The 72,089-nt window shown below is 37.2% G+C and overlaps 1 pseudogene; it reads left to right on the top strand.

Annotated features, from left to right (window-relative positions):
* Positions 1 to 50,250: 50,250 nt before the first annotated feature.
* LOC131742145 (peptidyl-prolyl cis-trans isomerase A pseudogene) lies at positions 50,251 to 50,820 on the top strand (annotated as a pseudogene).
* The last annotated feature ends 21,269 nt before the right edge of the window (positions 50,821 to 72,089 follow it).

Below are 72,089 nucleotides of genomic sequence, written 5' to 3'. Positions count from 1 at the left end.
CATTTTGATCTCCAAAGGCCTTCTTAGCTTTTACTTACTTGTATTGGTGGAAGTTGGCACCCTCTGGCAGCTGCATTATTAGCAGCTCTTAAGTTTCTGGACACTTTCTAGTTCCATTTTCTCTTTTTTGCACTCAGCCCTTTTTGGTTTATTTGTTTTTTCTTAAGTCATCTCTTTCTTGTAGTCACTTGTCAAATATAGCTCATAGCAACCAAAGCATGCTAATACAATTCTAGCTCCCAGAATCAGCTTATTTCAAAGACCAGGATCATATCTTCCAAGGTGACAATTTTATCACGTTTTACTCTTTCATAATTGTTTTATTTCTTCAATAAGTGTTTCCTTAACTTTGCTACCATTTCCCAAGAGCAATATAATAGCTTTTAGGTATTTGGCTATAGCACAAGAGCTTTCCTCTCCTGTTATCAATTTATACAGCAGTAAGCATAGGCTAAGTGATGCTTCAGTAGCCAACAGCTCCTCTATGCTCAGGAGCCTGCAACAAAACAGTTTACTTGTTCACTGTGGGTTCGAGGTGGCTGTGTTTCTCAATGTCCTCACTCAGATGATGGAGTAATCTCTGTCTATGACATAGCCAGGTTCATGGCTGTGGAAAAATGAGTATAATGCTGTACATAAATAAATAAATAAATAAATAAATAAATAAATAAATAAATAAATAAATATATTTACACACACCACTTTAGTTTCCATTCCTTGACCAAAAGACAACAAGGGGGGAAAATAAAGTAAAATATAACCATTATCCTAGGAGGGTTAACAAATATTGTAAACTGTTAAGCAATCTACTGAAGGGTATTATGGAAAGAAAGACCATCCCCAGATTGTAATGATAGAACATAGAATTTAAGTTGGGTAAGAAAGGATGTAAAGCAAGCAGGGGGAGACATCTTAAATCAATGTATTGAGTACTATATTTGTCCTAAAACCAGCAGGTGTTATAATATGGCTATTTGAGAAAAAGAGCTAGAAAATACATGAGAATTTGATTAGAAAAAAAAAAAAAAATGGTTAGCATTTTTTGGAGGAAGTATTCTCTGATTAAATCATAATATCTTTCTCTTGATTTGGCATTCTATTATTTGTCACTATCTTAGAAATTCTGATGTTTAAAATATGTCAATTTGAGTGCAATTAATGCACTTTGGCATGTGGTTGTTATTCCCTAGTGGTTTTCAGAGAATCTTAACAATCAACATAGAGCTCTAAATATCTGTTTGAATGGACTGATAGATATTAATTGTAAAGACAACTGAGACTAGTGTATTGATCAGATAGAATTCTTTTTCATTTTTGAGGTACATTTGGCATCCTGATTGGGTTAATCCTAGAGAAATCTCTAGAGTATAATCAGGTTGACAACCCTCCATTTTTTTTTCACTCAATTGTCCCTTTAAAAAATAAGTAAAAGTAAAATGTGAAGGTAATGCCCCAGAAATAATCTGATTACTAAATCAAGGGCTAGCTTTAGAAATTGTCTTAAGGCATGAGGTTTTGAATCTTATTCAGCAAACATAATGCAAGTTTGTTCCAAATTTACACTTCCTGAAAGACACAGAAAAGCAGCACTAGTTTTAAAAAATTAATCCATAGGGACTTCCCTGTTAGCGCAGTGGTTAAGAATCTGCCTGCCAATGCAGGAGACATGGGTTCGAGCCCCGGTCCGGGAAGATCCCACATGCCACAGAGCAGCTAAGCCCGTGTGCCACAACTACTGAGTCTGCGCTCTAGAGCCCATGAGCTGCAATTACTGACCCTGTGTGCCACAACTGCTGAAGCCCGTGCGCCTAGAGCCCATAAAAAATAAAAAATAAAAAAAAAAATAATCCATAAATGTCAGAATAAAGTCACAAAATAGCTTCTTTTTCTCTATAGAAAAGATAATTGTGAGAAAGAATAAAGTAACTGAGAGGAATTCTTTGTATTTCAAGACCAAGAAAACTTCAATTGTGCTATTTATTAGTTTACACTGTGGCAGCTCTGCCCCTATTTAAAAGGACATAGAACTCATTGTGTAGCACCTCAGAAACATGGGACACTATGAGAAAAAGGCAGCCATCATCTAGAAAACAAACACTGAAATGAATAGTTATTTGTCACCTTTCTAACTGTTCTATTGACCCTTAGTCCCCATCTACTCTGAGTGGTTTCATGTATGATTCTTAATAGAGTACAAAAGAAAAAAGCAATGCCTGCATTTTTAGAATGAGAGAGTCATCCTGCAAAGGTTGCCCCTTAAAGGTAAAGAATTGTAACTGTCATCTTTGTGGTGAAATTATTTTTCCTCTTGGAAATAAAAGAATGCTCTATGAATGCAATTTTATTTCTTTCTCATAAGCCATGAGTAATGAAAGAAAGATACTAACAAATGGAATTACACTCACTCTGCCTATCCTTAGATCAAAAACTCCAGAGATAAATCAGTTTGCTAGCCATTTCCCCCCGCTTAAAACAGAAAGCATAAGCTTTACATAATTCCTGATAAACTGCCACCTCAGCATAATTAGGGGTATGAATAACCAGCTGATCAGCTCGACAGTGTTGACATTATCTGTAGAACATATCAGTAATCCTTCCTGCCTGCTACATCTAATCCATTTATGTAATTCTTTTCAAGAAGGTGAGGACATGGGTAACTGGTGCATGTTATTTGCTTTTCACCAAAATATAGAATTTTTAAAGGTCTATCATGAGCCAAAACTTTTAAGCAGTTATGTAATTCATCAACCATATTCAGCAAACATTTACAAACTCCTACTAATTGGCAAATCATCAGGAGACACGTAGATGAAGAAAAACTTTATGGATACTTTTTGCTTCTACCAATTGTCCCATAGAGCCCAGCCTATAAGATAAGTATCTTGTGGTTGAAGGATGGTGAAGGTCTCAATTCTGTTCACACAGGTGTAGGATGCTGGTTAAATACCCACAAAGAACTGAAGAGCATGAGAGATGACATCTTGCACAAGCAAATTCATGTAGGAGAGATATTTCCCAATGTTATCTATAGTACAAGTAATGAGAGTTTTTCTTTTGTTTCACATTTATTGTTTTGGTTTTCCTTCTTTAATGGAAAAAATGACTATATACTGAAACCACACTTTCTTCTCTTATTGACCCATACACTTCTGTGAGGTTTCAGACTTGGTTAAAGTTCAGTTTTACAGGCACAATTCATGTTTAAGCTTAGAAATATATTTTGGCTGAAATTAGAGATGTAGTCTATAAATGAATTATAATAACCTGTATGGATATTCAATCCAAGTTTCAGAACCCATTTATGCTATCCTATATCCAAACTAGATCCTCAGTCATAGGGATACACAAAGAAACCCTGTCAATTGACACAGTGATCACTTTCTAGGGTTAGTTCACAGTGACATCTTACTTTAGGTGATTCTTTTTCTTTCTTATTTTCCTTTTCTTTTTTCTTTATTTCTTTTTTTTTTTTTTTTTGGATGATCAATTTGGAGTGAATATTCCCACTCCAAAGTAATTCTCATTTACTTAACAGACAGATCAGTTTGTCTGAACTCCTTTTCTTTTAGTAATAACCCACCATTTGTTTGACTACTTTAGTGCTAAATCAATATGTTACTCTTTGGATGTCATATAACTAAGTTTTATTAATAGTTGACCCCTATGAGATGTGGGATTACAAAAGGTTTCAGAAAGTAAAGAATCCTGAGATTTTATTACAAAACAGTTTTGTGAAGGGATAACTACAGATCCTCATGAAAAATGAGGACTCATGAAAAAATGAAGTCCTTCATGAAAAAATGAAGACTCAATGCTATTGAATTCTCAGTAATGATAAATATGTTTTAGTTTGTTTTATTTTCTTGTATTGACTCTATTTTTTAAATATCTTGACAAATTTGTGTTAAGCAATTCACTCTTTCTGACTAAGGACCTTGTTTGGATTCAGGAGTTATTCTGTCTGTGTCAGAATGGAAGCTTAATAACAAGGGGCACCCAAGAACCAAAGAGGAATTTGACCTCATCAGACAATTGATGATTAAATTTAAAATGGTTAAAAAAATCTATTCAGCAAGAGACCTAGATCATTTTTATTATATTTTAGAGCAGTAATTCTCAATATAAACTCCCATAGAAGGGATACCTACTATAGGAAGTAATTCAAATAAAGGCCTTCATCTAATTCTCAGAATATTTAATAAATGTAAACTTTTTCTTAATTTTAACATTTCTTTCCATAATTTCCCCCTTAAAACATTAGAGTTGGCTATACCTGAACAAGCCTCTTAAACATATTGTATTTCCTCTCTTGAGGGAAGCATGAGTAATTGGTTGAGATGATAAAGTACATATACAAATATACGGCCATATGTATTTTTTTGTTCTTATAAATATACTTAAATTCATAGAAAAATTATTGATTTTTTATTATATTCAATACAAAGCAAAATGAATTTAGGGCTACATGTATAATATGAAAGCATTTATTCCAGTTTTCCAGGTATTTGCTAATCTAAAATATGTCTTCCAATTCCTATTCCCTTAAATGTGTAGTCCAGGCTAAAACTATCGGGGTATGTTCTTTTTGAAATAGCATTTAAATTAAAAGTACTACATATAAAGATGGGCATATGGGCTTCCCTGGTGGTGCAGTGGTTGAGAGTCTGCCTGCCAATGTAGGGGACATGGGTTTGTCCCCAGGTCCGGGAAGATCACACATGCTGCAGAGTGGCTAGTCCCATGAGCCATGGCCGTTGAGCTTGCACGTGCGGAGCCTGTGGTCCACAACAGGAGAGGCCACAACAGTCACAGGCCTGCATACGGAAAAAAAAAAAAAAAATGGACGTAATCATACAACTTCTCTACAAAGAATGAAACTTTCAAGATCAAACTGGTAGGATTAATATAATCAACATTACAATACATTTTGAATAGTCATGATTACATTTTCACTCATGAGAGTAACAAATTATGAGAAATTGTTTGACCACCCAGAAATTGCCCTTAAAAAGGAGAGACATGCTGGAGGATCTTCAAGATGGTGGAAGAGTAAGATGTGGAGATCTCCTTCCTCCTCACAGAGACATCAGAAATACATCTACACATGGAACTTCTCCTATAGAACACCCACTGAACGCTGGCAGAAGACCTCAGACCTCCCAAAAGGCAAGAAACTCCCCATGTACCTGGGTAGGGCAAAAGAAAAAAGAATAAACGGAGACAAAGAATAGGGATGGGACCTGCACCAGTGGGAGGGAGCCGTGAAGGAGGAAAGGTTCCCACACACTAGAAACCCCTTCATGGGTGGAGACTGTGGGTGGCGGAGGGGGAAGCTCTGGAGCCACGGAGGAGAGTGCAGCCACAGGGTGTGGGGGGCAAAGAGGAGAGATTCCCAGAGAGGATCGGTGCCGACAGGCACTCACCAGCCCGAGAGGCTTGTCTGCTCACCGGCAGAGGCGGGCAGGGCTGAGGGCTGAGCCTCGGGCTTCAGTCGGATCCCAGGGAAAGGTCTGGAGTTGGCAGAGTGAAAACAGCCTGAAGGGGTTAGTGTGCCACGGCTGGCTGGGAGGGAGTCCGGTTGAAGTCTGGAGCTGATGAAGACACAAGAGACCTTTTCTTCCCTCTTTGCTTCCTGGGGCGCTAGGAGAGGGGATTAAGTGCGTCGCTTAGAGGAGCCCCGGAAATGGGCGCAGAGCTGCCGAAGAGACAAGAAACTTTTTCTTGCCTCTTTGCTTCCTTGGGCACGAAGAGAGAGGATTAAGAGCACCACGTAAAGGAGCTCAAGAAACGGGCGCTAGCCACAGCTGTTGGCACAGACAGTAGAGACGGGTGTGGGACGCTAGGGTTGCTGCTGCTGCCACCAAGAGGCCTGTGTGTGAGCACAGGTCACTCTCCACACCGTCCCTCCCGGGAGCCCGTGCAACCTGCCACTGCCGGGGTCCCGGGATCCAGAGACAGCTTCCCCAGGAGAACGCACGGCGTGCCTCAGGCCGGTACAGCGTCAAATCAGCCTCTGCCATCGTGGACTTGCCCTGCATCCATGCCATTCCCTCCCCCTGGCCTGTGCCAGAGACCCCGAATCAGCTGCTCCTTTAACCCCATCCTGTCTGAGCGAAGGGCAGATGCCCTCGGATGACCGACATGCAGAGGCGGGGCCAAGTCCAAAGCTGAATCCCAGGAGCTGTGCGAACAAAGAGGAGAGGGGGAGGTGTCTCCCAGCAGCCTCAGAAGCGGTGGATTAAAGCTCCACAATCAACTTGAAGTGCCCTGCATCTGTGGAAAACCAGAATAGACAATGAAATATGCCAAGTTGAGGAGGTGGACTTTGGGAGCAAGATATACTATTATTTTCCCCTTTTTTCTTTTTGTGAGTGTGTATGTGTGTGCTGCTGTGTGAGATTTTGTCTGTATAGCTTTGCTTTCATCATTTGTCCTAGGGTTAGACCAACCCGTTTTTCTGTTTTCTTTTTAATAGAAATTTTTCTTCTTAATAATTATTTTTTATTTAATAACTATAACTTCTCCCTTTCTTTCTTCCTTTCTTCCTTCTTTCCTCCCTTCCTTCCTCCCTTCTTTCCTCTCTTTCTTCCTCTCCTCCTTCCTTCCTTACTCCCTTCCTTTCTTCCTTCCTCCCTTCCTTCCTTCCCTCCCTCCCTCCTTCCTTCCTTTCTTCTTTCTTTCCTTCCTTTCCTTTGCTTTCTATTTTTTCCTCCCTTTTATTTTGAGCCGTGTGGATAAAAGGCTCTAGGTGTGCCAGTCAGGCACCAGGGCTGTGTCTCTGAGGTGGGAGAACTAACCTGAGGACACTGGTCCACAAGAGACCTCCCAGCTCCACGCAATATCAAACGGCAAAAATCTCCCAGAGATCTCCATCTCAACACCAAGACCCAGCTTCACTCAAGGACCAGCAACAAACAGTGCTGGACACCCTATCCCCAACAAAGAGCAAGACAGGTCTACAGCCCAATCCATTAGCACAGAGGCTGCCTAAAATCGTAATAAGGCTACCAACTTCCCCAAACACACCACCAGATATGGACCTGCCCACCAGAAAGACAAGATCCAGCCTCATCCACCAGAACAGAGGCACTAGTCCCCCAACCAGGAAACCTACTCAACCCACTGAACCAACCTTAGCCACTGGGGACAGCCACCAAAAACAATGGGAACTACGAACCTGCAGCCAGCAAAAAGGAGACTCCAAAAACAGTAAGATAAGCGAAATGAGAAGACAGAAAAACACAGAGCAGATAAAGGAGCAAGATAAAAACACACCAGGCCTAACAAATGAAGAGGAAATAGGTAGTCTACCTGAAAAAGAATTCAGAATAATGATAATAAAGATGATCCAAAATCTTGGAAATAGAATAGACAAATTGCAAGAAACAGTTAACAAGGATCTAGAATAAATAAAGAGGAAGCAAGCAATGATGAGCAACAGAATAAATGAAATGAAAAATACTCTAGATGGGATCAATAGCAGAATAACTGAGGCAGAAGGATGGATAAGTGACCTGGAAGATAAAATAGTGGAAATAACTACTGCACAGCAGAATAAAGAAAAAAGAATGAAAAGAACTGAGGACAGTCTCAGAGGCCTCTGGGACAACATTAAACACAAAAACATTCGAATTATAGGAGTCCCAGAAGAAGAAGAGAAAAAGAAAGGGACTGAGAAAATATACGAAGAGATTTTAGTTGAAAACTTCCCTAATATAGGAAAGGAAATAGTCAATCAAGTCCAGGAAGCACAGAGAGTCCCATACAGGATAAACCCAAGGATAAACACGCCAAGACACATAATAATCAAACTGTCAAAAATTAAATACAAAGAAAACATATTAAAAGCATCAAGGGAAAAACAACAAATAACACACAAGGGAATCCCCATAAGGTTAACATCTGATCTTTCAGCAGTAACTCTACAAGCCAGAAGGGAGTGGCAGGACAAATTTAAAGTGATGAAGGAAAAAAACCTACAACCAAGATTACTCTAGCCAGCAAGGATCTCATTCAGATTTGATGGAGAAATTAAAACCTTTACAGAGAAACAAAAGCTGAGAGAGTTCAGCACCACCAAACCAGCTCTACAACAAATGCTAAAGGAACTTCTCTAGGCAAGAAACAAAAGAGAAGGAAAACACCTACAAAAACAACATGAAACAATTAAGTAAATGGTAATAGGAACACACATATCAATAATTACCTTAAATGTAAATGGATTAATTGCTCCCACCAAAAGACACAGACTGGTTGAATGGATACAAAAACAAGAACCATATATATGCTGTCTACAAGAGACAGACTTCAAATCTAGGGACACATACAGACTGAAAGTAAGGGGATGGAAAAAGATATTCCATCCAAATTGAAATCAGAAGAAAGCTGGAGTAGCAATTCTCATATCAGACAAAATAGACTTTAAAATAAAAACTATTACAAGAGACAAAGAAGGACACTACCTAATGATCAAGGGATCAATCCATGAAGAAGATATAACAACTGTAAATATTTATGCACCCAACATAGGAGCACCTCAATACATAAGGCAAATACTAACAGCCTTAAAAGGGGAAATCGACAGTAACACAATCATAGTAGGGGACTTTAACACCCCACTTTCACCAATGGACATATCATCCAAATTGAAAATAAATAAGGAAACACAAGCTTTAAATGATACATTACACAAGATGGACTTAATTGATATTTATAGGACACTCCATCCAAAAACAACAGAATACACATTTTTCTCAAGTGTTAATGGAACATTCTCCAGGATAGATCATATATTGGGTCACAAATCTAGCCTTGGCAAATTTAAAAAATTGAAGTCATATCAAGTATGTTTTCCGACCACAACGCTATGAGACTAGATATCAATTACAGGAAAAGATCTGTAAAAAATACAAACACATGGAGGCTAAGCAATACACTACTTAATAACGAAGTGATCACTGAAGAAATCAAAGAGGAAATCAAAAAGTACTTAGAAACAAATGACAATGGAGACACGATGACCCAAAACCTATGGGATACAGCAAAAGTAGTTCTAAGAGGGAAGTTTATAGCAATACAATCATACCTTAAGAAACAGGAAACATTTAGAATAAACAACCTAACTTTGCACTTAAAGCAATTAGAGAAGGAAGAACAAAAAAACCCCAAATTTAGCAGAAGGAAAGAAATCACAAAGATCAGGTCAGAAATAAATGAAAAAGAAATGAAGAAAACAAAGCAAAGATCAATAAAACTAAAAGGTGGTTCTTTGACAAGATAAATAAAATTGATAAAGCATTAGCCAGACTCATCAAGAATAAAAGGGAGAAGACTCAAATCAATAGAATTAAAATGAAAAAGGAGAGATAACAACTAACACTGCAGAAATACAAAAGATTATTAGAGATTACTACAAGCAACTGTATGCCAATAAAATGGACAACCTGGAAGAAATGGACAAATTCTTAGAAATGCACAACCTGCCGAGACTGAACCAGGAAGAAATAGAAAATATGAACAGACCAATCACAAGCACTGAAATTGAAACTGTGATTAAAAATCTTCCAACAAATAAAAGCCCAGGACGAGATGGCTTCACAGGAGAATTCTATCAAACATTTAGAGAAGAGCTAACACCTATCCTTCTCAAACTCTTCCAACAGATAGCAGAGGGAGGAACACTCCCAAACTCATTCTATGAGACCACCATAACCCTGATACCAAAACCAGACAAAGACATCACAAAGAAAGAAAACTACAGGCCAATATCACTGATGAATATAGATGCAAAAATCCTCAACAAAATATTAGCAAACAGAATACAACAGCACATTAAAAGGATCATACACCATGATCAAGTGGGGTTTATTCCAGGAATGCAAGGATTCTTCAATATACGCAAATCAATCTACATGATACACCATATAAACAAACTGAAGGAGAAAAACCATATGATCATCTCAATAGATGAAGAGAAAGCTTTTGACAAAATTCAAAACCCATTTATGATAAAAACCCTGCAGAAAGTAGGCATAGAGGAAACATTCCTCAACAAAATAAAGGCCATATATGACAAACCCACAGCCAGCATCGTTCTCAATGGTGAAAAACTGAAATCATTTCCACTAAGATCAGGAACAAGACAAGGTTGGCCACTCTCACCACTCTTATTCAACATAGTTTGGAAGTTCTAGCCACAGCAATCAGAGAAGAAAAAGAAATAAAATGAATCCAAATAGGAAAAGAAGAAGTAAATCTGTCACTGTTTGCAGATGACATGATACTATTGATACAGCATCCTAAGGATGCTACCAGAAAACTACTAGAGCTAATCAATGAATTTGGTAAAGTAGCAGGATACAAAATTAATGAACAGAAATCTCTGGCATTCTTACACAGTAATGATGAAAAATCTGAGAGTGAAATTCAGAACACACTCCTATTTACGATTGCAACAAAAAGAATAAAATATCTAGGAATAAACCTACCTAAGGAGACAAAAGACTTGTATGCAGAAAACTATAAGACACTGATGAAAGAAATTACAGATGATACAAATAGGTGGAGAAATATACCATGTTCTTGGATTGGAAGAATCAACATTGTGAAAATGACTCTACTACCCAAAGCAATCTACCGATTCAATGCTATCCTTATCAAATTACCACTGGCATTTTTTACAGAACTAGAACCAAAAATTTCACATTTTGTATGGAAACACAAAAGACCCCGAATAGCCAAAGCAATCTTGAGAATGAAAAATGGAGCTGGAGGAATCAGTCTTGCTGTCTTCAGACTATACTACAAGGCTACAGTAATCAAGACAGTATGGTACTGGCACAAAAACAGAAATAGAGATCAATCGAATAGGATAGAAAGCCCAGAGATAAACGCACACATAAATGGTCACCTTATCTTTGATAAAGGAGGGAAGGATATACAGTGGAGAAAAGACAGCTTCTTCAATAAGTGGTGCTGGGAAAACTGGACAGGTACATGTAAAAGTATGAAATTAGAGCACTCCCTAACACCACACAGAAAAATAAACTCAAAATGGGTTAAAGACCTAAGTGTAAGTCCAGACACTATCAAACTCTTAGAGGAAAACATAGACAGAACACTCTATGACATAAATCACAGCAAGATCCTTTTTGACCCATCTCCTAGAGAAATGGAAATAAAAATAAACAAATGGGACCTAATGAAACTTAAACGCTCTTTTGCACAGCAAAGGATACCATAAACAAGACCAAAAGACAACCCTCAGAATGGGAGAAAATATTTGCAAATGAAGCAACTGGCAAAGGATTAATCTCCAAAATTTATAAGCAACTCATGCAGCTCAATAACAACAACAAAAAAAACAACCCAATCGATAAATGGGCAGAAGAACTAAATAAACAGTTCTCCAAAGAAGATATACGGATTGCCAACAAACACATGAAAGAATGCTCAACATCATTAATCATTAGGTAAATACAAATCAAAACTACAGTGAGATATCATCTCACACCAATCAGATTGGCCATCATCATAAACTCTAGAAACAATAAATGCTGGAGAGGGTGTGGAGAAAAGGGAACACTCTTGCACTGCTGGTGGTAATGTAAATTGATACAGCCACTATGGAGAACAGTATGAAGGTTCCTTAAAAAACTAAAAATAGAACTACCATATGACCCAGCAATCCCACTACTGGGCATATACCCTGAGAAAACCATAATTCAAAAAGAGTCATGTACCAAAATGTTCATTGCAGCTCTGTTTCCTATAGCCAGAACATGGAAGCAACCTAAGTGTCCATCAACAGATGAATGGATAAAGAAGATGTGGCACATATATACAATAGAATATTACTCAGCCATAAAAAGAAATGAAACTGAGTTATTTGTAATGAGGTGGATAGACCTGGAATCTGTCATACAGAGTGAAGTAAGTCAGAAAGAGAAAAACAAATACCGTATGCTAACACATATATATATGGAATCTAAGAAAAAAAAATGTCATGAAGAGATTAGTGGTAGGATGGCAATAAAACACAGACCTACTAGAGCATGTACTTGAGGATATGGGGAGGAGGAATAGTAAGCTGTGACGAAGTGAGAGAGTGGCAGGGACATATATACACTACCAAATGTAAATTAGATAGCTAGTGGGAAGCTGCCACATAGCACAGGGAGATAACCTCTGTGCTTTGTGACCACCTAGAGATGTGTGATAGGGAGGGTGGGAGAGAGCGTGATGCAAGAGGGAAGAGATATGGGAACATATGTATATGTATAACTGATTCACTTTGTTGTAAAGGAAAAACTAACACACTATTGTAAAACAGTTATACTCCAATAAAGATATTAAAAAAAAAAAAAAGAAGGAGAAAGAGACATAGAGAGAAAAAGGGCGAGGTGCTATTTGGAGACATGGTTCATTTCTATTGTCAGTAAAATCTATTGCTATAATGTACATAGTCTACAATATTTTACTTTTTAAGAAAAAATAGTAGCTTACATTAGTATAGTTTTCATATTATTACAGTTACAAGAGCTGTGAAAATACATTATGTGATTACTTAAATATTGCTTAAAATAAATAGACATACACCAACATTTAAAATGTTTCTTCTCTTTTTCTTTCTTATAATTCCAAATTTTTTTTGTGATTTTGTGTTGACATTTGTTGTAATGATATATATACACACAAGAAAATTAAGGTACTTACTAGTTTTTAAAAAGTGTTAAAAGTGAAAATTAGATACTTTTACTTTGCTTGGAGAAGTTGGCAGGGATTGATCTAAATTATTGGAAGCATATATTTTTAAAACAAAAAATATATTAACTGGTTGATGTGGTCTGAAAGTATGTACTGGCAGATCAATTTAGCTCAGTAACTAGCCAGAAACCCAAGGTCAATAAAGAGATATATTTAAGTTTTTATATCTTTTTAAAATTTGATTAGGTAATGTGTAAATACACATTAGAAATAATAGAATACACTGGTATGTCACTCCTCACTTATGCTACAAATTTAGCAAATTAGTTTGTGATAACTTTATTTACTGATTACATTATAGTAAGTTTTTGAAGCACATTCCTATAGCACAAAAAAACAGAATGATACTTAAAAGGATGTGCAGTATGTAAGACACACATCTATCTATCAATCTATCTATCTATCTATGTTTATATATGCATATACACACACATATATATATTTGTGTATATCTCACACGTTTATATGCACACAATCCTGAAGAAAAAAGTTTTACATGTTAACATACATCATCCATGCCTTTTTATCATGACACAGAAAAAGACTGAGCCAAAGCTTTCAGAAATCGAATGTGAACTCATTTTGAAATACCAGCAGTGTTTGAATTTTAAATTAACCTATTTACAATGAAACTATGCCTGCTGATTGCCATCATCTTCAGGAAAATTAACAGTAACGATCACTGGTGTCATAATGCAATTTCCCTGCAAAAATCACATAGGCTTCATTACTGTTTACATAAATTGTCATAAATACCAATTATGGCTGAACATAAAATGTAATGCTCTTTTTAAAATCATAATCAGACAATTGTTCTTCTAATTCATATGCTAAAGGAATAGGATTTTGATTCAACCTTTGTTGTGGAGGCAGTGTTTCGATGGTAGTTAGCTTTGCTCGAAGTGCTGGTTGGCTTCTTGTCAAATCACTCACTCTCCATTTGGATCATGTAGTCCTTGTCCCCATTTGGTGTGTCCTCTAATACACTGGGAAGAACGTGGAGCTGTGCTGATGGCAGATGAGGGAGATATACACTGAAAGTGGCCTCTAGACTTCAGCCGAGACGTGGCTTCCTGTGGGATTTATAACAACATTTAGTGTAATTACACAGAAGCCCCCATAAAGGAATAATGCAATAACAGACCTGTTAGAGGAGCCCATTTGCAGCACCGATTCCAGCTTCCTCCATAGGTCAGCAGAACAAATAGCCAGTAAAGGCAATGCCCTGTTAAATCGCTAATTTTCAAAACAAATAAGTGTTAAGTTGCTGGCAGGGGAGTAGAGGAAAGTCCAGGAAGAAGAGATTCAGCATCCTCATAATTTTGGTCTCTAAGAAGGAGATAAATCAGCTAGAAAGGTTATTCACACAGAAAGTCAGAGGAAGAGACAATTCTCTATGAGGACAAAAGTTTTGTCTTTGCTTTCCATCATCTGGCAAAGGAAAGGTGAGAATCACGCTATTTGGTTCTATTTTATCTCACCATAGAACACTTGCTACTTGTCTCCATGGTTATTCTTTGGTCTTTCTCCTTTTGTTTATTCCTAAAATTTTAAAATAAAGTCTGCGTGATGTGTCCACCCTCTTCTGATTCAGAGCAATCCTTAACAATTAGAATCAGAAGAAAAATCACTCCATTGATTCTGTGAGCAAAGCTGTTCATGTGTGTTGATGAACGCACACAACTGCATGTGTCTGGAAGTGGTAGTGTTTGATCTGTCCCTCCCCACACCTCAAGATTGGGCCATCTCTGTTATTTTACTGAAGCCTGGTAATTTGTCCTAGTTCTACCTGATTCTATCCTAGTTGATTAAAGCAGGCTAAAGTGATACATCTAGTCAAGTTTAAAGAAACAAAATTACAATTCTTGATCTAAGAAGAAAATAATAAATTAAACTGGTAGGGATTTCTTCTATGTGAGAAATAAAAGTGGAACAAATAGAAATCCAGTAAAATTAGCTGCTGTTGTTTCACTGTCTAAGCTGGGGAAATATAAAAGTTAAGCAAACAGCATCAGTAGGGAAGAGAAAATTAGACTTCTACTTTTTTTCATCTTTCATAATCTCATGCACTATTAGTAACAGGGTGAGACATTACAATAAGGTGTGATCATCATTAAAAGGCAGATATTTATCTTATCAAAGTGCATTAAACTCCCAAAGGAAGCAGGAAAAAAGAGACAGCGAGTGAGAGACACTCATGAACTATTTAATGAAACACTATGGTTGTAGCTTTTCTTGATTATTTTTCTTTAAAAAACCAAAAAACCTGATGCTGGACAAAACTGGTTCCAAACACAGACTGCACCCAGGGCCCAAGCATTTTGAGAAGTCTTTACTGTGTTCTGACTTTTTAGAATAATTTCTAATTATGTTCTACAACACAAAATTAAATATTTCTATCTCCATTGTGTGTACTTATTCATGAGCTGGGCATTAATCGTAAAACAATGTATCTTGTTGTTTATTTATACCAGATGTGAGAATTTATGTTGCTCTCTTCAGGGTTCCCATCTAGGTCTTTATTTGTATACTGAGCCACCTGGTTTTGCATGAAAATTGTTTCTGAGTTCTGGAGTTCATTCCATTCTTGTGTTTAAAACAAAAGCATCAACAACTTTTTTAAAAAGAAGAATTTATGAATAACTAAGAGATTTCTGCTGTGGCTCCCTTGGTCTCTCACCAGCAGGTCAGTAGAGTACATTTTGCAGACCAAGAAAATTCAGTTTGGGATTTGCTTTACAGTTTAGGATGCTTGCTTCTTACAAAGAAATCTGCCTGGGCTATGGAGAGCTTTTCTTCTGAAATATATTTGCATACTGCTAATTTTCTATTTATTTACTGAGTTTTAGAAACATATGAGTTTGTTGGGATTAGAGGGAAAAATACTTCCAGTATGTCTTTCTGTGTCTGCCTTCATGTGATCTAAGTCAGTGATCATAATAATCCATGATAGATTTTTTTAATATATAAAGCATAGCTTGTCTTGATCATTTTAGTATAATTGACAATATAATAAAGCTAACTTATGGGTTAAATTTATACAAATTGTAAAAAGCCTACCTCCTATGATGTCCCTTACCTTCCCAATTCTCCTGTACAGAGAAACAGTTTTATCAATTTCTGTGTTCTTTAAGTGATTTTTAATGTCTAAAAAACCTGAAAATATATATTTCTTTTCCATTTTCATGACAATTCCGCACATTTACATCCTTCACTTTTTTCCTCACTTGACATTATATCTTGGAGATAGTTCCATATCAGGATATATAAACCTCCTCATTCTTTTTTACAGCCATGTAATATTCCACTGTATGGATATGTGTAAAGCACTTAATAAAGAGCCATGTTTTATTTCTAATCTTAAACCTACTATACAGAGCATGATGATTGTCCCATAAGACTTCTTTTATTATAATTTGCATAGCTGCACAGGATGAACAACTGGTTATGCATAAGAAATCTAATGACAAGATTCTTTGCCAGTGTGATTGCAAATCAGATAAACACGGACCATTCTTAAGTCCTGTGCTTAAAGATAAAGGGTTACTGATTTAATTATTTTCAACATGGAGAAAGAAATTAGTTTGTAAAAAGCATCAAAGTGGGAAAAGTACATACATCTTTGCTATAAAACAGAGGATGCACAATGGGGGTCCCACCAAGGCTTGTACCTGATGATCTAGCAAGAACTAGCCTGACTTCTTTCAAAACAATGACCACCTGGAGCTGAGTAGTAATGCCCTATTGAGGCAAGAGCATGAGTGCCAGGATTCTCCCAGAGGTACCCTGGATGACTTAAGTCATTATCTGCTTGGACCCAGTATGCATTGAAGTTTTTTATACCTGAACTCAAGTATTTAAACCCACAGAGAGACTTAGAGTCAAAAGTCTAACACCATGTAGGATGAGTGTTCCAATAATGACAATGATTACTGAGATAGTAATACTAAGATACCTGGAGAACATAAGTTCATCATGTTACATAAGAGCAATATGAGCCCCATTGGGCATCTTCCCAACTCCCAACAACTTCAAATACATTTGGTTTTACTCAATCATACAGAAACCTAGTATCATTTCCTGGTCATGAGTGAAAACTTCTGGAACCAACATTACAGAAAAAAATGAGGAACAAAATACAAGTGCATCATTATGGGGAGTGCCAATCATATATGATAAATTGTAACCATATTAGGCAAAATAATATAGGAATACCAGAGGACTAAATCAACATGAATGTTGAAAGATGTCATACCTCCAATTTATATTCCAGCATGTAAGGAACTTGGAAGTTGTCACTCCATCTAAGAACAAGTAAAAAGCTGAACAAACTGAAAATCAACAACCCTCCTTATATCTGTCAGAGAACTGAGATCACAGGGCCAGCAGCTTACCCCAAAATTGTAGAAACAGACAAGCAGATACAGAGAATTACAACTTACTAGAGTAGGAATCCATGAGCCAAAGCTCCATGGGAACTAGGACCAACGTAGGAAAACCTAAACAGGGGCTGCTGTATTCCTGGCAGCTCAGTATAGACAAGTCTGAGAATTAAAGCTTTCAGGGGGCCTGTCTTGGGCCAGAGGTACACAATTATGAGCCCTCCAGAAGAGCTTTTGTTTACTTCCAGGAAATCTATCAGTTTCTCTCAGTAAAGACTGGAGAAAAAGTCCCTCATTCTGCCTGCAGGGGAAGAGAAAAAGTAGCTATTTTGACATTTGCAAGAACATTCTGTTCTTAACAACGCCTGCCCTCAAGAGAAACTTTTTACCTGAGCCTAACTGAAAGGGGTTTTATCAGAGGTTAACCAAAGTGGCAGAAAGGAATTATCCAACTCACACTAGCCATTCTGTCCCACTGAAAGGAGTGAAAACCAAACCAAACAGAATAAAACTGAGAAGCATTTGTGAAGTTCATAGGCCAGGGGCACAGGTTCACTAAAAGAGTGAGACCTGGGTATAAAAAGCATGGCCTCTGGAGCCAGCCTGCCTGGGAGCAAATTCCAACTCTATTTCCTAGATGTATGATATGGGACATCACTATCATTGCTAAACATGTAAAGATTTTGCATGGACATTCATTTTGGACACAAATGAAATATGGGACATTTAACATTTAAAAATTATTATTGTGGAGGAGACCTTCAAGATGGCGGAGGAATATGTCATGGAGGTCATCTTCCTCCCCACAAATACATCTACATGTGGAACAACTCCTACAGAACACCTACTGAACCCTGTGTTGCAGAAGACCACAAATTTCCAAAAAGGCAAGGAAATCCCCCACATACCTGGGTAGGGCAAAAGAAAAAAGAAAAAAAAAAAAAAAGACATAAGAATAGGGACAGGACCTGTGCCTCTGGGAGGGAGCTATGAAGGAGAAAAATTTTCCACACACTAGGAAACCCCTTCACTGGCAGGGACGGTGTTGGGGGTGGGAGCTTTGGAGCCACAGAGGAGAGCATAGCAACAGGGATGCAGAGGGCAAAGTGGAGAGATTTCCACACAGAGGATCAGTGACGACCAGCACTCACCAGCCTGAGATGCTTGTCTGCTCAACTGCCAGGACAGATGGGGGCTGGGAGCTGAGGCTCAGGCTTCATAAGTCAGACCCCAGGGAGAGGATGGAGGTTGACTCTGTGAACACAGCTGGAAGGGGGTTAGTTCGTCACAGCTAGCTGGGAGGGAGTACGGGAAAAATCTGGACCTGCCAGAGAGGCAAGAGACCATTGTCTCAGGGTGCACAAGGAGAGGGTCTTCCTGCTGCGTGTTCTCACAGATGACAGAGCAATACCTAAGTGAACTCCAGAGTTGGGCATGAGCTGTGGCTATCATCTCGGACCTCAGAGGAGGGCACAAACCACTGCTGCTGCCACCAATGCCACCAAGGATTCTGTGTGCAAGGGCAGGTCACTACCCACACCCTCTCAGATCCTGTGCAACACACCGCTGCCAGAGTCCCATGATCCAGGGGCAACTTCCTTTGGAGAACGCATGGCATGCCTCAGGCTGTTGCAATGTCACACCAGGCTCTGTTGCTGCAGGCTTGCCATACATTCCAGTTATGACTACCATAACCCTCCCTCTCCTGAGTGAGCAAGAGAGACCTAATCAGCCACAGCTTTAACCCTCTCCTGTCTGGGTGGGGAAGAGACACCTGAGAGTGGCTTACACATAGAGGTAGGGCCAAACCAAAGCCGAACCCCAGGAGCTGTGCTAACAAAGAAGATAAAGGGAAATTCCTCCATGTAGCCTCAGGAGTAGTGGACTAAATCCCTGCTATCAACTTGGTAAACCCTGCATGTGTGGAATACCTGAATAGAAAATGAATGTACCCAAAATTGAGGAGGTGGACTTCAGGGGCAACTGTGGACTTGGGGTTTGCTTTTTGCATTTCATTTGTTTTTAGGTTTATGTTTATCTTAGTTTAGTGTTTAGTGGTTGTTTTCATTTGTGGGTTTCTTTATTGGTTGGGTTGCTCTCTTCCATTTTTTCCCCCTCTTTTTGTGAGTGTGTGTGTATGATTCTTTCTGTGATTTTTTCTGTTTAGTTTTGCTTTTAGCATTTGTTTTGGGGTTCTGTCTCTTTGTTATTTTTTCCTTCTTTTTCTTTTTTACTCCCACTTCTTCTGAGCCATGTGGCTTACAGGGCCTTGGTGCTTTGGCCAGCATTCAGGCCTGAGCGTCTGCAGTGGGAAAGCCAAGTCCAGGATGTTGGACCACCAGACCTACTGGCCCCATGTAATATTAATCAGTGAGAGCTCTCCCAGAAATCTCTGCCTCAACACTAAGATCCAGTTCTACCCAACGGCCAGCAAGCTCCAGTGCTGGATGCCCCATTCCAAACAACTAGCAAGACAGGAACACAACACCACCAATTAGCAGAGAAACTACCTAAAGTCATACTAAGTTCACAGACAACCCAAAACACACCACTGGACGTGGCTCTGCCCACAAAAGGGACAAGATCCAGCTCCACCCACCAGAACACAGACACCAATCCCCCCATCAGGAACCTTACACAAGCTCCTGAACCAAGTTCACCGACTGAGGGCAGACACCAGAAATAAGAGGAAACTATGAACCTGCAGTCTGTGAAAAGGAGACCCCAAACACAGAAAGTTAAGCAAAATGAGAAGACAGAGAAATAAGCAACAGATGAAGGAGCAAGGTAAAAATGCACCAGACCAAACAAATGAAGAGGAAATAGGCCATCAAACTGAAAAAGAATTCAGAATAATGATAGTAAAGATGGTCCAAAATCTTGGAAATAGAATGGAGAAAATACAAAAAAGTTTAAAAAGGACCTAGAATAACAAAAGAGCAAACAAACAATGATGAACAACACAATAAATGAAGTTAAAAATACACTAGAAGGAAGCAATAACAGAATAACTGTGGCAGAGGAACGGATAAGTGACCTGGAAGATAGAATAGTGGAAATAACTGCTGCAGGGAAGAATAAAGAAAAAAAGAATGAAAAATATTGAGGACAGTATCAGAGACCCCAGGGACAATATTAAATGCACCAACATTTGAAATACAGGGGCCCCAGAAAAAGAAGAGAAAAAGAATGTGTATGAGAAAATATTTGAAGAGATTATAGTTGAAAACTTTGTTAATATGGGAAAGGAAGTAGACAATCAAGTCCAGGAAGAAAAGAGAGTTCCATACAGGATAAACCCAAGGAGAAAAAGCCAAGACACATACTAATCCAACTATCAAAAATTACATACAAAGAAAAAATATTTTAAAAGCAGCAAGGACTAAGTAACAAATAACCTACAAGGGAAAAGCCATAAGGTTAACAGCTGATCTTTCAACAGAAACTCTGCAAGCCAGAAGGGATTGGCAAGACATATTTACAGTGACAAAACGGAAAAAAACTACAACCAAGATTACTCTATGCAGCAAGGATCTCATTAAGATTTGATGGAGAAATTAAAACCTTTACAGACAAGCAAAAGTTAAGAGAATTCCATACCCCAAAACCAGCTGCACAACAAATGCTAAACAAACTTCTCTAGGTGGAAAAAAATAAATAGAGAGAGAGAGGGAAAAGACCTACAAAAACAAACTCCAAACAATTAAGAAAATGGTAATAGGAACATATATATAGATAATTACCTAAATGTAAATGGATTAAATGCTCCAACCAAAAGACATAGACTGGCTGAATGCACACAAAAACAAGACATATATATGCTGTCTACAAGAGACCCACTTCAGACCAAGGGACACATACAGTCTGAAAGTGAGGGGATAGAAAAAAAAATATTCCATGGAAATGGAAATCAAAACAAAGTTTGAGTAGCAGTTCTCAAATTAGACAAAATAGAGATTAAAATAAAGACTATTACAAGAGATAAAGAAGGACACTACATAATGAGCAAGACATAGTCCAAGAAAAAGATATAACAATTGTAAATATTTATGCACCCAACATAGGAGCACCTCAAAACATGAGTAAAATGCTAACAGCCATGAAGGGGAAAACAATAGTAACACAATAATAGTTGGGGTCTTTAACACCCTACTTTCACCAATGGACAGATCAACCAACATGAAAATAAAAAAGGAAACACAAGCTTTAAATTACACATTAGACCAGATGGACTTAATTGATATTAATAAGACATTTCATCCAAAAACAAAACATTAAACTTTCCTCTCAAGTGCACAGGGAACGTTCTCCAGGATACATAATATCTTGAGTGACAAATCAAGCCTTGGTAAATTTAAGAAAATTGAAATTGTATCAAGTATCTTTTCTGACAACAACACTATGGGACTAGAAGAAAAAAACTGTAAAAAGTACAAACACATGGAGGTTAAACAATAAGCTACTAAATAATCAAGACATTACTGAAGAAATCAAAGAGGAAATCAAAAAATACTTAGAAGCAAATGACAATGAAAACATGACAACCCAAATCCTGTGGGATAAAGCAAAAGCAGTTCTAAGAGGGAAGTTTATAGCAATACAACCCTACCTCAAGAAACAACCAAAAAAATTCAAATAAACAACCTAACATTACACCTAAAGCAATTAGAGAAAGAAGAAGAAGAACAACAACAACAAAAAACCCAAAGTTAGCAGAAGGAAAGAAATCATAAAGATCAGATCAGAAATAAATGAAAAAGAAATGAAAGAAATAATAGCAAAGATCAATAAAACTAAAAGCTGGTTCTTTTAGTTTTATTGAGAGAATAAACACAATTGATAAACCATTAGCCAGACTCATCAAGAAAAAAAGGGAGGAGACTCAAATCAACAGAATTAGAAATGAAAATGGACAAGTAACAACTGACACTGCAGAAATACAAAGGATCATGAGAGATTACTACAAGCAACTGTATGCCAATAAAAAGGACAACCTGGAAGAAATGGACATATTCTTAGAAAAGCACAACCTTCCAAGACTGAACCAGGAAGAAATAGAAAATATAAACAGACCAATCACAAGCACTAAAATTGAAACTGTGGTTAAAATTATTCCAACAAATGAAAGCCCAAGACCAGATGGCTTCACAGACGAATTCAATCAAATATTTAGTGAAGAGCTAACACCTATCCTTCTCAAAATCTTCCAAAAGATAGCAGAGGGAAGAACACTCCCAAACTTATTCTATGAGATCACCATAACCCTGATACCAAAACCAGACAAAGACATCACAAAGATAGAAAACTACAGGCCAATATCACTGATGAATATAGATGCAAAAATCCTCAACAAAATACTACCAAACAGAATCCAACAGCACATTAAAAGGATCATACACCATGATCAAGTGGGGTTTATTCCAGGAATGCAAGGATTCATCAATATACACAAATCAATCAATGTGACACACCAAATTAACAAACTGAAGGAAAAAAAACATATGATAATCTCAATAGATGCAGAAAAAGCTTTTGACAAAACGCAACACCGATTTTTCATAAAAACTCTCTAGAAAGTGGGCAGAGGGAGAACCTACCTCAACATAATAAAGGCCATATATGACAAACCCAGAGTCAACATCATCCTCAAAGATGAAAAACTGAAACAGTTTCCTCTAAGATCAGGAAAAAGAAAATGTTTCCCACTCTCACCACTGTTATTTAACATAGTTTTGGACGTTTTAGCCATGGCAATCAGAGAAGGAAAAGAAATAAAAGGAATCCAAATCAGAAAAGAAGAAGTAAAATTCTCACTGTTTGCAGAACACATGATACTTACTATACATAGAAAATCTGAAAGATGCTACCAGAAAACTACTAGAGCTAATAAATTAATTTGGAAAAGTAGCAGGACACAAAATTAATGCACAGAAATATCTTGCATTCTTATACACTAATGATGAAACATCTGAAAGAGAAATTAAAGAAACACTCCCATTGCAACAAAAAGAATAAAATACCTAGGAATAAACCTACCTAAGGAGACAAAAAAACTATATGAAGAAAACTATAAGACACTGATGAAAGAACAAAGATGATACAGGCAGATTTAGAGATATAACATGTTCTTGGATTGGAAGAAACAACATTGTGAAAATGAATATACTTCCCAAAGCAATCTACAGATTCAGTGCAATCCCTATCAAAATACCAAGGGCATTTTTCACTGAACTAGAACAAAATATTTTACAATTTGTTTGGAAACTCAAAAGACTCTGAATAGCCAAAGCAATCTTGAGAAAGAAAAATGGAGCTGGAGAAATCAGGCTCTTGAAATTCAGACTACACTACAAAGCTACAGTAATCAAGACAGTATGGTACTGGAACAAAAACAGAAATATAGATCAATGGAACAGGATAGAAAGCCCAGAGATAAATCCACACACCTATGGTCAACTAATCTATGACAAAGGAGACAAGGATAAGCAATGGAGAAAAAGCAGTGCCTTCAATAAGTGCTGCTAGGAAAACTAGACAGCTACATGTAAAAGAATGAAATTAGAACATTCCTTAACACCATACACAAATATAAACTCAAAATGGATTAAAGACCTAAATGTAAGGCCAGACACTGTCAAACTCTTAGAGGAAAACATAGGCAGAACACTCTAAGACATAAATCACAGCAAGATCCTTTTTGACCCACCTCCTAGAGAAATGGAAATAAAAACAAAAGTAAACAAATGGGACCTAATGAAACTTAAAAGCTTTTCAACAGCAAAGCAAACCATAAACAAGATGAAAAGACAACCCACAGAATGGGAGAAAATATTTGCCAATGAAAAAACTGACAAAGGATTAATCTTCAAGTTATACAAACAGCTCATGTAGCTCAATATCAAAAAAAACAACAACCAAATACAAAATAAAACTACCATATAATCCAACAACCCACTATAATAAATACTGGAGTGGGTGTGGAGAAAAGTGAACCCTCTTGCACTGTTGTTGGGAATGGAAATTAATACAGTCACTATGGAGAACAGTATGGATGTTCCTTAAAAAAGTTAAAAAAAAAAAAAAGAACTACCATATGACCCAGCAATCCCACTATTGGACATATACTCTGAGAAAACCATAATTCAAAAAGAGACATGTACCACAATGTTCATTGCAGCGTTATTTACAACAGCTAGGACACAGAAGCAACTTAAATGTCCATCAACAGATGAATGGATAAAAAAGATGTGGTAGATATATACAATGGAATATTACTCAGCTATAAAAAGAAATAAAATTGAGTTATATTTAGTGAGATGGAGGGACCTAGAGTCTGTTGAGCAGAGTGAAGTAAGCCAGAAAGAGAAAAAGAAATACTGTATGCTAGTACATATATATGGAATTTTTTTTAAAAAAAGGTTCTGATGAACCTAGGTACAGGACAGGAATAAAGATGCAGGTGTAGAGAATGGACTTAAGGACATGAGGAAGGGGGAAAGAGAAGCTGGGATGAAGCAAGAGAGTAGCATTGGCACATATACACTACCAAATGTAAAATAGATAACTAGTGGAAAGTAGCTTCACAGCACAGGAAAATCAGCTCAGTGCTTTGTTACTACCTAGAAGGGTGGGATAGGGAGGGTTGGAGGGAGGCTGAAGAGGGAGGGGATATGGGGATATATGTATATATATAGCTGATTCACTTTGTTATACAGCAGAAACTAACACAGCATTGTAAAGCAATTATACTCCAATAAAGATATAAAAAAAAAAATAAAGTTCAGCCAGCATAATTTTACTAATATTTAAAGTAGATTATAATTATAGTGTTAAATCATGTAATATTTTTCTGGTAAGTTTTTTAATTAATAGAAATTAGATGAAAACAAAGCTTGGCATACATTTAAAATTGTTCATCTAGAAATACATAGTACCCTAAAAATAAGGTATTGTGAAAGGAAATTCCAAGCTCCTTGTTTGTTATAATATAAAAATATAATACATCAGAGCATCATGTGATAAACAGTCTATTTCTATGAGAGTTTCTCCTTGAAGTGAACTACCACAGATTGCTATTACTACTATGAAAAGAATGATTCTAAATCATTGTTTAAGTTTTTCCAATCATTTTCCATTTCAAGTTATACTATAATTTGTAATTTAAAAAATACTGAGACATAAGACAAAGGACTGTAGAATATCTCTGCCCACCACCCCCTGACACCTCACCACCACATCACTGAAGGCCTATTACAGCCCTTCCTTTTACCCAGTATATCATGTCCAGCTTTCAACTAAAAATTACAGGGTTTACTGAAAGGCAAAAACACAGTTTGGAGAGAGAGAGCAAGCTACCAGAACCAGACGCAGACATGGCAGGGATGTTGAAATTATTAGCCCAGTCATTTAAAGTAATTATGATTAATATGTTAAGGGGAACTAATGGAAGAGGATGTTGCTTGATAATCCGGAATTTATGAATTTGGTAGGTAACCTGTATCCTATTGTCATATACATTTTTCACTGTGCATTTTTGACTGACTTTGGATACCAAAGGTCAAAGAATCCCACTCATTGTGGTGAGAAAGGAAGTTACTCAGATAGGGAAAGAGAAGAGCTATTCAAATGTGGGCACCCACAAAGTCATCCTAGAGTGTGAGGGTTCTGAGGCAGAGCTGGCTTCACAGACACCTACTGCTAAAATCATCCTCTTAAATACAGAGTGAGTGTAGAGATGGTCCTGCCACCTGAGAGCCATAAGGGGAGGTACCTGGGATCTGGGGCATCAACCTACCATTCACAGGAATTGCATTGTGTGTTTCCCCCTCCCCCAATCCATACCTTAGATAGTTCACTTCCTTTCTCTTCATGTAAGTTTCCTAGGTCTATCTGAAGATCTACTGCCTGGACCCCATGGAACTGGAATCCTACAAAATACAGGGGTTCCACATGCAAAGAAAATCCCTAAATATTTATTTCCACATAACTTAAGTGGTGTGATTTGAATTCTCTAGAAGACAGGTCACCAAAGCAAATCCCTTGTGTTCCTTTCCTCCTGCTACTCACTTCTCAAAGGAAAGGGTGCCCCTATTGCATGCCTTTTATCACTGTACCCTCATAGCCACACTCCTTCATGGAGGAGGGCAAGGAAAGAGCCTTCCTGGGCATGCACCCCTAAGCTGGCTCTGGAATGAGGGGAAAAGCTGTGTAAAGCCTCACCACATTTTAAGAGACATATCAGAACACAGACTGTGTTTTATTTCTGGCATCTTTTACCAGTAACAACCTCAGTAAGAGTCAGGCTGTGAAGATAAAACTATCAAAAAGGAATGCTAATGCCAATTCTGGGAATACACCATGACAAAACTATAATTCAAACAGATACATGCACCCCTATATTCATAGCAGCACTGTTCACAATAGCCAAAGCATGGAAACAACATAAATGTCTATTGACAGGAGAATGGGTAAAAAGATGTGGTGCATATATACAATAGAATATTACTCAGACATAAAAAAGAATGAAATAATGCCCTTTGCAGCAACATGGATGCAACTAGAGATTATCATACTAAGTGAAGTAAGTCAGAAAGAGAAAGACAAATACCATATGATATCAGTTATATGTGGAATCTAAAATAATGCACAAATGAACCTATCTACAAAGCAGAAACTGATTCATAGACATAAAGAATAGACTTGTGGTTACCAAGCGGGGGAGAGAGAGGGATGGACTGGGAGTTTGGGGGTTGGTAGATGCAAGCTATTACATTTAGAATGGATAAACAGCAATGTCCTAACCAAAAGCACAGGGAACTATATTCAATATCCTGTGGTAAACCATAATGGAAAATAATATAAAAGAAGAACGTCTATATGTGTTTGACTGAGTTACTTTGCTGTACAACAGAGATTGCCACAACAGTGTAAATCAACTCTACTTCAATAAAAAAAGGGAATGCTATTCACCCGTACTCAACAAATCAGCTCTGGAAGGGGCCGGATACAGAGGAGTTTTACCTCCACACTTCTGGTTTGATTCCACATATAGAAAGACTGACCAAACGTCACTCTAATTAGAAGTCAATAAAGTTCCATAGCAAAACAAATTCCAGTTTGAACTCACTTCCAGGGGACATTTGTCTTCATTATGGGATTTGCATACTTGGGGTTTGGCAGGCATTTCTGCTTTAAAGAGGATTGTGCCATAATGAGTATGAAGATGGAAAACTTTTTTTCAGTTCTGAATGCCCAGGGCTTGCTCTGAACATGGTGTCTCGGCCTCCAGGTGCCATTCAGCCAGGCCTGACTACCCTTCCAGACTGCTTTCCTATAATTGTTCCAAGAGAAGAAAGGAAAGAAAAACAGTGCTGACAGATTGTGGAGGTGATAAAGTTCTTGAAAATTAGACCTGCTAATAGGGTAAAAGTCTATTATTGCTTGAAATCTCCTAAGGTTTCATACTTTTTATCCCTCTTCTCTCTCTTTCTCTATTTTTAATTGAAACACAGAATTCTGTAGGGGATATAGCCAATTGAGTCGATAATGAGTCAAAAGCTTAGGTGTGCAGCTTATTTTGTTCATAATAGATTTTTTTTTTTCCTGCAGCTTCCTGCAGGGTCCATCCCCTGCCCAGTGGAATGGTTGTCATGGGATGCAGTGGCTTAACCTTCTAGAAGAATTTTTGGGCCACTGAATCACTCAGGTCCAATAGCTTCTGGTAAATGCTCCCGCTGGAAATAATAGTTTCCTTTTTTCCCATTTCCTCCATTTCTGCCTCACTCAGAGTTACAATTTAAGCAAATGCATCCCAGTCCTCTTTCAGATATTCTGCATCTTGAGAGGACCACATCAGAGCCAGATATAGAGACAGAAGAAAAAGTGAGAAACACTGAGACGGTGGCATCTCCTAGTAGATTGTGATTCAGCCAACTGACAGTGAGTGAGAGGCAGTAAAAATCAGAGAGCAAAGTTGGTACTGCATGACCCCAGGGTATGTCATTTTATTCTACTTTCCATTAAAATAGGAATTGTAGCTGCTTTTTCTGTATTACAGGATTCTAGTAAGAAATAAATGCACTGTAATGTGAATGTGATGGGTAATTTCCTTTCTAATTGGGGTATAGTTATTTTACAATGTTGTGTTAGTTTCTACTGTACAGCAAAGTGGAGTTCCCTGTGTTATACATCAGGTTATCATTTGTTATCTCTTTTATACATATGAGTATATATGGGTCAGTCCCAGTCTCCCAATTCATCCTACCCCCGCTTTTCCCCTTTGTCGTCCATATGTTTGTTCTCTACATCTGTGTCTCTATTTCTGCCTTGCAAAGCGGATATAGATGGACCTAGAGACTGGCATACAGAGTGAAGTAAATCAGAAATAGAAAAACAAATATCATATATTAATGAATATATGTGCAATCTAGAAAAATGGTACAGATGAACTGGGTAAATGGTTTAAAAAGGCAACCACTACCTTACGTCAAAAACAATGCAAGTATGGTTAACTAAAAGCCACAAATAAATTCAGAAGACAAAAATAAGAGTATGTAAACTGAAGTTGTGTTCTAGATTTTTTTTCACAAGTATACATATTCCACCTCACCAACTATTGAAGAAGTGGTGTGGCATGGCTGTAGTTGACATGTGCATCAACTCTCGATCCAGGCTAACTGAACTTAAACCCTTGCTCTGTTGTGAAACGGTGAGTAATTGTTTCTTAGATCCCTTATCTGTAGAAAGGTAATCATTCTGGAAGGAATTTTGGGATGCTATCTGAACAGAGTAAGACTCAATTGACATTAGGTATTCTTTATTCCTCAAGTAAATCTCATATATTCCTGCCTCAATATTTCTATTACAGTCTTTTCTTCTTTTGAAAAGTCCCCCTGGCTTGTAATATTGGCAACTGATGCTTTATTTGATTTCCTTTGGGTTCGGGAGGCTTTCCCTGACCCTTAAACCTACAGTGGTGTCTCTCTTCTCTGAGCTTGAAGGATTATTGACAGCCCCTGATTTGGAGCTTAATTATAGACTGCCGGTTGGTATGATTTTTTGTTGTTTATTATTTTCTAGGAAGCAGCATGAACAGTGGAATTAAACTTTGGTATCAACAGACAAGGGATTGAACTTTTTGTTGGCCCATTATCCTCAAGTACCTCATTTATCCTGAGCTTCATTATATTAACCTGTAATGTAAAGATGATAATAATAACGGCCTCATGATTTTGGAGTTCTACAGAGGGAAGATCTATGAGAGTTCTTGATAACCAGGAAAATTGATATACTGTTCTTTTACGTGCTCTGGTCTATCCAAATTAAACACACAGTCTTGAAGAAATGAAACGTTACATATTTAGAGTCCTATAGTACTTGACAGAATATTCTGTGTCTGAGTGATACCCAATTTATATTTCCTGATTGTTAAGTTGATGTATTGAATAAATACATTAATTAACAGAGATGCAGATTGAATAAGGTTTCATGGCATGAATGAGAATAATTAGAAGAGAGACAGAGTAGGAAAGGCAGGTAAAAGGTGCCATAAAGTCATCCCAAAGAAAGGGATCAGCCTTGATTAAAGTAAAAGTATTTGTGTATTTGTGATGTGTGTATGTGTGTGGAGAGAGAGAGAGGAGGGAGAGATAGGGGTAAAAGCTTAAGAACTAGGAAACTTAATTTAGAAAGGTACATATATACATATATATAAAGGTTCACCACAAGAAAAGGATGCTATGAGTAAATGTTCTCTCCTAACCATGCCAAGCATAATTCAGAAATAGAACAGGAGAGGAAACAAATATCCTCTTATCCAAGAATAATATGCTAGAAGAGATGGGATTTAGGTGACTTTCCTAGCCAGGAGGATAAATTAGGTGAGTAAAACTTATTAGGAACAATGCAGCTTTATTAACTAATTGCTGCGGCCCCCACGTTGCTTAAAATTCTGACAGGTCCTGAGAGAGAGCGTTTATCAGATTTTGACAAAGAATGAATCATAATATGCCTTCTTGGGCTATGCTGAAGGCCTCATGGTAGTTCTGGTTCACAGGACCAGTCTTCTGGAACTCTACCACATAAAATAAATGTAAGTTTGAAGTTTCTGCTTATAAGCAGTTTAACCCAAAAGAGAACTGAATATCTGAAAAAGGTTTAATTTTACACCCATTAATTTGCAATTAAGAAATTATTTCCTAATGGTAGGGATTGTAATGATAAAAAAAAAAAAATAGGTTGTTGATTCCATTGTATGATTCCTAGAGTTTCAGTGATTTATTGCTCCCAAGTCACATCCCCAATCCTTTGGTAATGTCTAAACTTTCACATTTTAAAATAAGGCTAGGGCTTCCCTGGTGGCGCAGTGGTTGAGAATCCGCCTGCCGATGCAGGAGACACGGGTTCGTGCCCTGGTCCCTGAAGATCCCACATGCCGTGGAGCAACTAAGCCCGTGAGCCATGGCCGTTAGGCCTGCGCTTCCGGAGCCTGTGCTCCGCAACGGGAGAGGCCACAACAGTGAGAGGCCCGCATACTGCAAAAATTAAAAAAAAATAAAAAAAATAAAAAATAAAATAAAATAAAATAAGGCTAGACAACCATGATGTCCTTCAGTAGGTGAATGGATAAATAAACTCTGGTACATCCAGACAATGGAATATTATTCAGCAGTAAAAAGAAATGAGCTGTAAGGCATGAAAAGACAAGGAGGAAACTTAAATGCATATTACTAAGTAAAAGAAGCCAATCTGACTACATACTGTATGCTTCCAACTATGTGACCTTCTGGAAAAAGCAAAACCATGGATACACTGTAAAGATCTGTGGTTGCCTATGGTGGGGTGCAGGGAAGAACATGGATAGGTACAGCATAGAGGACTTTTAGGACAGTGAAAATACTCTGTATGATCTTATGATGATGAATACATTTCTTTATATATTTTCCCAACCCAGAGAGTGTCCAGCACCATTAAGGTAAACTATGTACTTTGGGTAATTGTGATGTATCAATGTAGGCTCCCCCTTGGTAAAAGATTTACCACTCTGAAGAATGATGTTGATATTGGGGCATGCTATGCATGTGTGGGAGCAGGAGGGATATGAGAAATCTCTGCACCTTCCTCTCAATTTTATAGTAAACATAAAACTTCTCTAAAAAATACAGTCTTAAAAAATAGAGCTAGAAATGGTGTTCCTAACCTCCATGACAAAGTATGACTAGTATCAGGCAGGTGTTTTGTGATCAGGGTACATGTTATGGGAAGGAAATAAGAGAGAAAATTACTTTGTGGAGAAATGAGACTTCACAGGGAAGTTGGGCATCGAGATCAGAGGCAAGGAATCCTCACACAGTCTCCCTCTGTGATCTGGACTGGAGGAAGTCATTAACTTGGGACATCTGAATTATTCTCATCAACCTCCTCCACACAGATTTCTACCATGTTCATTACTGTCTGGTCCTCTATGTTCACACATTATACTATCTGAACTCAAGCACAAGCCTTTGCTTATATACTTTGTGATTTTTGGATTTATGCTTTATCTAATGAATTAGATTTCAAGTGAAGCAAGGACAATGCCTTTTATCTTTTAATATTTTCCACACCATAAAGGACACTACTTTAAAAAAAATCAATGAATGCTTGCTAAATGAATTTCTGATAGAATCAACAAAGCTAAACAAAGAATGTGAAACCCAAAAGTGGATTTAGAGATTTGGAAATTCAGAAAAGTTAAGCAACTTGCCCAAGGTCACACCAGTAGTTGATAGCCATCCAGGACAAGAACTCAGGTGTTCAAATTCCCAACTCAGTGTCCTCCACTATATCATGAGCTGTCTCACAGAGCCTAACAAATTAGGCCTCAAGAATGTTATCTGTTTCCTATTGTCTTCATTTTTCTTCTAAATTTGGCACACAATTTTTGTTCATTGGACCATCTAAACTTCTACTTTTCATTGTTCAAGGGAAATGTCCCTAGAACTATCAACAAAAATGACAGGGATGTCAATCCATCTGCTCATTCATCCATCACATACCCCAGTGCAGTTATTTACATAGTGCCGTGACACCATGAACAAACACATGTGGAGAAAAAGAGAAAGACAAGAGGACAAAAAAGACATCTGGGATGTTTATGAGCCATTTTCCTTACAGTGTGCAATACTCAATCAGTATTATGTATACAGTAGGTGTATCTGTCACAGTCTATATGATGCTTTGGTGATAGTGCATTAGCCATTATCAATAGAGCCATTACAAAAGACACTACCCCAAGTTCTGCTGAGATGTATACATTCGTACATTGCCAAATAGTTGCATGTAGTGTAGAAATCTGCAAGAGTTTATTAGACATTATTATATTACAGAAGCTTGTTGCTAAATAAACACATAGATTTCCAGAACTAGGGACTCTCCTTAAACCGATGTCTTGAACAAAGTTGTTAAAGAAAAGAATCCTGCAGTGTGGTTCTATCTTTGTTTCATTACTACCATTCCGTATACATAAACATACTCACATATACAGACATGATCACACACAAACACAGGAACATCACATTTTAAAGGGCTTAGAACTATAATTTAACCCTGCAAAGCTAGAAGTGAACTCAAAACACAGCCCACAGAAGACCAGGTCTTTTCTCTCTCTTACATCCTCTCAGGACACCAATTAGATGACTGAACACATAGTCGGTACTCAGCAAATTGACTGAAATATTGATTTTTTTTAACTGTCACAATCTCTACAGATTTCATTTTATAGCCAAGGAGAAATTTTATGGTCATCAAATGATGATCAACTTCTTCAAGCAAGTGAGTTACATCCTAAATAAAAGGAAGGTGATTTGACAGTTACAGGATTTTAGATTGCTATTTTGTTTTATTATTATTATTATTATTATTATTATTTTTGCAGATAGTGTGTAAGGTGGTAGAGTTGAAGGAAGTGAGAATTCTATTTTGTTAGTGATAATTGTGTTTTCATCCCATAAATCTGAGAGGGAACATATCAGCTCTTTATATGGTCCTCCTTATCTCTCCTACAATACTATCCCTCCACCCAAATAAAAATATGTGGGGTTCTAAGCTGGACATCAGTCAGAGCAAATAAGAACAAAGGCTTTTCAAATCTTCTATCTCTGTACACCTGTGAAACAATGCCTATTTCTCCTTCTCATCCAGCTAAAGGAAACATTTTTTAACCTTCTCTGATCCACTTCCCCCTTTTCCTCCTTCTAAAAGGAATAATTCTTTTTTGCTGGAAGGAGGGAGGAGAGAGGGAAAACAAATGCTATCTGTGGCTTGTCTGGAGCAGAAATGTCTGTGGTTTTGGGCATGTGGGATATTTTTAGTAGTTATGGTGTATAAAAAGTTTGGAGAGAAGGGGAGTGATTTTTACAGTTTTTTAAGTGGATCATAAATTAGATCTCCTTTAAAATCCTTCAAGCTGTGTGACAAAATAATGGAATTATTTGTTAAACTTCTGGCTGCTGAACTGCTTCTTGAGTACAGTATTGTGGAAAGACTCGGCCGTACAATTCCTAAGTTCTTAGTATTTATACAGGAAGACTTAGAGGTGAGTGTTTACAGGTCATCCAATCCTAACTCTCACACAGGATTTGGATCTCAACTGCATGATTATTGGAAGAGCTTTGGCGGGCCTCCGGTTAAGGATTTCCAATGTTGATATTTCAAATGCAGCTGAACTTTGCTTTGCTACAACTTCCATGCATTAGTTCTAATGGTATTCTCTGGAAAGGCATAGAATAATTTTACTTCCTTCTTCACTATCTGCCACTAAACTATATTGTCAGTAAGTTTGTTCTCACATCCCTCAGTAAATATGTTCTCCTCCACTCTGAATATCACTGATTCTTTCAATAACTCCTATGACATATGTCCAGACCCTCTAAAATAACTTTTTCTCTTATCTGAACATATTTCATGTTGTAAATATCATACCTAAACTGTGGCTCATAAGTAAATATAACACTCCAGATGTAGTCTAAGTGTGAGTGCAAGGGCTCAACAGAACTATTATTGTCTTTCATTTTTTGTTTATTTTTTTCTTGGCATTATAACACCTCATTTCTCCTCTCACATGCTGTTAGCCCTGGATGAATAACCTTCCATGTCCTAGGATAAAGCTTGTACACATGTGTTAATCTGTACACTTTCAGAGAGAGTTTGCACAGTCAGTGTGATAATTAACTCTGGAGTCAGATCTAAATGGGTTTAGATCCCAGCTGGACCATCCACAGACTAAGAGACTCTGAGAAAGTTTATTAATCAGTAAGTTTATTCACTTATGCATTGTTTTTAAGCAATGCACTAAACATTCCTTTATGTATTCTTCTCAATTAAATGTTATCTTTTCAGTTTGCACACATCATTGCAGGTATTCAAGGTGGTTTTGAAATCTTAAAGCCATTCAAACTTTCATAATTGAAATGGTTCAAGAATTCATTCTTCTACTAGCTTTCCATTATCTACCTGTAAGAATAATGTCTTCTACCACCTTTCTCCTTAAAGAGTGACCCGTGGAGCAGCAATATCAGCATTACCTGGAAACTTATTAGAAATGCAGACTCTCAGACACCAGATCTACTGAATCAGAATTTGCTTTTAACAAATTACCCAAGTAATGCAAATTAAAGTTTGAGAATCTCTAAATCTTTATTCACAGAGCTGAGAAAAATAGTAACCAATACAGTGCATTCAAGAATTACTTCTAAATCAATAATGACCAGTTAATAAGTTAATAAACTCTTTGTTCTCAAGAAATATGAGAACACCTATTACTACTGTAATTTAAACAATATTCCATCACCCTCTCAAAGTAGACTATAAGAATTTTAAACAAATGTTCCTCTTGATTTCCTCCCAGTTTGATTCACTTTTAATCTGAGTGAAAGTGGGTCAAGGCTAGGGAAGGTGAACGAACAGCCTGTATTCTGAAGATTGGTGCCTGGCTTCAAATCTTGCCTTGGCTGCTTAACTCCCAGTTGACTTGGTCCATTTGCTTACTTACCTTCTAAATCCCAGTTTCCTGATTTGTAAAATGAAGATAATAACAGTACCTGTCTCCTAGCTTTATTAAAAGATTAAACAAGGTAACCCATGTAAATAATTTAGAAAAATGCCTTAATTGTGGTAAGTGTTCCATTTATTTCCTGAATCCTTACAATGCTTTTATGTAGATTGTTTGTTCTGGGTCATAATGGACTTTTTTGTATGTTGTCTCCATATTTAAACTCTAAGTGCCTTGATGATACTATTTTATGCAGGCATTCCCTAATACATAACCAGGCAATTTGTCTAATGTCCATATGTGAGACAGTTTGGAAATTGAAATATATTTTTCAGTATAATCTTAATCTAATCCACAAATGCTTATCCAAGCAATGATAAGGATGATAATAGTTATTCTATACTTCTATGACTGCTACTACTAATCATACTATAGTGTCTAACTGCCTCTTATAGTGATATGATGTAACTCTTCTTTCTCTAGGGAGTTTGGAAGACAGAGGCTGGAAGGAGATGATGGTGGGAGTCAGTGCTCCAGAAATCGAGCGCAACCAGTTGGCATGATTTGTGGACCAAGAAAGTTGCCATATCAGTAAGCAAAGAATGTTGTGGCCATCAAGGCATCAGCCACTGCAGCCACCTGGGTGGTGCACACTGAGGGGATTCAGGATATAGCAAAACAGGACACTGACCCTAGATAATTAAGGTGAATATCAGGAAAATAATTTCATTAAGCCCAGATTCTTGCATCTTCCCATACATAGAAAAGTGCTAAATTCATTAACTTGAGATGTTTGTTTTTCTTTAATTAGCATTAATCTTTTGATATTCGACTACCTGGGATTCTTCTTGAAAAAATTTTTCTGTATATCCTGAGTCCTCCTTTACCTTTTTGGAACAGTCCTCAGAGCTATCCGAGAGGCTGTATCCCTGGATTAAGTCCTCAGTAAGTCCGCTGAATAAAACACATATCTCAAATTTAGGTTGTGAATTTTTTTTAAGCCAACAGAGAACATATATGTACTGGTTATACCGGGCTTCAACCAAACTCTCTGAGGAGTAAAGATGGTACATACTTGTATAAACAGATAGAAGCCCCAGCCTTGCAACTAGAAGTCTTCAATTTGAGTCTCAGCTTTCATATTTACTAAATTTCAGACTTTATTCCATTTAAATTATCTAGGCCTTCATTTCCCTTTTTGTAACATTGGAAGAATTGCCAACATCTCATTAGGTGACTAAAAAAATGAGTATTCATAGAAATATCTTTGTAAACACTTAATTTCTAGAAGAAATTAAGAAGAAAAAAGAAGAAGAAAAGTGATGTTGATGATAGAAGTATTTCTTTCCTTTGACTCTGGTGGTCTCTCTACTCTTACAAGATGTTATGCAAAATCTGTGCTTTGGTTATGCTTTATGATTCTTCATGGAAATCTCTGAGAGTGGTATTAGAAGAAACTAGTGGAATTGACTTCTGTCAGTACCACAATTGCTGTTTATTTCTACAATTGACCCAATATGGAGAAAACTATATTATATCAAAGATGTTAAAAGCTGCCCTTAAGTAGCTCCCCCACTGGCCTGCCATGGGGTTAAGTTGCTGTAATGGTATTATTCCTTAAGGGCATCGAGTGGAGCTATCGTTCTTTTTTTCTTTTCTTTTCTTTTTTTTTTTTTTTTTTAAGCTGTGTCAAGGCTAATGTGTTATCCTACGAGGATTCATATATTAGCTAGTTAACATATTAGCTGGAGCTATTGTCTCTGATTAAGCCATTACCACCCCCTGTCTTGTAGGAAAGTAAAGGACCCAAGGGGAATGGGTCACACGACTGACTCATTTTAATGAAAGACAAGCAAAATTGACAGTTTGAGATTAAGTTTGGAGCTAGTTAAAATTTTGGTATCATGGCTTCCAGGCACTTAATCATTGAGACTGGGTCTCCAGAAGAGGCTTCAAGAAAGTTAACCCAATTTATTATCTTTTTCAAGGGCCAGGATGTGTTGTTGACACACAGTGAGGCCAAACAAACCAAAACATTGGAGTTTGAATTTGTTACGTTTTAGGTGATAGTTCTGGGGGAATAGTTTTTATAGGCAAAATTGGAGGCAGGGAGAGGTCTTTAGGGTGTGTGACCTTCCTCTGATTGGTTCATAGTGAGGTAACAGGGCAGTATTCTGGGAATCTCAATCATCAGCCTTCTGGTTCCAACCAGTCAGAGATCCATGTGATGTGCTCAGCCTGAAGTTACCATCCTCCACCTGGGTGGGGGCCTTAGTTCCCATAGAAGAACTCAGAGATGTGTATCAGATTGTCATGCACCACTCTTGAGGAGGAACCAGGACCCTGCCCCACTGCTGCACTACTGTTTTGGGTTGGTTTTTTTTTTTTTTTTCCCAGCAATTGCACTTCTGGATATTTATTAAAAGAAAATAAAAACACTAACTTGAAAAGATGTATGCACTCCCATGTTCATTACAGAACTTTTTTTAACATCTTCATTGGAGTATAATTGCTTTACAATGGTGTGTTAGTTTCTGCTTTACAACAAAGTGAATCAGTTATACATATACATATGTTCTCATATCTCTTCCCTCTTGCATCTCCCTCCCTCCCACCCTCCCTATCCCACCCCTCTAAGTGGTCACAAACCACCTAGCTGATCTCCCTGTGCCATGCAGCTGATTCCCACTAGCTATCCACCCTAGGTTTGATACTGTATATATTCCATGCCACGCTCTCACTTCAACACAGCTTACTCTTCCCCCTCCCCATATCCTCAAGTACATGCTCTAGTAGGTCTGTATTTTATTCCGATCCTAGCCCTAGTCTCTACATGACATTTTTTTTCTTAGATTCCATATATATGTATTAACATATGGTATTTGTTTTTCTCCTTCTGACGTACTTTACTCTGTATGACAGACTCCAGGTCCATTAACCTCACTACAAGTAACTCAGTTTCCTTTCTTTCTATGGCAGTATAATATTCCATTGTATATATGTGTCACATCTTCTTTATCCATTCATCTGTTGATGGACACTTAGGTTGCTTCCATGTCCTAGCTATTGTAAATAGAGCTGCAATGAACACTTTGGTACATGGCTCTTCTTGAATTATGGTTTTCTCAGGGTATGTGCCCAGTAGTGGGATTGTGGGGTCATATGGTAGTTCTATTTTTAGTTTTTTAAGGAACCTCCATACTGTTCTCCATAGTGGCTGTATCAATTTACATTCCCACCAGCAGTGCAAGAGTGTTCCCTAATCTGCACACTCTCTCCAGCATTTATTGTTTTGAGATTTTTTGATGATGGCCATTCTGACTGGTGTGAGATGATATATCATTGTAGTTTTGATTTGTATTTACCTAATGATTAATGATGTTGAGCAATTTTTCATGTTTGTTAGCAATCGGTGTATCTTCTTTGGAGAACTGTCTATTTAAATCTTCTGCCCATTTTTGAATTGGGTTGTTTGTTTTTTTGTTATTGAGCTGCATTAGTTGCTTATAAATTTTGGAGATTAATCCTTTGTCAGTTGCTTCATTTGCAAATATTTTCTCCCATTGTGAGGGTTGTCTTTTAGTCTTTTTTTTTTTTTTTTTTGGTTATCCTTTGCTGTGCAAAGACTTTGAAGTTTCATTAGGTCACATTTGTTTATTTTTCTTTTTATTTCCATTTCTCTAGGAGGTGGGTCAAAAAGGATCTTGCTGTGATTTATGTCATAGAGTGTTCTGCCTATGTTTTCCTCTAAGAGTTTGATAGTGTCTGGCCTTACATTTACGTCTTTAACCCATTTTGAGTTTATTTTTGTGTATGGTGTTAGGGAGTGTTCTAATTTCATACTTTTACAGGTACCTATCCAGTTTTCCCAGCACCACTTATTGAAGAGGCTGTCTTTTCTCCCCTGTATATTCTTGCCTCCTTTATCGAAGATAAGGTGACCATATGTGTTTGGGGTTATCTCTGGGCTTTCTATCCTGTTCGATCGATCTCTATTTCTGTTTTTGTGCCAGTACCATACTGTCTTGATTACTGTAGCTTTGTAGTATAGTCTGAAGTCAGGGAGCCTGATACCTCCAGCTCCATTTTTCGTTCTCAAGATTGCTTTTGCTATTCAGGGTCTTTTGTGTTTCCATACAAATTGTGAAATTTTTGGTTCTAGTTCTGTAAAAAATGCCAGTGGTAGTTTGATAGGGATTGCATTGAATCTGGAGATTGCTTTGGGTAGTAGTCATTTCCACAATGTTGATTCTTCCAATCCAAGAACATGGTATATCCCTCCATCTATTGGTATCATCTTTAATTTCTTTCATCAGTGTCTTATAGTTTTCTGCATATAGGCCTTTTGTCTCCTTAGGTAGGTTTATTCCTAGATATTTTATTCTTTCTGTTGCCATGGTAAATAGGAGTGTTTTCTTAATTTCACTCTCAGATTTCTCATCATTAGTGTATAAGAATGCCAGAGATTTCTGGCATTAGGTTTGTATCCTGCTACTTTATGAAATTCATTGATTAGCTCTAGTACCTTTCTGGTAGCATCCTTAGGATTCTCTATGTATAGTATCATGCCATCCACAAACAGTGACAGCTTTACTTCTTCTTTTCCAATTTGTATTCATTTTATTTATTTTTCTTCTGTGATTGCTGTGGCTAGAACTTCCTAAACTATGTTGAATAAGAGTGGTGAGAGTGGGCAATTTTGTCTTTCTCCTGATCTTAGTGGAAATGATTTCAGTTTTTCACCATTGAGAACAATGCTGTCTGTGGGTTTGTCATATATGGCCTTTATTATGTTGAAGAAAGTTCCCTCTATGCCTATTTTCTGCAGGGTTTTTATCGTAAATGGTGTTGAAATTTGTCAAAAGCTTTCTCTGCATCTATTGAGATGATCATATGGTTTTTCTCCTTCACTTTGTCGATATGGTGTATCACATTGTTTGATTTGCGTATATTGAAGAATCCTTGCATTCCTGGAATAAACTCCACATGATCATGGTGTATGATCCTTTTAATGTGCTGTTGGATTCTATTTGCTAATATTTTGTTGAGGATTTTTGCATCTATGTTCATCAGTGATATTGGCCTGTAGTTTTCTTTCTTTGTGATGTCTTTGTCTGGTTTTGGTATCAGGGTTATGGTGGTCTCATAGAATGAGATTGGGAGTGTTCTTCCCTCTGCTATCTTTTGGAAGATTTTGAGAAGGATAGGTGTTAGCTCTTCTCTAAATGTGTGATAGAATTCTCCTGTGAAGCCATCTGGTCCTGGGCTGTTATTCGTTGGAAGATTTTAATCACAGTTTTAATTTAAGTGCTTGTGATTGGTCTGTTCATATTTTCTTTCTTCCTGATTCAGTCTCAGCATGTTGTGCATTTCTAAGAATTTGTCCTTTTCTTCCAGGTTGTTCATTTTATTGGCATACATTTGCTTGTAGTAATCTCTCATAATCTTTTATATTTCTGCAGTGTCCATTTTTACTTCTCCTTTTTCATTTCTAATTCTATTGATATGAATCTTCTCCCTTTTTTTCGTGATGAGTCTGGCTAATGGTTTTTCAATTTTGTTTATCTTCTCATAGAACCAGCTTTTAGTTTTATTGATCTTTGCTATTGTTTCCTTCATTTCTTTTTTATTTATTTCTGGTCTTTCTTTAGGATTTATTTACTTCTGCAAAATTTGGAGGTTTTTTGTTCTTCTTTCTCTAATTGCTTTAGGTGCACGTTTAGGTTGTTTATTTGAGGTGTTTCCCGTTTCTTAAGGTAGGATTGTACTGCTATAAACTTCCCTCTTAGAACTGCTTTTGCTGCATCCAATAGGTTTTGGGTTGTCGTGTCTCCATTGTCATTTGTTTCTAAGTATTTTTCGGTTTCCCCTTTGATTTCTTCAGTAATCACTTGGTTAATAAGTAGTGTATTGTTTAACCTCCATGTGTTTGTATTTTTCACAGATCTTTTCCTGTAATTGATATCTAGTCTCATAGCACTGTGGTCAGAAAACATACCTGATACGATTTCAATTTTCTTAAATTTACCAAGGCTAGATTTGTGGCCCAAGATATGATCTATCCTGGAGAATGTTCCATGAGCACTTGAGAAAAAGTGTATTCTGTTGTTTTTGGATGGAATATCCTATAAATATCAATTAAGTCCACCTTGTTTAATGTATCATTTAAAACTAGTGTTTCCTTATTTATTTTCATTTTGGATGATCTGTCCATTGGTGAAAGTGGGGTGTTAAAGTTCCCTACTATGACTGTGTTAGTGTTGATTTCCCCCTTTATTTCTGTTATTATTTGCCGTATGTATTGATGTGCTCCTATGTTGGGTGCATGAATATTTATAATTGTTATATCTTCTTCATGGATAGATCCCTTGATCATTATGTAGTGTCCTTCTTTGTCTCTTGTAATAGTCTTTATTTTAAAGTCTATTTTGTCTGATATGAGAATTGCTACTCCAGCTTTCTTCTGATTTTCATTTGCATGGAATATCTTTTTTCACCCCCTCACTTTCAGTCTGTATGTGTCCCTAGGTCTGAAGTGGGTCTCTTGTAGACAGCATATATATGGATGTTGTTTATGTATCCATTCAGCCAGTCTGTGTCTTTTGGTGGGAGCATTTAATCCATTTACATTTAAGTTAATTATTGATATGTATGTTCTTATTACCATTTACTTAATTGTTGAGAGTTTGTTCTTTTTTTTTTTTTTTCAGTATGCGGGCCTCTCACTGCTGTGGCCTCTCCCGCTGCGGAGCACAGGCTCCGGACGCGCAGGCGCAGCGGCCATGGCTCACGAGCCCAGCCGCTCCGCGGCACGTGGGATCCTCCCGGACCGGGGCACGAACCCGCATCTCCCGCATCGGCAGGCGGACTCTCAACCACTGCGCCACCAGGGAAGCCCGAGAGTTTGTTCTTGTAAGTCTTTTCCTTCTCTGTGTTTCTTGCCTACAGAAGTTCCTTTAGCATTTGATGTAAAGCTGGTTTGGTGGTGCTGAACTCTCTCAGCTTTTGCTTATCTGTAAAGGTTTTAATTTATCCATCAAATCTGAATGAGATCCTTGCTGGGTAGTGTAATCTTGGTTGTAGGTTTTTCTCCTTCATCACTTTAAAAATGTCCTGCTACTCTCTTCTGGCTGGCAAAGTTTTTGTTGAAAGATCAGCTGTTAACCTTATGTGGATTCCGTTGTGTATTATTTGTTGTTTTCCCCTTGCTGCTTTTAATATGTTTTCTTTATATTTAATTTTTGATAGTTTTATTAATATGTGTCTTGGCATGTTTCTCCTTGGATTTATCCTGTATGGGACTCTCTGTGTTTCCTGGGCTTGATTCACTATTTCCTTTCCCATATTAGCGAAGTTTTCAACTAAAATCTCTTTAAATATTTTCTCAGTCCCTTTCTTTTTCTCTTCTTCTTCTGGGACCCCTGTAATTCGAATGTTGGTGCATTTAATGTTGCCCCAGTGGTCTCTGAGACTGTCCTCAGTTCTTTTCATTCTTTTTTCTTTATTCTGCTCTGCAGCAGTTATTTCCACTATTTTATCTTCCAGGCCACTTATCCATTCTTCTGCCTCAGTTATTCTGCTATTGATCCCATGTGGAGTATTCTTAATTTCATTTATTGTGTTGCTCTTTATTGCTTGCTTCCTCTTTATTTCTTCTAGTTCCTTGTTAAATGTTTCTTGCATTTTGTCTATTCTATTTCCAAGATTTTGGATTATCTTTGCTATCATTATTCTGAATTATTTTTCAGGTAGACTGTCTATTTCCTCTTCATTTGTTAGGTCATTTGGGTTTTTATCTTTCTCCTTCATCTGCTCTGTGTTTTTCTGTCTTTTCATTTTGCTTATCTTACTGTGTTGGGGGTCTTGTTTTTGCAGGCTGCAGGTTCGTATTTCTCATTGTTTCTGGTGTCTGTCCCCAGTGGCTAAGGTTGGTTCAGTGGGTTGAGTAGGTTTCCTGGTTGAGGGGACTAGTGCCTGTGTTTTGATGGATGATCCTGGATCTTGTATTACTGGTGGGCAGGTCCACGTCTGGTGCTGTGTTTTGGGGTATCTGTAGTCTTATGATTTTAGGCCACCTCTCTGCTAATGGATGGGACTCTGGTCCTGTCTTGCTAGTTGTTGGGAATAGGGTGTCCAACACTGTTTGTTGCTGGTCCTTGAGTGAAGCTGGGTCTTGGTGTTGAGATGGAGATCTCTGTGAGATTTTTGCCATTTGATATTACATGGAGCTGGGAGGTCTCTTGCAGACCAGTGTCCTGAAGTTGCTTCTCCCACCTCAAAGAGAGAGCCCTGATGCATGTCTGCAGCACCAAGAGCCTTTAATCCACATGGATCAGAATAAAAGGGAGAAAAAATAGAAAAGAAAGAAAGGAAGGAAGGAAGGGAGGAAGAAAGGAAGAAAGAAAGGAAGAAAGAAAGAAAGAAAAGATAAAATATGGTAAAATAAAGTTATTAAAATAAAAAACAATTATTCAGAAAAAAAATTTTAAAAAGTAAAAAAAAACAAAAACAAAAAAAATCGGGTCAGTCAGAGCCCGAGGGCAAATGGTTAAAGCAAAGCTATACAGACAAAATCTCACACACATATATATACACACATATACACTCATAAAAAGAGAAAAGGGGGGAAATAATAATATATCTTGCTCCCAAAGTCCACCTCCTCAACGTTGCATGATTCACTGTCTATTCAGGTATTCCACAGTTGCAGGGAACTTCAAGTTGATTGTGGAGATTTAATCTGCTGCTTGTGAGGCTGCTGGGAGAGACCTCCCTCTCTCCTCTTTGTTGCCACAGCTCCTGGGGTTCAGCCTTGGACTTGGCCCCACCTCTGCACGTAGGTGGCCCCACCTCTGCACGTAGGTAGCCCAAGGGCGTCTGCTCTTCACTCAGACCGGAAGGGGTTAAAGGAGAGCTGATTCGGGGGCTCTGGATCTGGTCAGGGATTGGGAGGGGTACAGATGTGGGGCGAGCCTGCAGCCGCAGAGGCCGGAGTGACGTTGCTCCAGCCTAAGGCACGCTGTGCATTATCCCGGGGAAGTTGTCCCTGGATCCCGGGACCCTGGTAGTGGAGGGCTGCACAGGCTCCTGGCAGGGGAGGTGTGGAGAGTGACCTGTGCTCGCACACAGGCTTCTTGGTGGCGGCAGCAGCAACCTTAGCTTCTCATGCCCGTCTCTGGTGTCCACACTGATAGCCGCAGCTCACACCCGTTTGTGGAGCTCCTGTGCTCGGCTGGCTTAATCCCCTCTCCTCTTGAAGCAGGAAACAAAGAGGCAAGAAAAAGTCTCTTGTCTCTTTCGGCAGCTCCTCGCCCATCTCTGGAGGTCCTTTAAGCGGCGCACTTAATCTCCTCTCCTCATACACCAGGAAGCAAAGATGGAAGAAAACGTCTCTTGCCTCTTTGGCAGCTCCAGACTTCTCCCGGACTCCCTCCTGGCTAGCCGTGGTGCATTAACCCCTTCAGGCTGTGTTCATGCAGCTAACCCCAGTCCTCTCCCGGCTTCCAACCGAAGCCCGAGACTCAGCTCCCAGCCCCCGCCCGTCCCGGCAGGTGAGCAGACAAGCCTCTGGGGCTGGTGAGTGCTGGTCGGCACTGATCCTCTGCGGGAATGTCTCTGCTTTGCCCTCCGCACCCTGTTACTGTGCTCTCCTCCATGGCGTTGAAGCTTCCCCCTCTGCCACCCGCAGTCTCCGCCTGAGAAGGGGCTTCTAGTGTGTAGGAATCTTACCTCCTTCACAGCTTCCTCCCACTGGTGCAGGTCCCGTCCCTATTCTTTTGTCTCTGTTTATTCTTTTTTCTTTTGCCCTACCCAGGTACGTGGGGAGTTTCTTGCCTTTTGCAAAGTCTGAGGTCTTCTGCCAGCGTTCAGTGATTGTTCTATAGGAGCAGTTCCATGTGTAGATGTATTTCTGATATATCTGTGGGGAGGAAGGAGATCTCCACGTCTTACTCTTCTGCCATCTTCTCTCCACTCCTGCACTATTGTTTCTTGATACCTTTCCTTTGTTTCTGCATTCCCTCACTCCTCTAATGAGTAACTGTTTGAATCTGCCCTTTGGAACTCAAGGAAATTCTAGGAGGCTGAAACCTTTTTCCCACAAGCAAGAAACAGGGATACAGAAAAAGGCTTTTGTACCTGGGAGGGCCAGGTCCTGCTCAGTTTCAATCCCCCCTTTTCTCTGATACTCCTCAATCTTGAGGGGAACAGATGCTGGACAAGAAATGGAATGACATTTTAGATAGAGAGGTTAATAATAAACTCAGCAGAGGAGCTTGGTTTTAGCCGGACTTGGTTTCAGATTTGCTTGTGTGTTGGACTCCATATGTAGTTCAGCATGGGGTTCATATAAAAGCATTAATATTAAAGACCTTTCGATTCCTTTATAAGATAAAACTAGTGGTTAAACTTCCACTTTATCAAAGATGTTGTTCCCTTTATCATCAAGACATGAAACACATTTTGGGAAATTTATTTCAGTCTCCCTTTAAGTTCGTGTATATATATATATATATATATATATATATATATATATATATATATATATATATACATCTACATGTACATACATCTATTCTGGAATAATTTTTGATTTAAAATGAAACATCAGTTCTTCGTGTTTTCTAATATTTTTGGGCCCTGGAAAAGTTTCATCTCATAGACCTAAAGCTGTAAGATGATAATATTGAAATGCAAGTCACAAGCTTCAATTAGGTACAATCAGAAATCATGCGGTGACTTCATTAAGTATCATTAAGAATGATCAAAATATTGCTCTTAGGAAAAATACATCAAAAGCATTGCATTTACACATTGATTAAACAGGATCTGCAATTTCTAAAATCTGGTATGAGAAAAAAGAATGGAGTAAATTAAGTGCTCATATCCCACTTAGCAACAAGGGATTGCTTAGCAACTGGCAAAGGAAGACATAAAGGGAGATGGTGGAAACAAAATATGATCAGCTTCTGAAACTGGGGGAGGAATCAAGAAAGGACAATGTAACTAATTGGGGTTAGAAGAGAGGTTGTTGTCCCAGGAGTAGCAGGCAAGTTCATGTTAGCCTGCTTTGTGTAAGATTTTTATTTTTAGCTTTAGGAAATTAAGCTTATAATTAGGGAATCAAGAGTACAGGAAGGACTCTCACCAAAGCCATGAGTGTGGCTAGAGTCATCTCTGGTGACATGCATGTACCCATTTACAAATATTTTTCCTTTTTACTCGTATACTAAGGTGCATAGCCGAGTTCTCAGTTCCACAAGATTTTAAGTCTTAAGGAGGTTTAAGGAAGACTTGATGTTATATCCCTTTGAGACCTTTTCAATAGTATTAGTTTTCTTATTACTCCCCCTGATCCCCTTGCTTTGCATTTTATCTGCATTCCTTGGTAGTACCATTCATCCTATGACTTCAGTTCGCATTGTGCACTGATAATTCTCAACCCTTCTTATCCACTTAGAGACACCTCTTCCCTGTGCTTCAATCTGTGCTCATGAATGTTCATGGGCCACCCAAACCTACCATGATAAATCTCATTCTCCCCACCCTCTTGCTCCCCACTTTGATATACCATCATAGGAAGACCATCACCCATGCAGTCACCCCATCCAGGACCCTCCCTACATCTGTCTCCTCATCACCCACATCCAGTCTGTAGCTAAATTCATTGATTCTTTCTCTGAAATGTGTGTCAGTCTCACTCTCCTTCACAATAAATCTAAAATAAAAAATGAAAAATAAATCATCATCCTTCACCAAAATCCAAATTTGTAGCATCACATGAAGGTTCCTCATCATCTGGCCTATTTGACTTTTTTCTTTTAACCTTGGTTATGCCATTCCAGTTTGCACGTAGCCCATGTTTGGGTCATATCAAATGTGTTCTCATTCCTGGAAGGTGCCATGTTTTCTGACACCTCTTATCCAAAATTGACAGTGTGCTCTTCTTTTACCATGCCCTGACTTTATCTGAACCTTGAAAACTTACATAGACTTCTCATGATTAACTCTTTGTATCATTCCTAATACTGGGCTTATGGTAAAGTCTTATATTAATTATTGTTTATCAAAGAATTCCCAAAGGAACAGACATTTACAATCTAATTTCAGATATTACAGTATCAATGGAAATAGTAAACATTCAATAAATATATGTTTAATTGAATTAAATATATGGACAAGAATCCAACATCCCCAAAATCAGAATCCACAGATGAGGACTTGAAAACATTTTTTCTATAAAGAAACAGATAGTAAATATTTTAGACTTTGCAGGCCATATAGTCTCTGTTGCAACCTCTAAATTCTTCCACTGTAACATAAAAGAAGCCACAGACAGAAAACAAAAAAGCATTGCAGTGGTCTAATAAAACTTTATTTATGGACACTAAAATTTAAATTTCATATAATTATTAGGTGTCACAAAAGAGTAATCTTTTTTTTAACCACTTAAAACTATTAAAACAATTTACTCAGAAACTATATAAAACCACTTAGCCAGCTGGATTCAACCCACAGGCTGTGGTTTGCTGATTTCTGCATAACACATCACTGGTTTCAGCTCCTTATTTGGTCAACATTTTATACAAACCTCATTTGGATTGTTGCCACCAACAGTTAACATAAATCATATGCATGTCATTGCTTTATTCTAGTAGTTATTTTAGCTATACCTCAACCTGGAAGTCCCCCAGACTTATGAGACTTCCTCTTAATACTTGTTATGACTGTGTTTATCCAACAGGTAAGGAGCTTATCCCATTCTTTCTAGCAATTTTAGAACAAACACAGAGCCTCTGTGTGATCCAGTGTTTGACAACCATTTACTCCTATATTGTCACATCCCATATTGTTACAATTAATTTTTCACTATCAACTTGCTTCCTACAAATCCATTTTATTTTCCTGAATTGCCATCTTCTCCTCTGTCAAGGCAATTTCTTCCCTTATCTAAAGCATTTTAATTTTTTTAACAGAGTATCACTTTTAATCTTACTAATATTACTAAATTGATCTTACTAACCTTGACTCATCCTTCTGCCCAATAGGAAATCATGAATTCTTATAATTTTCTATGGTAAATCCTTTTCCTGCACTCCCAGTATTCCATACTTACTAAGATACATTATGATTCTTACTTAGTCTGTTCAAGCTGCTATTATAAAATACCATACACTGGGTCACTTTTAAACAACAGAAATTTATTTCTGACAGTTGTGAAGGCTGGTAAGTCTAACATCAAGGTGCTAGCAGATTCAGTATCTGGCAAGGACCTGCTTTCTGGTTCATAGATGGTCATCCTCTCTCTGTGTTCTCACATGGCAGAAGAAGGTGAGGGGACCCTTTGGGATCTCTTATAAGGGCAGTGATCCCATTCATGAACAGGCTACCTTCATAACTTAATTACTTGCCAATGGTCCCAACTCCAACCACTATCATTTTGGGAATTAGGTTTCAACATATGAATTTTGGGGAGGGACACAAATATTCAATCCAAAACAAATACACAATACTTATATTCAAAACAAGAATGATGAGAAGAGGAAGGAAGAAGAGGAGGCAGAGTAAGAGGATGAGGAGAATAAAGAAAGGGAAAAAATAGTACGAGGGGATAGAGACCAAAAAGAAAGAAACAAATAGGAAGGTTGTATTACATACTTAAAATGAGAATGTATGAAACTCTTTCACAAATATTATCTTCTATAAGCTAGGAAACTGGAAAAATTACTTTTGACCTGGAGAAGTTAATTAGTCAAAAAGAGAAAGGAGGCTCAAATCAGATTTTTTAACCTTTTTTTCCTGAATCACACTCTATTTGAAAGTGTGATAGAAGATACTTCAGGCTGACAGTTTCTTTCTCAAGTTTCAACTGTATTCAAGCTCTGGGCATCCTGGGTCTTTTTATATGGATAGAAATTAAACTCTAGTACAGCATCAGAGTGTTCTAGCTTCTTGCAATGGTATTTACATTCGTCTGCTGCTCTTTCAAAAGATGTCCAGACCTATCAATATTAAGCTACATTTTGGGGCCCTAACCTTGAGTGAGAGCAGTTACCATTTAATATTGCCAAGAGAAGGGAATAGGTGCAGGAGTAGGCAAGGGAAAGAAACACAAAACCAAAAATGTCAAATCTGATTGATTTAAAACTAGGTAGGCAAAGCAGCAAGGGCTGATCCAGCATCATTGGAGAGTGAGGTCAGACAGGGTTGTTTTAAAATTATTTGGTATTTTCAGAAATTGATTACTTAGGGAGAGCATTAAGAAGTAGCTGTGCACATTCATTTAATGGGCCAGTGACTCTTGTACAGGGCTGGAGTCGTCACATTCAATCTCATCTACTCCTTGTTAACTTGTGATTTCTTCGGAGAGTGTTTCTTTATTACAGTTGCTATAAGCATAAACTACCAACTAGAAAAATAAATAATGCCCTAAATGGGATTTTGCAAGCACCACCTTCCCGCCCATCTGTCTACTCCCAGCCCCCAGTGTGACAGGCACCCTTGTTTACAGGCCTGTGAATGTCTGTAGGGCTGAAGAACAAGTCCTTTTCTGTCCTAAGGTGCATTTCAGTGTGGACACAGCCACTTATATGGAGAGAACTTAAGGACACTGGGATGTCCTCCTGTTCCCCAAAAGTGCTCCTCAGTGGTCCATTCCTCGAAGGGACATTCCACTGGTTCTTTGAGTTAGTAATACCCTTTGCAGATATGAACGGTCTTGGGAGAAGTGTCATGCATTACTGCAGTCCTAGATGTACAACTTGGTATAAATTCATGTTGTTGGTCATTTCTTACCCTATCAGCTAGAAACAGGCCCTAAAGGGAAAATTGATATGATGGAGAAAGAGAGGAATGTTTTGGAATATGGATCATGATCCAATGGGTTGTAATTGGGAGTGGCACTTCAAGAAAATCTGTAGAGTGAGGCGATAAGAGGGCAAGGACTTTGACATGTACGTGAGCAGGCACACAAACACACACAGACTTCACTCAGAATTAAAAACGGAACTTCATCTTTAACTTCCAATCTGATAACTGCCTAAAGGTAAGTCTCCATTTCTCCAGAGATCTTCCCTTATGGCTTTGCAGACTCCGCCACCCCGGAACCTCCCACGTTGCCCAACCGTGGTCAACCCTACTGTGTTCTTTGACATCGCCATCAATGGCGAGCCCTTGGGCTGCATCTCCTTCGAGCCGTGTGCAGGCAAAGTTCCAAAGACAGCAGAAAACTTTCGTTCTCTGAGCACTGGGGAGAAAGGCTTTGGTTATAAAGGTTCCTGCTTTCACAGAACAATTCTGGGACTTATGTGACAGGGTGGTGACTTCACACGCCATAATGGCACTGGTGGCAAGTCCATCTATGGGGAGAAATTTGATGATGAGAATTTCCTCCTAAAGCATATGGGTCCTGGCATCTTGTGCACGGCAAATGCTGGCCCCGACACAAACTGTTCCCAGTTTTTCATATGCACTGCCAAGACTGAGTGGTTGGATGGCAAGCATGTGGTCTTTGGCAAGGTGAATGAGGGCATGAATTTTGTGGAAGCCATGGAGCACTTTGGGTCCAGAAATGGCAAGACCATCAAGAAGGTCACCATTGCTGACTGGACGAATCTAATAATAAATTTGACTTGTGTTTTATCTTAACAACCAGACCATTCCTTCTGTAGCTCAGGAGAGCACCCCTTCATCCCCATCTGCTCAAAATATACTATAATCTTTGGGCTCTCATTGCACTTCTTTGGGTTCCATATTTTCCTTATTCCCCTCCAAGTTTAGCTGAATTGCAAAGTTAAGTTTATGGTTATGCAATAAAAACTAAACAACCCCCCCCAAAAAAAAAAAAAAAAAAACTTCCCTTATCACATAGCAAGAGTTCCCACTAGAAACTGCTGTTTTATTCCTACACACATTTTCTCTTTGAATTCATTAACACTAAGGACACACCATCCACATCCCTCTCTTTATAACTTTATACAACTTTTAAAGCTGATCTCAAACTGCAATCCCGTGAAAGCTGTTACATATTTATTTGGCTAAAATAGTCTTACTCTGATTTCCCATTATCTTTTTAAATGCTTAATTCTGTTTCTACAGTTGTATTCTCAGATGATTTTATTTATCTCACATAAAATATAAACTCTTTTATGGCAAGAACTCCACTGTGTTTCTTGTATCCCCAACATATGGCTGCATCTAGGATGCAAACCCAAGTATAGAATCAAAAAATTACTTATCCTTCCTCCCTTTTTTAAAAAGAGGACATTTGGGTGAGGTGCCTGTACTAGAATGACTGTCACATTCCCCATGCACTGTATGGAGCTGACTAGTACTCCTGACACTATACCTTTATGGATTTCGTGTGTTTCCCCAAAGTGAATATTTCAGGTATCTTTCTAAAATGGTAAGAGAATTCCTTTAGGATATTTACTTCATATGAGTAAAGATATAAAGTGCATCAATGCATGTATATCCAATGGTGAAAAATGCAACACTTCCTAGGCTTGTGTTTTTCAGCTGTCCCACAATGTATTTACTGTCATCTAATTAGGCATTCTAAGAACATAAAGTCCCGCTGTGTTTACCCTGCAACAATTATAATCCAGTGTGCCTGACATCACAGTATTTATCCCCAGAAATAATGACTCCATGGCAAAGGCAACAATATGAGTGCATCACAGGACCAAACAGAGCAGCGAGGGAGACTCTAAAGGAAGTACTCCATATTCAGATACAAACGGTGTTCACAATGAACACATCACCAATTTTAATAAACCTGATGAAAGAGAAGTAGATTGGATATGAAAGTCAAATATACTTGAGATCCCCTGCTTGTCTAAAGCCCCTCTTTAAATTAAGACTTTTCCAGGTGATTAAGGAGAACGCCAGCACTTCAAAGGGAAGCAGAGCCTTGTTCTCTGCAGCTCCACAGGCAACCAGCTCTCTTTCCCTTCGTCCAGATGGAGGCTTTGTTCTCCCAAAGTTGGTCAGGTGCTGCGCCTGTCCAAAAAGGGGAAACGAGCGAGGCTTTAGGAGCTGCACCTGTTTGAAAAGCAATGCCGCTCCCTTGGCTCCAAAGCCCCAAATATCAAATGCCTCCCTTTGCCAAGCAGCTTGGCTATTCCCCGGGTGTTTTCAATCTAGTTGAGTAAAACAAAAATTGCATAATTTGTCATTATTTTCAAGGAATGAGATGTACCTTCTACAATTCCTTTCGAGTTAAATACAATGATGCTGAGCTTCCTGTGAAAGCCAATGCCTTCTTTCTCAGAAAGAATAGAAATAAAGAATGGTAAAAGAAACACCCAGTTGATTGACTGTAATTTGCTCTGAAATTTGTTATTGGTGTGTTCTTTGTATGCGTTTTTATGGATAGGTAGCAGAAAAATTATTTTCCCAGGTCTTTATTAAAGAGAAGCCAAACCCTCTGGGAAAAGCTAGGACTGGAAGCCAGGACTTCTGAATCAACTACAAGATTCAAAACAAATAAATCACATTAATTTAGGAAAGTCACAAGTCATATGATCGTTCAATTTCCTCATCTTTAAAATGCAAATTAAAATGATCTTCTCTAAATATATCCCATTTTATTATGAAACTAAAATTTAAACAGTTGATAAGAAAGTGCTTTAAAATGTTGAATATTCTCTGTAAATGTAAAATAGTTTGAATGAGAAATAAAGGGTGGGGTAGGATTCTTAGACAGGAGTCCTACTGCTTTTTCTATGGTGAAAGCTTCAAACCCAGGCAGAGAGGGGAAGGAAGAGCAAAGAAAACAACTCAGAACCGTCATCGGAAAGCAAGGGCATCCTCAATCTCATCTATTAAAAGCTGAGAAAAACACCTAAAAACCTCCACCATATTTTTTTGTGTGTACAGTGCCTTTCTGCTGCCATTTGGTTACAACAATAGTGGAGAAAAATAGGCCCATAAAGCAAGATTGATTGCTGGGAAGATGATCAATTGCTGCTGTGAAAGGGGAAAAAACTGATAAATGTTTTTTTTTTTTTTTTTTTTCCCTCTCTTCACAACCTTTTGCTAAAGCTGTGCAAAATGTGTCATGCATAAAAAGTATGCAATTTTCATGTAATTAGAGGAACACAAGATGAAAATGAGTTCCATCAGAGCAATCAAGGATGGTAATGTGGTATGTATTTGTCAGTGCCTATTTGTCATGAAAGCAAAACCCAGCAAGTTAGATATTTTATTTCATTTTAACTCTGAAAAACATAAATGACATTTTGCCATGGCCAAATATATTAATTTCAATAATTGTTGTTTTTTTTGAAAAGTGAAGTTTTGGAACAGCAGATTAGATCATTTTACTCTTTTAAAGAATAGAATGCCATCTTATGAAAAACGCTTAGATTATAGGAAAGATTTATGTCATGGAGGGTCAGATTTACAGTGGGAGGTGATAGGCTTACAGTTTGCAACACAAAAACACAATATAATTTATTTTCTTTAAAAATAACACTTACATCTTACAGTAGCAAGTGCTTCTGATCCCATCCCCATACCCCCAAAACCAAGGGTATTAAGTTTTTATATTCTTCTTGAGCAAGAGGACATACATTTTTATTTCTTCCTTTCATACTCTTGCCCTTCCTTTCTCCCTTCTTTCTTTCCTTCCTTCCTTTCTATTTATCCATTCACTTATTTATTTATTATGTTTTTTGAAACAGTTTACTGAGCATCAGAATTGTGTCAGACATCTAAATTCTGATTACGTAAAATTAAAAAAAAAAAGACATGACCCATGTTCTCAAGCTGATTTCACTTACTGGGGGCAGTGGCAAGTAAGGAATTAATGTGGTGGGATAGTGTCATAATAGGGACAGATTCAGGAGTTAATGGGGAGTTGTGTAGGCTTCACCTGGTAAAACTTATGGGAAGGCTACTGTCTGGTCAGTCCTGCTTTAGCTACTAAGTAGGACAGATGTGGGAAAAGGCAGTCCTGACAGATGAACAAGTAAAGCACAAGACGTGAGGACATTGAAAGCTTAGCCTGCTTGTGAAGGTGCAACTAGTTAATTATTTCCATGGTGGAAAGTGTGAAATGAATTGGAGAAGGAAAAATGAGGAAGATCCTCATAGGCCAGGCTAAGGTGTTTGTCTTCAGTACAATAGGAATTCTTTTCATGTTTAAAGAAGAAATACTGTATAATCAAATCTGATGGTAGAAGGGACAGTCTAGCAGCAGCATGGAGAATGGATGTGAGTGGGTAGGACCAGTTAGGATTCTATAAGAACAACCCAGCTTAGAGATAGTGATGATTGGAGCAAGATGGGAAATGGATGGGTTTGAGATACCTTACAGAAGAATTTACATGATTTAGAAATGGATTACTAATAGGAGATTAGGCAGAGAGAGGACTTTAAATATTTAATGCAGGAAATTGGGTGGATAGTGATACCTTTTAGTAAGTCAGGGAACACAGGGAAAGGAGTAAGTATTACTTGGAAAATAATGAGTTACAACTTGGAGCTGTTTAATGTGATAAAATGGTGGAATGCTTAAGATTGATAATTATGGTATACACAATCTGCGTATTTGGGATACAGACATTTTCCCTTCCTGAAATATTGTGAGTTTGTGAAGTCATCAGATCTAAGCTAAGACAATATTCACTCATTCATTTAATTTGAAAGTGAATATCAAACATCTACATTGTCTAGTTAAAGTAGTGGTAAAGCACAAGGGCTGTCTACAATATTAGACATTTTTGGCCACAAAACATACTTCTTCCAGTTATGATCTTTTTGACACAGTGTATTTGCAAAAACCCCATTAATCCTCATTTTTCTTATCTGTGAAATTAGAGTTATTATATCCACTCTATAGAAATAATTATGAGGTTGAAGGGAGATGAAACACACAGAGTAGCTAGTACAGTTCCTGACATGTAGTTATATAATTAGCATTATTGAGATCCAAGTCACTAATATGTATGTGAAGTCAACAAATATGAAAAATATACAAATACCTCCAGGAAATTTGAGCTATCAAATTATTTTACTTTTTAAAATAAACTAGTACCAACTAATGCTAAATAGGTGATAATTACATTAAAAACTCTTAGAAAATTATAATTTGATAGCCCTATATAACAAATAAGCCTCATTGAACACTCACTACTGTGAAAATATGGGCAGTGTTTTTGAGTCTGTGAATGTATAGTAATAATAACAATAATAATAATATTAACTCATATTTCTATATTGTTTTTCCATTTACTGAATACTCTAACATATTGGGTTGGCCAAAAGTTTCATTTGATTTTTCCATAAGATGGCTCTAGAAGCAATTAGTTGTCTAAACTTCATTCAAAACAATTTTGTTCAGTTGTACATGACAGCTGTCATATCAGTGTGCGTTTTTAAAAATACATCAAAATTGGTGAATTTTTATGTAGTCATTTCAATATTGAAGATGGAAGAAAAAAAGCAACATTTTCGACATATTATGCTTTATTATTTCAAGAAAGGTGAAACGCACTCGAAATACAAAAAAAGATTTGTGCAGTATACGCGGAAGGTGTTGTGACTGATCAAACGTGTCAAAAGTGGTTTGCAAAGTTTTGTGCTGGAAATTTCTCGCTGGACAATGTTCCATGGTCGGGTAGACCATTTGAAGTCGATAGGGATCAAATCAAGACATTAATTGAGAATAATCAACATTATACCACACAGGAGATAGCCAACATACTCAAAATATACAAATCAAGCATTGAAATTCATTTACACCAGCTTGGTTATGTTAATCACTTTGATATTTGGGTTCCAATAAATTAAGTGAAAAAACATTCTTGACTGTATTTCCGCATGTGATTCTCTACTTAAACGTAACAAAAATGTTCCATTTTTAAAATAAATTGTGACAGTCCATGAAAAGTGGATACTGTACAATAATGTGGAACAGAAGAGATCATGTGGCAAGCAAAATGAAACACCACCAACCACACCAAAGGCCAGTCTTCATCCAAAGAAGGTGATGTTGTATATAGGGTGGGATTGGAAGGGAGTCTTCTCTTATGAGCTCCTTCTGGAAAACCAAATAATTAATTCCAGCAAGTACTGCTCCCAGTTAGACCAACTGAAAGTGGCACTTGATGAAAAGTGTGTGGACTTAGTGAACAGAAAATGCATAGTCTTCCATCAGGATACCACAAGACCACGTGTTTCTTTGATAACCAGGCAAAAACTGTTACAGCTTGGCTGGGAAGTTCCAATTTATCTGCTGTATTCACCAGATGTTATACCTTCGGATTTCCATTTATTTCAGTCTTTACAAAACTCTCTTAATGGAAAAAAATTCAATTCCCTGGAAGAACTGTTCCCTGGAACAGTTATTTGCTCAAAAAGATAAGTTTTGGGAAGATGGAATTATGAAGTTTCCTGAAAAATGGCAGAGGTGCCTTTTATTTTTATTTAAACCCTGAAGGCAGTTTCTGGCCAACCCAATACGTTGGACTGTCATTTTCTTTTCTTATACAAGCATACCTCATTTCATTGTACTTCACCTTATTGTGCTTCACAGATATTGTGTTTTTTACAAATTGAAGGTTTGTGGCAATCCTGTATTGAAGGAGTCTATAGGCACCATTTTTCCAACAGTATTTGCTCACATTTGGTAATTTTCATAATATCCCAAACTTTTTTATTATTATTATATTTGTTATGGTGATCTGTGATCAGTGATCTTTGATGTTACTATTATGACTTGCTGAAGGTTCAGATGATGGTTAGCATTTTTTTGGAATAAAGTATTTTTCAATTAAGCTATGTATATTTTTTTAGAGAAAATGCTATTTTTTACTTAATAGATTATAGATAGTGTAAACATAAATTTTATATCTACTGGGAAACCAAAAAATTCATGTGACTTGCTTTATTACTGTGGTCTGGAATGGAGCCCACAATATCACTGAGGTATGACTATAGTGTAGATTTCTGGCTTTGGTATCAGGACAATGCTGCCATTGCAAACTCAGTGTGGAAGTTTTTTATCCCTCTTCTATTATTTGAAAGATTTTGAGAAGGATTGGTGTTATTTCTTCTTTAAATATTTGATAGAATTCACCTGTGAAATCATCTGGTCCTGGGCTTTTCTCTTTTGGGAGTTTTGTTTTCTTTTTATTATTACTCATTCAATTTTTTACTAGTAAATGGCCTGTTTAGATTGTCTATTTCTTCATGATTTAGTCTTCATACATAGTATGTTTCAAGGAATTTAACATTTCTTCTAGGTTGTCCAGTTTGTTAATATATAATTGTTCATAATAGTCTCATGATCCTTTCTACTTGTGTGGTATCAGCTGTAATGCCTCCTCTTTCATTTATAATTTTATTAATCTGAATCCTCTCTCTTCCTTTCTTGGTAAGTCTAGAAAAACCACTCAGTTTCATTGATATTTCCTATTATTTTTCTGGTCTTTATATAATTTATTTCTGTTCTGATCTTTGTTATTTCTTTCCTACAAATAATTTTGGGTTTAATTTGTTCTTCTTCTAGTTGCTTGAGATGCAAAGTTAGGTTTTTTACTTGAGATTTTTTTTTTCTTAATGAAAGCATTTATTGTTATAAACTTCCCTTTAGAACTGCTTTTGCAGTTCTCACAAGTTTTTGTTATGTTGTAATTCCAAATTCAGTTTTCTCAAGATTTTTAAAAAATTTCTCTTTTGATTTCTTCTTTGACCCGTTGGTTGTTCAGGAGCATGTTGTTTAATAGCCACATATTCAGGAATTTTCCAATTTTCTTCTTGTAATTAATTTCTAGTTTCATACCACTGTGGTCAGAAAAGATGCTTGGTATGATTTCAATTTTCTTAAATGTATTATGATTTGCTTTGTATCATAACATATTATTTATCCTGGAAAATGTACCATGTGCACTTGAGAAGAAAGAGTATTCTGTTGCTGTTCAATGGAATGCTCTATATAGGACTATCTCATCTAATGTGTAGTTTAAGTCCAATGTTTCTTTATGATTTTCCATGTGGATGATCTACCCATTGTTGAAAATGGGGTATTAAAGACACCTACTACTGTACTGTTATCTATTTATCCCTTCAAATATATTAATATTTACATATTTAGGTACACCTATAGTAAGTGTATAAGTATTTACAAATATTATATCCTCTTGATGGATTGACCTAATTATATATGACCTTCTTTGACTCTTGATATAGTCTTCACTTAAAGTATATTTTCTCTGATATAAGTATAGATACTTACATGATTTCATTAAAAGTAGGAGGTGACACAACTCTGGCCAATGAGACAGTGGATAATGTCTCATAGGCAACTTCTGGGAAAGTTTTTCTTGATGTTAAAAGGGAAAATACAAGAAAAAGAGATGGGAAAGGAAAATTCATCATTAAAATTACAAATATAAATGTTTGAGTGGGCAGGTACCCAGATGTATTACTGGTACTGGAAATCCCATTTGCCCAAACCTTTTATCTGCTCATTATATGAGCATCTCTAGCAGACATTTGTTCATGGCTAACTATCTGGGACATTTCAATGATGATCCCGTCAGTAACACAGCACCTCGTGCTTTCTATAATATTTTCTGGCAGTTATTTATTTCTTCCTCATTATTTACTATTTACAATGGGAGACAGATTTGAGGAGTGGTTGTTTATAATAATTTTTTCACCATCTAATAATCCAATTGGTATTTAAGAAGTATCAGTTAGATATACTAGAGTATTATCTCTAATTTAAATTATTTTCCTACTTTCTATTTTATTCTTTTCTGCAATGTGTGTAACACTTATGTTCTATTCCTTGTGAATGCAATTTTGATCACTCTCAGGATAATCTCCTTTTTATTTTGGCATTTATTCATGCCTTTAAAAAAGACCCTAATTCTTTCTTTCTTTCTTTCTTTCTTTCTTTTTAAGTTGCATTTTCCTTCACTTCTATAAACTGGGGGAAATGTTCCCTAAATTCTATTATGATGGAGCATCTTGAAACTAGGGGTTTTAGTGTCATATCCCCTCTTCTTCAGGATTAGTGTTAGTTTTTTTGTTTGTTTGCTTGCTTGTCAAATACCTATTGTTTTCATTAGCTACTTGTTCTCTAAAACATCAGGCATAACATTTTAATTTCTTTTGTTTTGTTAGTTATATGTCCTTAATTTTCAGTCACTTAAAGTAACTTAGATGACACTTTTTGATATCCTTATTCTCTAACTTAAACTCAGTAAAATTTTTATGTCAAAAAAATCAGTAAACTTTTTGTCAAGGGTCAAACAGCCAATTATTTAGGCCTTGCAGGCTACATATCTCAATTACTTATCTCTGCAATTGTAGCACAGAAGTAATTATAGACAGTACATTAAAAATTAGCATGTCTGTGCCCCAATAATACTTTATTTACAAAAAACAGCCGTGAGCTGTATTTGGCCCATAGGCTGTAATTTGGTAACTCCTGTAAATCTAATCTCTCAGTTTCAATATTCCAGGTGGACAAAACATCATTGTGAGCTCCTGGGTGATTTAACTATAAGAAGCTCTGTGTTTCCTACTATTTGGAAGGATGATTTTGAGGCTCTGAGTAACACTTTGTGTGGTATCTATATTGTCTACTCATTCCTATGTAAAAAAAAAAAAAAAAATACTTCCCTAAATATAGACAAGATAATATAAAGTTTTAAATCTTTAGGTTTAGTTCAATCAAGGTTTTAATATATTGTATGCAATTTCAAACAATATATATGTCATTGTCTTTCTTTTCTTTTTTAAATTGAATCTGAATTTTTTTCTTATTTTCTTTAATCACAGACATATAGAAGTTTTTGACCTTATGAGTTTAACTAGATTCCTGGCTTCTCTCTGCATAATAGAAAATCATCACCAAAGGGTGGCTGAGTAGATTCTATACAAAAGAAAGTCGTGAGAAAAACAGGATGTACTGCACCTGACTTTATTCTTTTGTCAAAGTTTAGTTGACTATATATATGTGGGTCTATTTAAGAGATCTCTATCTTTTTACAAATACCAACCACCCTGTATTGATTACTGTAGCTTTACAGTAACTCTTGAAGACAGGAAGTGTCAGTCCTCTAACTTTGTTCTTCTACTTAATTAATGTGTCGGCTATTGTGAGTATTTTGCTTCTCTACATAAATTTTAGAATCAGTTTGTAGATATCCACAAAATAAATTGTTGGCATTTTGATTGGGATGGCATTGAATCTATTGATCAAGTTGGGAAGAACTGATATTTTGAAAATATTGAATCTTGCTATCCATGAACATGAAATATCTCTCCATTTAATTCTTCTTTCATTTTGTTCATCAGAATTTTGTAGTTTTCCTTACATAGATCTTGTCCATATTTTGTTAGATTTATACCTTAGTATTTCAAGTATTTCATTTTGGAGGATGCTAATTTAAACAGTATTGCTTTTTTTTTTTTTTTTTTGGCTGCACTGTGCGGCATGAGGGATCCTAGTTCCCCCAAACAGGGATGGAACCTATGCCCCCTGCAGTGGAAGCACAGAGCCCTAACCACTGGACCATCAGGGAATTCCCTGTTATTGTATTTTTAACTTCACATTCCTTTTTTTTTTTTTTTTTTTTTCTTTTTTTGCAGTACACGGGACTCTCACTGTTGTGACCTCTCCCGTTGTGCAGCACAGGCTCTGGAAGCAGAGGTTCAGTGGCCATGGCTCACGGGCCCAGCCACTCCGCGGCATGTGGGATCTTTCCGGACTGGGGCACAAACCCATGTCCTCTGCATTGGCAGGTGGACCCTCAACCACTGCACCACCAGGGAAGCCCACACTTATTTTTTAATAAGTAGAAAGTGATTAACTTTTATATAGGAAACTTATATCCTGCAACTTTGCCATAATTGCTTATCAGTTCTAGGAGTCTTTTTGTTGTTGATTCTTTCACATTTTCTACATAGATGGTCATGTCATCTGTGAAAAAATATAGTTTTATTGCTTCCTTCCCAATCTGTATATACCTTTTATTTCCTTTTCTTGTTTTATTTCATTAGCTGTTACCTCAAGTACAAAAAGGAGTAGTGAGAGGGGACATATTACCTTGTTCCTGATCTTAGTGGGAAAGCTTTGAGTTTCTCATCATTTTAGTGTAATGTTAACTACAGAATTTTTGATGTGTTTGTAATCAAGTTGAGGAAGTTTTCTTCTATTCCTAATTTACTGAGCCTAGCTTCATTCTTCTGGCTGAATTACAAATTCAGAGCAGTAGAAAGAGACTACATTGTTCTTAAAGCTAACACACTTTGAACTCAGAATCTCCCAGTGATTTGAGACATGTGACAACCAACCCTTGTTTCTGACCTCACAGCAAGTTAATGGGCCCCAGATCTGACCCCTTTACCTCACTTTTATTGTAATAAGAAAGGACCTGGATTTCTGGCTTCTTGTTTATTCTAAAACACAAGGCCTTCTTCCTCCTTAGAAGCTATTTGATCAAAAGTTTATGGCCACTGACAGCTCCAGTTCCTCCTAACTTCCTGAGTTACCTTGGCTCCTTGTTCATGCTTATTCATAACCTTTAGTGATGGAAAATCCCCTAACCTTAATTTATACACCCAGAACTCCAGTTCACCAAAGCTCAACCCTTACCTCGTATTCTTTTGCTGCTGTGACTCCAGACCCAGTATAAGGAAAACAGACTTCATTTTAACTGTTCATCTTTCTACCTCTAACCTCTAAAGAAAGAGCAAACATCAAAGCAGCTGAAGAAGTCTTAAACACTGAAGGAGGACTCAGTGAAATGTAAATAGAAGGATAAAGCATAGACTCTATATGCATGTCGTGTGTGTTTGTGTGTGTGTGTGTGTGTGTGTATGAGTGTTTGAACTTGAATTTTCAGATTAGCAGTTCAGTGAATGTGACAGTCTTTTCTATGGTGAAGCATCGGTGAATAATTTCTCTTGATAAGTGTTGGAAAATGGCATATTCCCAAAAGGGAAAATGTGAGGGGCTCTGAGGAAATTGGAAATTAAGACACAGTTTGATAGGTAAGATTTGGACTTCTGCCAGCAAGTCTTTACTAGGACAAGCTTATCTCTTTTGAGGTCAATGACCAACAAATATATGTCCATCATCTACCATCTAATGTGTGCATCAAATTGAATGGGTTAGATGTGATTTGGAAAGGATTGCAAATAAAATAGTGTAATGTGGTATTTTGGAGGCTATAGGTCTACCCAGATATAGACAAAAGGTCTCTCATTAGAGTTCTCTTATTAATTCAGAGACAGTATTCCAAGCTCTGGCCTCTGGTCCATGCAACATTTTTAGGACTGTGTAAAGCTTATTTTAAAAGAAATATTCCAATTTTGAAATAGCAGGGTTTTTTTTTCCCCAGGACCCAGATGGAAGATGTCAAGAATATAACCATTCCCACCTCTATCTTTATCCCCTATTGATAAACAAAACTATACCCCTGGGTTTGTTTATTCCAAAGTGAATAAGCATGTGCTCACCACCAACAAAACATTGCTGGTTTCACATGCCAGTGACTCTTGGGCCATCTGTCCTGGTATTAAGTATTTTGATTCTTTCCTCAGCTCACATAAGATGGTGATCAAGGATGAACTCTTCAATCTCCAGCCACAGAGACTCCTGACTGAGGTAATGAAGGAAGGCTTAAGGTTCCATGCATGAGAATCTGAGAACCAGAAATGACAGGAGACAATAAAAACACTTAGAAGGTCCACTAGATAAACTAGAGGCAGAAAATCTGTTAAACTAAGGTACCTCTCTAAGTTTTAAAACTAGTTAAAAGAGGTGATTGAATGCAAGTAAAGAGTATCCCTGATTGTCCAGCGCACGGTGCTAGATATCCCAGTAGACTTAAAGACAGGTAAAAGTAGCCCATCTCTTAGGAGGGTTTTCAATAAAACGGGGTGTCCGACAAGTACACAGGGTGGGATATAAACCAAGTCATCACAAAAAAGTGAAACTATGCAGAATGGATGAGAGACATGGTAAAAACAATGGATATTATAAAAGAGGGACTCAAATGTCAGTTGCACTTAATAAAGTATACCCACGATTCCCAGGTTTTTGCCAGGACTTTATAATTGATTTTCATTTGGGTTCTGCACTTCTACAGACCATCACATAAGAGGCTTTGGATTTTACATGGAAAACAATACTAACTCTGTTCCTTTCATTCCTACTCAAGAAATCATATGAGAATTGCAAATGAGTAAAAATTATAAAAATGCATTTACAACAGAGGTAAATGATTTAAATATTTTGTGGTTGAATTATTATTATTATTATTTACTATTTGTAGCACACCTCAAATTGTGCATCTATACCAATTTTTTTTTTTTTTTTTTTTTTTTTTTTTTTTTTTTTTTTGCGGTATGCGGGCCTCTCACTGTTGTGGCCTCTCCCGTTGCGGAGCACAGGCTCCGGACACGCAGGCCTAGCGGCCATGGCTCACGGGCTTAGTTGCTCCGCGGCATGTGGGATCTTCCCGGACCAGGGCACGAACCCGTGTCTCCTGCATCGGCAGGCGGATTCTCAACCACTGCGCCACCAGGGAAGCCCTATACCAATTTAAAGCATTGAGGCAAAGTTTTGAATCTTTGCAGTTTTTCAGGTTAAAAACAGAAAAATAAGACACTGAATAATCATGAAATAATACTACTGGCATTTTTTTAAAAAGAAGATAGAAGATATAGTCAGCTATAATATTCAGAAATTGATTCAGAATTCAGAATTGCAAAAAATTTAGACATCTGAGTATAATCTGAAATGTAGTTTTAAGTATTTATACAAAAATGGATTTATAATATAATGGAATAAGCAGTTTGCTATCTACCTGATATGATTATAAATCAATATTTATTCTCTCTCTTATCTTCTTTATCTTCTTAATGACATTTTTCTCAGCTACACATCAAGGAAATAGAAAGCAAACAAATTCTAGTTCATTGCTTGCAACTAGAGATGCAGATAGTCGATATCACAACTTGAATATACTGAATCATATTGGGGCAGTTGGACATATCTGAGTTTCTCTCTACTGAATCCCACTCACCTGTCCCAATTTGGCCTCAGTGCCTGGGAAGATACCTGGAAATGAAAAGTGCATGAATTTGTGAGACAAACAGATCTGAGTTAAAACATGCTTCATTCCTGGGTCATCTTGACAAGTTAATTATCTTCTCTGAGTCTCACTTTTTGCGTTGAAGGGTAATAGCACCTACGTTTTGGTGAGTATTACATATTTTGACCTATATGTGTCTATTGGAGCTGTATGTTAACTCACTGCATCCTGACAACACTTTTTGGAAATTAAAGGGAATGGTATATAAATATCTATATTAAAAACACCTAATGCATTTTTTGTTCCTTAATTTTACACCTACTTGACACTAACCCATCAATTTGATATGTTCCAGTTAGAGAGCAATGGGGGCATTTTATATGTAAAAATAAAACCTTTTGTCTAGGACTATAAAGAGTGACTTCATGATCAATGCATCTATGGGGCAATAGCAAAGGTTTAGATTCTCTTCTTTATTTTGCTTAATGCACTTAAAACTCTCTTCACCCATAACTTCTATGATAAACAGGCCTCCAGTGCTGTTCACAGATAAATAAATATGTAAATAAATAAATAAATAGATTCCCAGAGCCAGCTTGGAAGAATGTTTGATAATCTGAACCATTACGGAGGTGAAATTTCATTACACAGATGGTGACATCCTGATGTCTATCATCAAAACACAGCAGGTAGAAACTATCAGCCAGGCCCATTCCCTTCTATAAAATTACACTTATATTAATGTCACTCCAAATTTTATTATGCGGAAAATGATATTGCACAGGTCTCCAGCACCAGGAGGACAGCAGGGGGTTGCGGTGTAGGGGTGGTGAGGGAAGAATAAGGATGTAGTGATGGGAGGGTGGGAAAAGAGACTGTCTGTTGAAAGACCATGAAAACAAATTCAGATGAAGCCTGCTTAGGACTGGCAGAGATAACAAAGTATATAAATATATACTTTATATATTTTAACACTTTAAATATATATAAACATATAATTTTTAAAAAAATCCTTGTAGATTCTGCTGCCAGTTCATGCTGTTTCTTGATTGACTCACTGCCAGACGTCGTCTGCAAGCCCCTGATGGAATGTTTAAAAGGCTCTCCTGTGGGAGGCAAGGAGATTTACAGTTAATTTTTATTAATGAAGGATGACAGGCATCTCCGTTTAGCCAACAAGATGTTACACCAGTTTAAGAAAACACTCCTGTGTTTGGAGCAGGCATCCCCACCCCCACCCCACCTCTCTCTCCTCTCTCTCTATCTCCTCTCTTCTCTCCCTTTCTCATGCGTACACACATGCACACTCACACATACATATTTAGGCATACACATGGGAATTAATAGTACAATAAATTAAGAAGGAAAGGGGAACATCTACTTATTTAGATGTCTATACTCTGTTACCAAAAGTTAGAGGAATGGGGATTATGTGAGAGTCTCACTGGGTGGGGTGCAAGTGGATGACAATAAATGCTACTCATTTCCACTGCTGTTTCCCACTGCTCCCTCTCCCATTCCTACATCCCGCCAACTTTCTATTGACTACCACCTTAGAGAAGCTACTGCCATTTCTTACATGAATTACAATGACACATCACTTTTCCAACTCGCTCAGATACCTCTACTTGGGTTTCTAATTTACTTCCCACACTATAGCAAGATTGAGCTTTACATAATACAAATCTATTGTATTTAGTTTCTGATGAAAAACCTTCAGTATGTCTTCTGACTTTCCAGACAAATGGAGAATCTTCAATGTGACACCTGGGACACTTATAGTAGAGACCCCGTCCATATCTCCAGGCTTTGGTTTCTTTCAGTGTCTATTTGGTTTGTCCTACAGTTTTGGGTGGTTTTTCTTACTCAGACAGATTTCTCATTTTTCGAAGATAAGCTCCAGCCTTGATACTTTAAGGATCTCCTCGTTAAGGTGATGTTTTTCCTTCCACAGATGATTGTTGATCATTCACCAGTGTTATCTCCACCACAGAATAACAATTTTGGCTGTTAAATTCCATATCCTATTTAACACCTTTGTGCTGGCCCATTGATTTAATACCACCCTTCACTTTTCTAATCCCACTGAGGAGGTACTGTATTCTGCCTTCATAACTTGTCTATATCATCCCTTTCCTAGTAATAACTATCACGCATATTTTGGTTTGAATCCTACCCAACCTTAAAGAATGGGTTTTCTGTTATCTTCTCTAAAGAAATTTCTCCTCAAGTATTTTGAACACTACTCATTTCTTCTCTATTTGTATTATATGTGTATAGAGTTCTATAGACATTTATATATAACTTTTATTGTTTTCTAAGCGATGTATACCAGTCTGGTCTCATCAATGATGTGTAATCTCCATTGGTTATGGCATCTTTCTTAAAATTTTGTACAGTATTAATATCAGAGTTTTAGAATAGTCAGTAAATATATAATGAGGAATGGCTGAAACAAGGAATTAAAATAACTAATTGTTCTGTTCATTTGGTAATCATTGGGTGAGTTTTATATTTTAGTTTTAATGAACATATGTATGTTGTATTTAAAATGTGATATATATATATGGATATACATAACATACAGTGTTATATATAGATAGTAGAATGCAGGATAAAGTACATCCTCAGTTGGCTTATAAGGAACAAATTAAGTTTCTAGTTTCCCATTCATATTGTTTTGCAGTTCCAAGAACCACAATACTCTCAGTTACCCCTTTCCTGAGGTCATTTTATGCCTCAAGATTAAACAATTATAATGCCACTCCTTCACTGTATGGACCCCTCAGGTATTCTTCATGGAGTTCTTTCATCTTTTTCACACCTCCTTTACAGGAAATTGGATGAATTAGATGACCAAAACTAGGACTTAACTTTTATAATATGGGCTGCAGAAATTTAAAATTCCCTTAATATTTAAATGGATACAATCCAAACTGGAGTTTTCAAACTTTGGGGTACCTGTGAATCAATGCCTGGGGTGCTTGTTGACTCTCAGACAGAAAACTTAAAAATACCTCAGTTGAGTATGCTTGAAGGAATCTCAGAAATCACAATTTTAATACACATGATTCTCTGCAGGTGTGGTGCAGAGTGCATTCTGAGAAATATTAATTAGAGATCAATTTAACAGAAGAGTAGGAGTATGTAAGTGAAGTTATTAATCAGCAAAATGAAACACAAGCAAGTTGATGATCCCATTTCTCCTACTGCTGTCTGTAATTCTATTTTACCTTCACTCATCAAGAAATTCTGAGGTTCAAAATATGTACCATTCCATTCATATTGGCACTGCCCAACAATAAACCACAGTTACAAAATTGCCCACTACTCTAATCAGAATGTTCATTCACCAAGTCATATAACATCCAGGCTTTGATTTCATTAGTTGATTTGAACATTGGTAATACAATCTGAATGGCTAAAGAGTGAGTAAAATTGGCAACTTCAAATTGTGCTCTTAATCCAAATTAAGAGCATACTTGTATTCTTTTTGTTATTTTCTTTTTCTAGCAGTAGCTTTTTTCTAGCTTTTAATTCCCATAAGCCCCTTTTCATTACCCAATTTCTGATACGACTAGTAGACACACCACACACACACACACACACACACAAACACACACCTGAATTCCAAGGACAGATTTATTGTACTATATCCTAGCTTTAAGTCTTACCAAACCCCTTTTCTTGACTATCTTAATAAATGGCTTTGAACTTTCCTTAAGGTCACTCTCATGTAGTCATTGAGTAGAATATTGAATTGACATATTGTGTGCTTTTTGAAAAACATGGAGTTACAGTCAATTCAATTAATTTGAATTATACTCCTCATTCATAGGAAATCCAATTTAAAATTGAGGTGAAATGTATGCACAATAAAATTTCATGACGATAAGTGTACATTTTGGTGAGTTTTGAAAACTGTACACATGTATTTAAATAGCAACACAATTAATAAAATATTTCCATCAACCCCCAAATTTTCCTGTGTACCTTCAAATTCATTCATTCCTCTTTCTTGAACACTCTGTGCCAGGAAAATACAGATATAATTGCAGTTTGCATTTTATAGAAATTCATATTAATGTAATCATGTAATATATACATATTCATACCTGGCTTTTTAAACTCAGTGTTAAACTTTAAAGATACAGCCTTGTTGTTTTATGTCAGTAGTTTGTTGTGTTATTGCTGAGTAGTATTCCATTGCGTGGATGTATGACATTTTATTTATGAGTTCACATGTTGATGGATGTTTAAGTTGGGAGCTTATTATAAATAAAACTACTATGAACACTTGAGAACAAGTCTTTGTTTGGAAATGTTTTTATTTCTCTTAAGGAGATAACCTAAGAGTGAGATTACTGGGCTATATACTAAACGTATATTTACCTTTATAGAAAATTGATACTTTTCCTATGTGATTGTACTATTTTACATTCCCACCAATAAATGTAAATGGTTCATTTGCTCCAGTCCCTGATTCTTTTTAATTTTAACAATTCTAATGGTTGTATAGTGCAATCTCATTGTAGTTTTAATTTGTATTTATCTGGTGACTAATGATGATGAGATTTTAGTGCTTATTGATCTTTTGCCTATTTTTGTAATGGATTTATTTGTCCTATTTTGGGATTGGAAGAGTGTTACTGACACAACTCTACAGCTTTTTATTTTATTTTGATAATTGAGCTTTTCAAAGAAGAGAAGTATTTAATTTGGAGGAAGTTCAATTTATTCATTTTCTCTTTTATGGTTCATGTTTTTTATATCCTAAGAAATACTTGCATATCCAAAAATTGCAATCATTTTCTCTTACATTTTATTTTAGAAATTTTATAGTTTTTAACTTTTACATTTATACTTTTCATCCATTTTAATTTGAATTTTGCATGTCTTGTGAGATAAGGGTCAAGGTTTGATTTCTTCCTTTTGGATACGCAAATGTTCCAGTACCATTTGTTAAATAGTGCCATCACTATTTATTGCTTTACTTTGTCAGCTGTGTAAAAGATCATTTGCTCATATATGAATTAGCCTACTTTTGGACTCTCAATTCTGATTTGTTGATCTATATGTCTATCAATCACATTGTCTTTTTTTTTTTTTTTTCAGTACGCGGGCCTCTCACTGTTGTGGTCTCTCCCTCCCGTTGCGGAGCACAGGCTCCGGACGCGCAGGCTCAGCAACCATGGCTCATGGGCCCAGCTGCTCTGCGGCATGTGGGATCTTCCCAGACCGGGGCACGAACCCGTATCCCCTGCATTGGCAGGCGGACTCTCAACCACTGCACCACCAGGGAAGCCCAGTCACATTGTGTTAATGGTTTGCTTGAATCAAGATCCAAACTAGGTCAATAATTTGCATTAGGTTGTTGCATCTTTTAAAATCTATTTCACAGGACTTCTTAGTGCTATGGAACATATGCATATGTCCTACGTATGTCCAGTAAACTAACGGTGACACATGGGGAATTTATTGGATTCAGGTTCATTTTCTAAGATGAGAAAACATACAGTGTTGCTATAAACTTCAATAATTAACCTTCAAGAGAAAGTTGACAATTTGATTTTTTAATTTCCTTCTTCATTATTGGTATAATCTTATATTTGATAATTTGAGTTGAAGAGTTTACAGTTATTTTGATTTTAGGAATCAAGGGAATACAATGTTCTGAAAGTCTCAAAGCAGAAATAAATAATTTTCAGTGCAAAAACCAGTACAAGAATCCCATTCTGAAGGCAGAGACTAGTCAGCAGATTTGACCCTGGGTCCTGGAGAACTTGACCCACAGTTGGATGTGTCCAGTCTCTTCACAGAAGTTAGAAATGCTTCTGGGGCAATACTGGAGAGCAGTTGGGTTGAATATTGTTCATTACTCTGCATTTTCTTTCTTTGAACATACATAAAGCAACATTTTAAATCAGGGCTAGCCTCAACAAGATCCAAGTTAGAACATACAGTCATGCAAGAAGAAGAAGAATTAAATATGTGCTAATGACAGTTCAATATCCAAATTATCTCTTTTGATATATACAGGACCAGCTACATTACTTGCAAGGCCTAGTGCAAAATTAAAATGCAGATTCCCTTGTTCAAAACTTATTAAGAATTTCAAGATTGCAAAAGTAGAGCATTAAACTAGGTGTTGGCCCTTACAAGTGTGAGGTCATATGTGACCTCTTAGGTTACATTTCCATGAACCTTGCACTGAATTCATATGACAACCTTAATTAACCCTATTTTACAAATGAAGAAACTGCAGAAGTGTAAGTTGGCTCCCATAAGTGATGAAACTAAAGTTGTGAAGCTGGAGAGGAGAGGCTTTCAGTTTCTAAAAATGTTTGATGCTAAGATGTGTTCTAAACACCATACCTTGTGATATAATAAAATAAGTTGAGAAAAGTAAGGAGGGCATAGGGAGAAAGAGCGGGTAGAAGAATAGCTTTGAACCTCTTTGGTATAGTTTGAAATTTTGAGAACTAACCTTGCATTCAACAGCCAATTATGAAGGACCTTGGATGACTCACTAATGAATTTGAGCATTGTACTCTAGAACAGCATTCTTGATGTATGTATGTATCACCTACCTCAGAATTACTTAGGGTACATGTTAAAATTCAGATTCCTGAGTCCTCAGGTAGGCATACAGGACCAGAGTCCCAGGGATGTGTCCTGGGAATGGGTACAATTAATGGACCTCCTGAGTTATAATTGTGTAGTTTATATATTATTGGCAAGTCTAGACTCAAAGTCTGCCTCCACTACTGCAGACATCCAGAGTTCTACATTTTAGCTCCAACCTCCTTCCAGATCATGCAAAGAGCCCAGAGTGTGGAAAACAGTAAAGACTATGACATTTTAATGAATGGTTAATATTACAAATACATAAACCCAAAGTAGACATTGAGGGAATAGCAACGGTGGAAAAATAAAGAGAAAGAAAACCAGTAAAAGAGAACTCAAAATTTTCTGAGAGTATATCTGGCCAAAAATCACTTATAGGATAAACAGACTTTGGTATAAATACTTAGATAAAAATGGAGGGAACAAAACGCTACTGAAAGTGATATCTGCAGGGACGAATTTTACTCCACTGAATTTTGCAGAATTTCCTCTGCCACAATGCTTCAAGTAGTAAATATTTCTTTCATAATTTTCTTTAAAAGGTATTCATTTTGTATTCAACTTTCTCAAAGCGAAGATAAAGGTAGAAAAGGAAAAACAAAACAAAATAGGTAAATGAAATCACAATCACAACAGAACCTTTGGCTTAGTTGCCACAGAACCTTTTGCTCTATCACTGCGCCTGTCTTTGGAGTCTCCTACACTCACTGGGGAGAACACAGGAGAGCATGTTTGTCTGACCAATGTGGAATCAAACACTCAGCCTCTCCTTGGAGAGGTTTTGTTGGCAGTCACACGTGGATCTGCTCCAGGACCGGCAGATTTCAGGCCCCTGGAGAGATGCGAGATTGCAAAGGGCAGGGAAGATTGGCAAAAATATTGACTTTGATATTTCATCACTTCACATTTCTAAAGAATAAAAATGCACTGACAACTGTACCTTTCTAATCAAATGCTACCAGAGGTTCCCAACACAGTACACACACTGAAGACAGCAATACCAACAAAGCCCCCAACAGAATGATTTATATTAGAACAAAATAATCAGCAGCATTGTTGCTTCTCTCTCTGCTTGATTTCTCTGTTCCTCTATTTGGGTAGTGCTTTACCACTTCCTTAATTAATATTATGGGACTTCTAAACTTCTGGCTATTTGCAGATGCTTTTTGGCCTCATTTGTCCTTTCAGGTGTATACAGCTTCCCTGACTGTTGAGATCTGAGTGGTA

This window comes from Kogia breviceps, chromosome 15, assembly GCF_026419965.1.
Source record: "Kogia breviceps isolate mKogBre1 chromosome 15, mKogBre1 haplotype 1, whole genome shotgun sequence".
Classification (NCBI taxonomy): Eukaryota; Metazoa; Chordata; class Mammalia; order Artiodactyla; family Physeteridae; genus Kogia; species Kogia breviceps.
This window is presented reverse-complemented; position numbering and strand designations above follow the sequence as displayed.